A 72089-nucleotide genomic window follows, 5' to 3' on the forward strand; every position below is an offset into this window, starting at 1 on the left:
CACTGATGCACAATTAAGTAACATATATCGATAAGCTTGAGTTTTCTCTAAGACAGTTAAGGGAATTTTGAGGATCCCCTAACCAATTTACCTTGTTGAGGGAACATAAATGACTTGTTAAAAGCCTCATTTTGATTTGATTCATCATTTATACATTTAGGCCTATTTACCCTTGACTCAATATCCTCAAAATAATGAGAACAAAATGTTAGGGCTTTTTCAACCATGTAACCTTCAACTATGGAACCTTCAGCTTGTGATTTAATCCCCACAAAAGATTTGAAATGACGTAACATTCTATCAAAAGATAGAATGACATTAGAACAAGTATTTACTTTTAATCACTATTACAAAATTAATTTAAAGAGTTTCTAAATAAGAAATATTTTACTTTTCAACTAAATACATCCAACGATAATGTATCGAACCACCTTGTATTACTTGATCCATTAGATGGACAACTAAATGAACTATTACAGTGAAAAGGATGGAGGGAACAATATCTCGAAATGTCAAAGTGTGAGAACAATCCTCTCCTATAGCTTATCCAAGTCCGAAAGTCTTAAGGTTTTCATACAGAGAAGTCTAATGAAGGACAAAAGCTCTACCAAAACTGCAACAACATGGTTTTGAAGCACATTACAAATTGTTATAGGCAATAATTGCTACATAATGATATGACAATTATGACTTTTTAAATCTTAATATTCTCTTTTATTCCAAATCAATATAATGAGAAATATTACTTAAATAACCATCCGGCACTACGATATTCTTAAAATTTTTGAGAAAGGTAACTCTCTTTTTACTAGGGATTGTAAACGTAGCAAGTCAACATTTTTCATTATCATTTGGCCAAAGATCAGGTCTTATACCTATATCTTGCAGGTCTTTTCGAGCATGTACATGATCTTTTGATTTTCTTGTTTCATTTAGCATTAAGTACAAAACATTATCAAACACATTCTAATCAATGTGCATAACATTTAAATTATTAGTCAATGGGTTGAATTCCTAATGTGGAAACTGGAAGAATATACTTTTCTTTTTTCATTGTTGAGTTGAACTTTCCCCATGACTCCTTTCTCTATTTCATTTTCTTTATCATTCAGTTCCGCTGGTTTTCCAAATGTAACATCAATATCTTTCACTAGTTGTAAAATATCAAACCCAGATAACTTTTTGGGTTAGTTATCTCCAAAAAATGATAACTCATCAAACTAAATTTATGATTTCCTTTCAAAAATCAATGATGACCAATAAAATACCATTTTCTACTATGATGAAGTCGACAAGGTTCGGTGTCAAAACTACAAGAAGGATTTGGAAAATTAGTATGCAAGTTCCAACTAAATAAAATGTCAAGTTTAGAAAAGTCACTAACTGTCCACATAAGAGCTGCCCTTATTTTAAACATTTCATTCTTTGATGAATCAAATATTTCCAGACCTTTATACTATAATTCATTCAACTCCTTAATAAAGGTTTGTAGATATACATCTATATTATTACCAACTATACACGGACCTAGAATGATCATTGAGAGTATAAAATTTGATTGCTTCATACATAACTAAGGGGGAAGGTTATATGGAACCAAAATGACTGGTCAAATGATATAAGAAGTACTTATCATCCCAAATGGATTGAATCCATCACTAGCTAGTCCTAATCAAACATTTCAAAAATCATAAGCAAATTCAGGATAAATTATATTGATTCTTTTCCATGCCTTACCCTCTCCAAGATAGCTCAAAATTCTACCATTTTTAACATCCTTGTTATGCCATCTCATATGCTCAGCAGTATTGGAGCACATTAACAATCTTTACAGCCTTGGTTTCAATGAAAAGTAATGCAAAAGTTTTGCAAATTTCTTCTTTTACTTCTTACTTATACCAGGTGCATGATCTTTATCACTCTTCTTTTTATATTTTCATCTAGAAGTAAGATAATTTTTGCATGTTTCCTCGTTAGCATCATCTTCCCAATATAATATGTAATTATTTGGGCAGGCATCTATCTTTATATAATCTAATTTCTTGATGGTTTTCTTGGCATCATAGAAAAAACTAGGGATTTTAGCAAAATCAAATGCCTCTCTCAGTGGATCTAGTATCATTTTCATTCCCTTGTCACTTAATCCACCCAAACACTTAATATGATACAATTTCAATAAAAATTCTAACTTTGAGTACTTAGACTGGTCATACAATTCTTGCCTTCCATCTCTAAGCAACTCAAGAAATTCTATATTATTTGAAGCATGTATGCCATTTGACATCTCTTCTTCTCCCGCTACTTATGACGGATCTACATTCATACCCTCATGCCTTAAACCCTGAAATGCTTTATTAATTAATAATAGTACGGGATTATTTGGAGGCATTATATCATGAGTAGCTTCTATATTTGGAGAGTTATTCAACACATTGCTTTATCCATGTATAACCCAAGTGACATAATTTTGAGGAAATTGCTTGCAGATCAAATGGTTATACACTATATCTCTGATTTGCCATTTTTTAAAATAGCATAAATGATACGGACATTTTATTTTATCTCCTACAGTTGCATTCTTAAATGCAAAGTTCAAAAATTGCTTTAAACCGCGCTTATATTCTGATTTGTTTCTGGGCTTTTCAATCCAAGATTTATCCATCGAAATATACTTAGAACAAATCTGAAACACAATTAAGAGAGCAGGTGATAAAGAAAAATCATATAATCAAAGAGCTAGAGTATTTTCTTTCAAAACAAATTATGAAATATAAATATAGTGATTGTACTTGAGACAAAGAGCCAGAACCTTCTTATATAAATGAGAAAATGGTGATTTAGACTTTATTTCAAGATCTGCCAATAAAAACAAAAGATTATCCATTAGTAACACAAATCAAAACCCATTAATATTATCTAAGCAAGTACACAACAACATCATATGCCCCATTACTATTGCTAATTTCAATCTGTAAAAAATATGTCTTTGACCAAGCCCCAAGATAAAAATTTTGATTTCTTTGTGAAATTTAGGTAGCAAAAAATTTTAACTTCATCCTTAATTTACTTGCATATTTCTCATGAACTTTCAAAAATATACATTACAAATTTACATCAATACTGAATATTGAAGCAAAAGCAGGAAGATAAGATCAAAAAACAATACAAAACTAAAATAAAAGTACAATCCTTAGCTACTTTACCATATAAAGAGAGATCAGAGAGAGGAAGTAAGCAAAAGGGTGGAAACAATTGAATGAATTAAGCAACTATAGTGTAGGAAACACAATGTCAACATGATGAATTATTGAAGCATCTGTTATACTTGACATTTTGATCAATCCCCAAAAGCTAAAATTCTCTTCTTTTTATGTACTATACACAGTTCTTGATCAATTCCAAACCGTAGAATTTTTAAAGGAATGTCTCTAACCAAATAGTACGAGTAATAATTAAACATCAAAAAAATTTAACTTTAGTTACATTAATTGTAATAGTATTCAAGAATATTTATTTAGTAAATTTATGCAAAGCATACACTTTGTATATGTATTAAAACTGATGTCAAGTTTACATGGAAGGTAATCAAGCTAGTTGGTGGAAGGAAAAAAAAACTGCAGATATAACAAAGTTTTGAGGATTTTCAAGTGAACTGTAGATGGCAATAGGGCAAACAAGAATAAATGTTTCTACCCCTAATCCTAATTGAAAAAAAATCAATTTTCCAGATTAAAGTTGAATTTGTAGGTTATATATATCAACAATAGACCTATATATCACTTCTCCCCGAATAAATAAAATTACTATGCAACAGTAAACAAGATGACAATGATATATCCAATTTCAAGTATGAGAAACTAATTAAAAGTACAAATACCCATTTACTAAAAAATTAAAGTACCCATCAGAACATCCACTTTGAATTTCACATCAGAGGTAGTAGCTTTCATCGGAGTTTTGTCGGAGTGAGTAAAAATTTTAATACTATCAATTTAAATCAAATCAAACAAAAATTAAATTAAAAAATCAGTGAATGAAAAACATAAATTTAATTTAATATTCAAGATGAAAAAATGGATTAGAAATCTAAATCAAAGGGTAAGCCATTAACAAGAGTATGAGCAACTAATAAAAAGTACAAACACCCAATTATAAAAAAATTAAAGTACCATCAGCACACCCACTTTGAATTTCACATCGGAGAAAGTAGTTTTGGTCGGAGTTTTGTTAGAGCGAGTAGAAATTTTAATACTATCGAGTTAAATCAAATGAAATAAAAATTAAATTAAAAAATCAATGAAGGAAAAACATAAATTTAAATTCACATGCAAGATGGAAAAATGAATTAGAAAGCAAAATAAAAGGGTAATCCATTGACAAGAAATAAAATAAAAAAAAGTACTCCATTTTTTCTTACTGCAACACAGTTGGAGCTAATGGAGTTGAGGAGAGTGAGAAAAGACTCTTTAATGCAAGCTTCAAGGATTTTTTTTCTTTTCCTTGTTTAGAAATCTATGGCCACAATTGTGGAGAACAATTAGAAAGTGGGAAATTATCAATCTGCCTCCAAGTCTGATTCTTGAATTGCTACCAATGATAGTGACAAGAGATTAGGGCTTTTGAGAATACAGGAGAATGAGAAAAGATTAGGAAGAAAAAATAAGGAAAATATTAAAAAATGGTGCAAAATATTTGATATGTTCGTGCTTTTTTCAAGGGTAGTGGGAGTTTTCACCGCCCTAATTAAAATAAAATTAACGGGGGTATACAAACCCTCGAAATTAGATCTAATTTGTGGAGGTTAATAGTGACCTCCACAATTAAATCTCACTATTAACCTCCACAAAATAGGCCTTTTTTTGAAGTGAGTAGTTTTAACTTTTCTCAGCCAAGGTTAGAAGGCGGTAACTATTCTCAGTTCTATAAAAAATTTTTAGCCCCAGCTCCATGTTTAGCTAGTGTGCCAGTTCCTAAGTTCAAGCAAGACAGTCGAGATTGAGCACCAGGCTCTAAGTCCCAGGATAGAGGGAATAGTAGTCATACTAATTCGCTTTGCTAGAAATGTGATCGGAATCATCAGGGTTAGTATAAGGCTGGTACTGATGTGTGTTTTGGATATGGAAAACCAGGCCACAAAGTCAGGGATTTCCTAGGGACTAGTCAACAAGGTCAGTCCAATCGTCCTTTAGCTCTAGCCAATTGCCCAACCCAGTAGGATGCCACTTCCTGTATAACCAATGGGCAGCAACAGAATAGATTGTATGCTCTCCAAACTCAACATGACTAGAAAAGTTCTCCTAATGTGGTTATGGGTATGTTATATGATTTCTATTTTCATGTTTATATTTTATTAGACCCTGGAGCTTCACTTTATTTTGTGACCCCTTATATAGCCATCAATTTTAGTGCTAATCCCAAAATATTAGCAGAGCCTTTCTTCGTGTCTATCCCAGTTGGTAAATCTGTTATAGCCAGACCGGTATACAGAAATTGCTCAATAACAGTATCTCAGAAAATCACTTCAGTTGATCTTTTAGATTTAGAGATGATTGATTTTGATGTTATTTTTGATATGGATTGGCTCCACTCATGCTACACCTCAATGTATTTCCAAAATAGAGTCGTTTATTTTTAGTTTCCTAATGAACCAGTCATTGAATGAAGGGGTAGGACTTTAGTGCTTAGGGGTCAGATTGTTTCCTATCTTAAAGCCAGAAAGATGATATCTGAGGGGTGTGTTTACCATCTTGTCTGAGTTAAAGAATCAAATTTTGAGACTTTGAGTCTTGAGACAATTTTAGTGGTAAGGGAATTTCTAGATATGTTCCTTTAAGATCCTCCCAGAGTACCTCCCAAGAGGAAAATACACTTTGAAATAGATCTCCTTCAAACTACCGAGCCTATATCTCTTTAACCCTATAAAATTGCACTAGCTGAGTTTAAGAAATTAAGGGAACAGTTAAAATACCTCTTAGATAAGGGTTTCATTAGGCTTAGTTTTTCCCAAAAGGGCCTTCTAAGCCCTGTTCGTGTTTAAGAAAGATAGTTCTCTCAAAATATACATCGATTATCGTCAGTTGAATAAAGTCACAATCAAGAATAAGTATCCACTCCTCAAAATTGATGACTTGTTTGACCAACTTTAGGGTGCCAGTTATTTCACTAAGATAGACCTCATGTCCGGCTATTATTAGCTTAGAGTAAGAGAATGTGATATTCTGAAGACAGTTTTCAAAACTCAGTATGTTCGCTTTGAATTTCTAGTTATGTCCTTTGGACTAACGAATGCTACTACAACTTTCATGGACTTAATGAACAGGGTATTCAAGCAGTACTCGAACATGTTAGTCATAGTCTTCATTGATGATATCCTTGATTTTTTTCATAGTAAGAATGATCATGCAAACTATCTAAGAATTATTACAGACCCTCAAAGCTCATTTGTTGTTCTTCGAATTTAGTAAGTGAAATTTTTTTATAAGATTAGTATTTTTCCTTCGATATATTATTTCCGTTGATGGCATCCAAGTTGACCCTCAAAAAACCAAAGCAGTGAGAAATTGGCTTAGACCTATCTCTCCACCAAATATTAAGATTTTCTTGGGTTTGGCTGGATATTATAGAGGGTTTGTTGAAGGGTTTTATGCTATTGCATTGTCCATGTTTCGATTGACTCAGAAGAAAGTCAAATTTTATTGGTCAAATTCCTGAAACAGGAATTTTTAGGAGTTGAAGACTCGACTCACTTTCACCCCAGTTTTGACTCTGCCAGATGGCACTGATGGGTTCATTGTATAATAAGATGCTTCCAAAGGTTGTCTTAGTTATGTAATCATGTAGAGAAGTAAGGTTATATCCTATGCCTCTAGACAGCTTAAACCCCATGAAAATAATTATCCTACCCATGATCTTGAGTTAGCAACTGTTCGTTTTGCCTTGAAAATTTGGAGGCATTATCTTTATGGGGTTTATGTTGATGTGTTCATTAATCATAAGATCTTACTATACGTTTTCACATAGAAAGATTTGAATCTTCATCAGAGGAGGTGGTTTGAGTTGTTGAAAGATTATGATATGAGTGTGTTGTATCATCCAAAAAAGGCTAATATAGTGGAAAATGCCCTTAGTAGATTTTCCATGGGTAGTATTACTCATGTTAAGAGAGGTAAGAAGGAGTTAGTCTGTGAGGTTCATCATCTTGCTAGATTAGGTGTTTGGCTAGTTGATTCAACTAAAGTTAGTATATGGGTTTAGAATGGTTTGGAATCTTTATTGGTTGTCGAAGTGAAAGAAAAACAATATAGGGATCCTAGTTTAGTTAAGTTAAAGTAGGCAGTTGGAGATCAGAAAGTAGAGATTTTCTCCCAAGGGGAAGATAATGTACTTCATTGTCAGGATAGGTTATGTGTTCCGTGTGTTGATAGTTTGGGACATCGAATACTTGCAGAAGCACATGGTGTGCTATATGATGTTGGGTGTATTTATGCATTCTAGTGTCACTATTCTAGCCTATCTAACCTTGTTTTGAGGATGATTCATGTTCTTAATGTGTTAATACTGATATAAATAAGCATCTAAGTATTAAAGTATGTGTTTTCAAGGTGCAAAGTGTATTATAAACAAGTTTGGGTTTAATTTGATCACTTAGAGTTCAATCGATGAAACTAGTGTTACTAGCTTGAGCTAGGTATTGTCTAGTCTCTTTTGTTGGATTCTATCACGTCTAATGTGTTCTAAATAGTTTTAATAGTGTGATTATATATATAACAACTTGTTGGTAGTGTACAAAGTTCAAGTGAGCCAAGTAAAGAGTCGAAACATGTAGTGGAAGATAATGGAGATTAACTTAATCTAAGCCTTTGTTTTTTAGTCGTTGTGATGGATATTATGTTGTTTGAACAACTAATTCGTGTGGTGTGTTCCGGTAGAGTGTTTTATGAGAATAATATGATGATATATAGATGATTTGGATGCTGAAAATCATTGTAAAGGCACCACAAAGACTTCGGCAGAAGAAGGAACGCTCAACACTTAACCAAATTTCCAGATGCAAATTCCAGAGAGCTATCGTGATAGGCTTGCGATGCGACTCCCACAATCATCTCCAAGGCTCGCGATGTGACTTCTATACATGTATCTAAGGCTTGTAACTTCTACAAATGTCTCCAGATGGTGTTTTGTGAGGTCCACTTCAGACACAACCAGGGAGTGCACATTGAATCTTAGATGGCTTGGGACTTGTTGTCCACTATAAATAAATCTTTGTACTTGTTATTATTCATGATGGAATGTATTGGAGAATTAAGAGGGGATGCTACAACTTCATACTTAGGATTTTATTATTTTCATTTAGTTCATACATGTTTTAGTCATTAATTACAACTTTGTGATTACGATTATGACTATGCATAGCTAAATGCCCTTGTTCTGGGGTTAAAGCAAAAGACATGAATACTATTGTTTTAAATTAAATTTTTTTTGTTTTCTTATCATTATTGGTTGTGTGTTCATCTTTGATTTAATTATTTTAAGGTTTCGCGACCCTTAGAATACATCAATGGTCTACTTTTTGATCTCAGGAGAGGGAATAGGGGATAGAACATGGAGATGATCAAAGTATTATTTTTATTTATTTATGAAATAAGGAATTCAAAATATCCTCTAGGTCAGGGATGTATCTAGAATCCTTACTTGATTCAAACGTAGGATGATATCTTAGTTAATTTAATTAAACTATTACATCCCCGCTCAATGATGTAGTTGTAAGGTTCAGCTTAGGTCAAGGATTAGAGGTTGAGAAATCATAATCATGCAATTAACCCTATGAATCTACAACCAAGATAAGCAAGTTAATGAATGAAAATTAATAACATAGTATGATTGTCGAAAGTGATTTAACCTTGGGTTTTCTCCTACTAATTATTTCTAGATCTTCACTTTACGCATTATTTTTTTTATTTATAAATTTCCAAACTCTCTTTTAGTTACTCTTGCTCCAACTTAATCTAGATTCTGAACTAAAATCGAATTATTGTTGAATCAAGTCTCTATGGGATCGATATTTGGCTTCTTGTAAGACACTTTACTACTTGATAAGTCCACATACACTTGTGTGTGCGCTTGGGCGCTATCAAGTTTTTTACACCATTGTCGAGGTCTTGTTATTTGTCAATTGCTTGTTTTAGTTTTACTTTTAGATTTATTTGGTGTTTTTATGCTTGGTCTTGGTTTTGTCATTGCAGGAATTTTTAGGTTGGTAAACTAGAAAGAGATAAGGAATTGGTTCAACCCAGCCCAGAACCCGAGCAACTTTACCATCAATAAAGAAGAGAAGAAATCTTTTTCCTCTAAGTTCCTTAAATCTAAGAAGATAAAGAGAATCCTGCTATAATGGTTGCAGAACTACAAGCACGCAGGACAGTTAGGGAAGTGGCAGTCCCACTTCCGATAAACTTGACTTCCCCAATTCAAAGACCTATTGTTGAGGGGAATTTTGAGTTAAATCATAATATAGTGCAGCTTCTTATCAGCAGAGGATAGTTTGCAGGGCTTTCATATGGGGATCCACAAGTCCACTTGCAGACATTCATTGAGCTTATAGACATATTCATTCCGGCGGGGCTGAGTATAGATTATATAAGGCTGACATTGTTTCCCCAATCATTTTTGGGGGAAGATAAAAGGTGATTGGATGCGGAGCCAGCTAATTTGATCACATCATGGGACGACTTAGCCAGAAGTTCTTCCTTAGATTCTTTACATCAGGCAAAACTACGAGACTTAACAGTAAGATAGTGAGGTTCAAACAGAAGCCTGATGAAAATCTATATCATACTTAGGAATGCTTCAAGGCCCTTCTTCAGGATTGTCCATATCACCAACAATCCAATAAGGTACTTGCTCCTACTTTTGTAGAAGCACTTGTTCAAAATATAAAGATTTTTCTAGATTTAGCTACAGGTGGTCAAGCGCTGGAGTTGAATAATGATGAGCTATACACATTATTGAACCACATAGAACAAGGAAATCTAGGGTGGCATTCAGATTCTAGAAGTGCCACGAAAATAATTGCAAGTGTATTGGAAGTGGACCAATTTATGACCTTATCAACTCAGGTTGTAACATTACAGAATATGATAAACACTCAGTTCGGTAGCCTAAAATTAGGAGCTCCACAACCTGCAGCCATAGTCAATGCCATCCAACAAGCTCTAGATTAGTATGAAGTGTGCTATATTGGTGGTCACTTAGCAGCTATGTGTACTTCCAACCCAGAATCAGTGATGTATGTAGTTAATTCTTAAAGGCTAAATTATGGTAATGCCTACAACATGAAGTGGTAGACTCAGCCGTGGAATGCACAATAACAAAATAAACAACCACAGGCACAAACGCACCAGTCAACTAGCAACATAGAAGAGATGATGAAACAACTCTTAGCTAATTAGACACAGTTTGCAGCAGACTTAAAAAATTTGCAAGCGACAAAGAAAAGCTTAGAGTTATAAATTAGGCAGTTACAGCAAGCAGTCAATACTAGGCCACAAGGTGGTTTGCCAGAAGATATAGAAAATCAAAAGCAAGTCATGGCAATCACCTTGAGGAGTGGTAATGAGCTTCAAAGAGAACCTCCAAAGAAAACTAAGGAGGTAGATACTGATGTGGTGATTGAATAGGTAAATGAAGAAGTTTCTTAAAATTCAAGAAAGTCTGAGTACTTAAAAGAAGAAGTTACTATAAAAGAAGTGAAGAAGATGTTACCACTGCCTTTTCCATAGAAGCACATAAAAGAAAATGAGGATTCTATGTTCAAAAAATTCTTTGATATATTCAGAGAGCTCCATATTAATTTACCTTTACTAGATATTTTGCAGAGTATGCCCACGTACTTAAAGTACAGAAGGGTTGTGGTGGCTAATAAGTTAAAATTGTAGGATGTAGGAGCTATAACACTCATTAAAGAGTGTAGTGCTGTGATGGCATAGAGAATCCCTAAGAAATTGAGAGATCGGGGGAGATTTGCTATCCCTATTCAAATTGGGAGCAAAGTGGTCCATGCACTGAGTGACTTAGGGGCAAGCATAAATTTGATACCCTTATCATTGTTTAAAACATTGGGCTTAGGAAAGCCTAGATCGACCACCGTGGTGTTGCAGCTGTCAGATGGACCATTTACACATTCAAATGGAATAATTGAGGATGTCCTCATAAAAGTTGGTAAATTCATTATACCTACTGACTTTATTGTTCTTAATTTTGAGGCAGATAAATAGGTACCAATCATCTTGAGGAGTCGATTCTTAGCAATTGGAGGGGCCTTGATTGATGTTAGAGAAGGCAAACTCAAAATGAGGGTAGATGATGAAGAGGTGGTATTTGATGTTTACAAAGACCCCATTATAAATTCCCAATATAAAGATTTGTGTGTGATTAATGTTATTGAAAGGAAAAAGTATGGGGTGGTTAATCCACCAAAGACCTCTTTAGATTACCTGATTGAGCAGCCTAAGTATAATCCACTATTTCCCAATATGATGAAGGTTGAATTTGGAAAAGATGTTGACTTTGAGAGTGCAAACTCAAGAGGTCAGAAATGAATGAGAAAATAGCTCACCAAAGGGAGTAAAAGGGTTAAGGAATATGGTTGAGTTGAGTTGGGTCATGCCGCAACAGTAAATCAGGCGCTGCTTAGGAGGCAACCCAAGTTAATTAGGTGTGTTTTATTTTTAGTTTTTAGGTTTTTATTTCACGTAGTTTTTTTTTTATTAAGTCACAGGTTACTGAAAAGTCTGAGTACCAGAAACCTGAGCTTGAAGCATGGGAAAAAACTGAGTGTGGAGTCCCACGGATCCCATTAATGTAAAAGATGATGCTAGCTAGTCCTAGAGGCCTTAGGGAGTATTTTTGTCTCTTAATTTTAAATTCACTTTGGAAACAAAGTAGATTTTTAAGTGTGGGGTGGGGAAATTTCTAATTTTTGGCTCAATTTTTAAAAAAAATAGGATAGGAATAAGTTAGATATTCTTGTTGGTGTATTTCTTATTGCATGGTGCAAGTATTTTATTTGATAAAAGCATGTTGAATGAGCGAATTACTACTTTTGAGAATCCTAGATGCATATTTGTAACTCTTATATTTGTTGGCTAAAGTTGAATTCATGTTATTGTTTGGTTGGAAGCCTAAGATGATCCTATGTGAGCCAGGCATGTGCCATGTGCATGCGACGTTTTGTATATTCCCTGTTGCATATGATGTATAGAACTTGCCCAATGTGTGTTTAAAGCTAAACAAAGAGTGTGGGTTTAGGAGATGATTTAGGCATTTCTTTGATAGCCTTGCTTTATACCTTCTATTTGTCATACCCTTTGTACATTATCCTAGATAACCCACATTAAGCCTTAGCCTATTCTTTAGTAGCCTCATATGTAACCTTATCCCCTTCTTTGATAGACCATAATTTGGTCCAAAAATCTCCTAAGTGCTTTAATGAAAATTTGATTTCATAAGGAGTTTGAGAAATTGAAGAAGAAAAAGGTGAAATTGATGCCCCAAGGTAAGAGTTACTAGTATTTATAATTTATGTGTGGTGGTTGGGAGTGATATAAATGGTGTTAGAAATATTTCCATGATTATAAAAAAATAAAAAAATTAAATCTTGAAGGAATAAACAATACACCCACTAAATGTTTGTGAAAATTCCTAAGAGAGATGGGGCAAAATAAAAGAATGGGGTAGACAAAAGTGGTCTAAACTATTTTTTGGAGATGGGTTCTAATTTATAATATAGTTTATTAAAGTTCTTATAGAGGTTAGTCACTATTCCCAAATAGTTCCTACCTGTCCCTTAACCTACATTATAACCCGAAAAAATCTGTTTGATCCTATACTTGACATTCTGGTATTAGTGGAGCATTACACTAAGGGAAAGCTTATGGTTCATTTTGTGTAACTTGTGAATTCCTTGTGAGAGTAAGCGTAACTTGATTCTTGTACCCATTGTGTTATTCATTGCACTATAGTGAGTGATTTTGGGTAACTCTCTTTGTTATGGGGGGCACATGTTTGATAAATATGAGTGATTTGTATGATGTACTTAATTAAATGATAAGCATGAGTTTTCCATTTATGTGAGTCAATCCTTGAGGCTAGGATGTTTTAGAGTAATGTTCATGAACTTTATATTATGTGTATAACATACTTTGTGGAGAAACTTGCATTCCGTGAAGTCGCTATAGCACTAGCTTGAGTGTCTTGCATTTAGTAGAAGTGTGTAGTCTCTTCATATCATGATTCTTATATTTAATAATTGTCTAAGGATGAAAAATGAATTATGTATGGGGAGGTGATGTTGGGTGTATTTATGCATTCTAGTGTCACTATTCTATCCTATCTAGCCTTGTTTTAGGGATTATTCATGTGCTTAATGTGTTAATATTGATATAAATAATCATCTAAGTGTTAAAGTGTGTGTTTTCAATGTGCAAAATGTATTCTAAACAATTTTGGGTTTAATTTGATCACTTAGAGTTCAGTCGATGAAACTAGTGTTACTAGCTTGAGCTAGGTATTGTCTAGTCTTTTTTGTTGGATTCTATTGCATCTAATGTGTTCTAAATGGTTTTAATGGTGTTATTATATATGGAACAACTTTTTGGCAGTGTACAAAGTTCAAGTTATCTAAGTAAAGAGTCGAAACATGTAGTGGAAGATTATGGAGATTAACCTAGTATAAGCCCTTATTTTTGGGTTGTCGTGATGGATATTGTGTTGTTTGAACATCTAATTCATGTGTTTTGTTCTTTTAGGATTATTTATAAGCATAATATTATGATATATAGGTGATTTGGAGGCTTAAAACCCATTGGAAATACCTCACAAAGACTTGGGTAGAAGAAGGAGCGCTCAACACTTAACCAAATTTCCAGATGCAAATTCCAGAGAGCTATTGCAATAGGCTTGTGATGCAACTTTTGCACACATCTCCAAGGCTCATAATACAACTTCTAAAAACATCTCAAGATGGTGCATCATAAGGTCTACTTCAGACATGGCCAAGGAGTGAACATTGAACCCTAAACAGCTTGGGACTTGTTATCCACTATAAATAAATCCTTGTACTTGTTATTATTCATGTTTGAATGTATTGGAACATTAAGAGGGGATGCGACAACTTCATACTTAGGTTTTTATTATTTTTATTTAGATCATACATGTTTTTAGTCATTAATTACATCTTTGTGATTACGATTATAACTATGTGTGGCTAAACACCCTTTTTCCAGGGTTAAAGCCAAAGACATGAGTACTATTATTTTGAATTGAATTCGTTCAGTTTGTTTATCATAATTGGTAGTTTTTTCATCTTTGATTTAATTATTTTAAAGATTTGCGAAACTTAGAATACATCAATTATCTACCTTTTGATCTCAGGAAAGGGATAAGGGATAGCACATGGAGACGAGCAAAATATGATTTGTATTTCTTTATGAAATAAGGAATTCGAATTAGCCTCTAGGATAGGGATATATCTAGAAGCCTTAATTAATTCAAACATTAGTGAACATAATTGAACTATTACATCCCCGCTCAATGATGTAGTTGTAAGGTTCAAATTTGGTAAGGGATTAGAGGTTGGGAAACCATAATCATACAATTAACCCTAAGAATCTACAACCAAGATAAGCAAGTTAACGAATGAAATTTAATAACATAGTATGATTGTTGAAAGTGATTTAACCCTGGGTTTTCTCCTATTTATTGTTTCAAGATATTCACTTTACGAATTGTTTTCTTTAGTTATAAATTTCCAGACTCTCTTCTGGTTACTCTTGCACTATCTTAATCTAGATTGGGAACTAAATCGAATTGTTGCTGAATCAAGTCTCTATGGGATCAATACTTGACTTCTTGAAGGCCACTTTAATACTTGATAAGACCACGTACACTTGCATATGTGCTTGGGTGCTGTCACTATACTCTATCCACCTAGGAGCCACTAAGATATACCGTGATTTGTTGGAAATCTATTGGTGGAATGGTATAAAGAAGAAGAATATTACATAGTTTATGGCTAAGTGTTCAAATTATCAGTAGGTTAAAGTTGAGCACCAGAGACCTAGTGGAACCTTGTAGGAGTTTAGCATCCCCACCTGGAAGTGGGAAGTGGTGAACATGGATTTTTTGATAAGGTTGCCTCATACGTGTTGTCAGCATGATTTGATATGGGTTATTGTGGATAGAATAACTATATCAGCTTATTTCTTACCAGTTCATACTTTATTATCAACTGAGGATTATGCTAGGTTTTATTTTAGAGAGTTGGTTAAGTTACATGGGATTCTATTATATATTATTTTCAGATAGAGGAACTCAATTTACCTCTCACTTTTGGAAGGATTTCCAAAAGGGTCTTCGTACCCAAGTTCATATCAGTACAGCTTTTCATCCTCAGATAGATGGTCAGGGAAAGAGGACCATTTAGACCTTATGGGACATATTGAGGGCATGTGTTATTGACTTTAGAGGTAGCTGGAATGACCACTTGCCTCTGATTGAGTTTGCCTATAACAATAGTTATCACTCCAGTATTTAGATGGCTCTATTTGAGGCTCTTTATGAAAGGAGATGTAGATCTCCTACTGGTTGGTTTAAAGCAGGTAAGGCTGCTTTAATAAGGCCAGATTCAGTATTTGAGGAAATATAGAAAGTTTAATTGATTCGAGAGAGGTTGAAGACAACCCAAAGCCATCAAAAATCTTATGCAGACATGACGAGAAGGGATCTTGATTTTTAGGATGCTTATATGGTCTGTTTGAAGATTTTGCATATGAAGGGAGTGAAAAGATTTGGCAAGAAAAGAAAACTCAGTCCCCTCTGTGATGGCCCATATAGGATCTTAAGCCATTTTGGGAAATTAGCTTATGAGCTTAAGTTGCCTGCAGATTTGGCATTAGTACATCCAGTGTTCTATGTCTCTTTGTTACAAAAATACATTGGTGATTTATTTGTTGTTGTTGTTGTTCCTTTAGAAAGCATAGATGTTCAGGATAGCCTTTCCTACGAACAAGTTCCAGTCAAAATCCTTGATCGTCTGATTTCGTAGTCTAAGAAATAAAAAATTTCCCTTGGTTAAAGTTCTGCGGTGGAATTAGTATGTTGAGGGAGCTACTTGGGAAGAAAAAGAAGATACACAATCCAAGTACCCTCATTTTTTCTCTACAAGCTCAGATTCATCTTGAGGTAACGATTTTCCTTAGATTAACTTACTTTCATTCTTAGTTTCAGCTATGTAACTATTCTCATGTCATTGTAAGAATTCACGAAATAGTTCAGTTCAAGTATCATGCTTCAGACTTAATTATGTAATCATGTTCCAAGTCATGCATGTTCAGTATATGACCTTAATTACCTTAGTATTCTAAGTTTAATCAATATAATTCGAGGATGAATATTGCAAGGGGGGATATTGTAATAACCCGTGTGATCCTAAGCTCAGTTCAGTTGTAGTTGCAAGCTTGAGGGGTCCAAGACTTGAAATTTTCACTAAGTTGTAAGGACTTATACATTTTCAGGACCCCAAAACTTTATGTATTTTTATTTTTTTCCACCCTCCAAAATGTTAGTTTTTGAGTTAGTTTATGTTTAGGGAGGTTAAAAGTATGTATCGGGAGGGTTTCGAGACTTTTGAATGAGGATTGGGATGTGTTTGGATGATTGAAATAGTAAAGCCTTGCGATAGCCCCGAAGTGCGAGGGTGGCTCCACAGGTGAGGGGGTTCGCAGCGTGATGGTGGCTTGACCCAAGCAAGGGCCACGGTGCAATGATTGATTAACCCAACCAAGGGTTGTGGAACGATGGTGTTTTGACCCAAACAAAGGTGTGCGTTAAGGGTATCCCACCCAGCTTCTTGATTTAAGTGTCCAAAGGGCATTTGAGTCATTTCCCTCAACCCAATTCATCCTTAACACGATTTGAGACTTCCAAAAGGACATTATTTTCCTTTTTCACTCCAAATTGTTCTCAATAAACCCTCTTCTTTCCCCAAGAATAAACTCAATATTTTTCCCCAATAAATCAAGACTTCAAACTTCCAATCCAAGAAATCTTTAAGAATTCAGTTATTAAGGTATATGGGGTATTCATCCACGGGCCCCTTTCACCCATGGAGCCTAAAAACCTCTTATTTAGTTAAAAATGAGTTTTTTCGTCATTATGAAGTTGCATATGTTCAAGATGAGTTTAATTTATGTTTTTCCTAGTACTTTGACTCAACTCATGTACAAGTATGATTCTATGGAAAGTTAGGTTATCTCATGTTTCAAGTTTTGATTTCCCATGTCATATTCAATTAGATTTCATGTCATAATATCGAATTATGAATTTAGCAATGAAGTCATGTTGTTTCTCATATTTTATGACAACCCCATGTTCAATCATATACTTTCACTTAATTGGTGGGGTGTTTATATTTTGGGTCTTTGATCCATGAACCTATGCTAAAGTTTTAAGCTTTAATATTATATTTTACGATCATTCAGTGTTGGTGGGTTATGAACACTCAGTACCTATGTGTTTTACATGATTTCAGATTTTTAAGTAATTAGTTAGTTAAGACATGGATCTTATAATTATACTCACATATGTATGACCATGGTGAGTAATATCAAAAATAATGTTCAGCTGAATTTAGTTCAGTTTAGTACCAGTGTTATTTCAATTGGAAGTAGGATTTATCACCCAGCGAACCCAGGTATGAGGGCTCACCTGCAAGTAAAGGATGTGATATTTAGTAGCACTCCTTGAGTTATAGAACTATGTAGCCATCGTAGGTTTGAGATGTTTTCCTTCCAGTTTAGGGTTGACACATATCTCATGAGAGCACTATCCAGTAGAGGGTGACTGCTTAGTCCTTCGGGACACCAATTTAGTGAAGCCACACAGCCAGTATTAGTACCCGTGGCATGGTACTGACACCCTTCCAACTGTGTTTACGGGTTGGACCCTAATTAGCTAAGATTGCGGTATGCCGGTTACATGATACCTCCCATAGTTTCAGTCAGTATTCAGTGTGGCTTAGCTCAGGTTTGTTTTACCAAAGCTTACAAATTTTCATTTATTCAATTACACAGAATTCAGTCTTTCAAATTAGTATTCTCAGATATTACATGTTCATATATTTATGCTCAGTTATTTTATGCATTTCAGCCCGTCCTCATCTCATATACCAGTACATTCAAAGTACTGAGCATATACTTTTCTTTGTGCTATGTTGTCTTATAACATAGGTTCAGATGCTCAATTTCCTGACCATTCTTAGATATATCTGTGTTAATCAGCAGCAATAGTGGTGAATCCTAATCCATTGAGGACATTATTTATTTATTCTGGTTATTTCGGTGTTTCCTTATGTTCAGTCAGTCAGATTTAGTTGGGGGCTTCTCCCATAAATTTCTCATGTTGTTTATAGGCTTTTAAATAATGAGTAAGAAAGTCGATCATTCATTTTAATATTATCAGTTGCTTAAGAGATACAATCTGGGTTTTAATATTTTATTATATATTTCAGACATATTGATAACACATATTTCAGTATTCAGATTAACATTACATTATTAGTTTACTTTTTGCACTTATGTTATATTACTATATTACTAAGTGCTCATAGCAGGTACCAGCTCATGGGTTTACTTGTGGTCACTTTTTGCCGTAAGCACCATTGTCCTTATTAGAGAGTAGCCTCATGTCATGACATAACTTTAGGCAACTACCTAATGAGGCCCCTCATGAAACTTAGAGTAGGTTCAATAAGAAGTTGACACAATGTCCTAACCATAAATTGACTAATGAGAATTTTATGCAAACGTTTTATAGGGCCTTAAACTCAAATACAAATCCAACGGTAGATAATGCTGCAGGAGGAGCTTTCATGGATCTCACTTTTTCTAAGGCTACAAAGATATTGGAGAAATTGACTAAGACAAGTAGAGCTTGGCATACCAGGGATTTTAAGGTATCAAGAAATACTTACTTTAGTGGGATGTTAGTGGATTAATGTTGGGTAGAAGAAGAATATGGTCAGGATAGGGGTCACATGAAGACACAAATTGATTTGATCACCAAGCACTTGCTCTTGAGAAGTGCAGAGAATGTCAGTTGTGGAGTCATATAGGAGGGGACCTGAATCTGATTTTGAAGAGAAAATAATCTATTTGAATAACCATGGGGGTTTCCAAGCCAGTGGCCAAGGAAGTCAATGTCAGAACTACTATGACAAGGATAGCTATAGTGATCATGACAAAGGAAGATTGAAGAACAAGAATGTTGGGAATGGATTATATGTACCACCTGGGAGTCATAACAATGCTGCAAATAATTCTGGAAAGATGTCTATGGAGGATATGATGGACTAATTGTTGAAAGGATTAGATTCAATAGATGTCGGAGTTAGAGAAATGACAAGTGACTTATCGACCATGAGTCAGTTAGTTGACTCATACTCCACATTTATCAAAAATTAGAGCAGCATACGAGCCAATTATCTGCAGCATTTAATAAAAGAAAAAGAGGGACTTTACCATGTGAAATAGTTTAGAACCTAAGAAACTATTGTTCAATTATGGCTATTACTACAAGAAGTGGTAAAATATTACCCAGTCTTGGTACAAAAGCACCTACTCATATTGATGATGTAGAGTGTGAAGAAGAGGTATATTATGAGCATCTAGTGGAGTCTGAAAATCTAGAAAATTCTAAAAAAAGGAGTGTAGAGGTAGAGCAATCACATAAGACAAAACATGATAGTGATATGGAGAAAAGCAAAAAAAAAAGAGGTAAAGGCTACTTTAGCTAGAATACCAAATCCACTACCTCCATTTCAATGTAGACTGAAGAAGAAAGAAAATGATAATAAGTTTAGAAAATTCATGGCTATGCTGAAGCAGTTGATGGTGAATGTGCCTTTATTTGAGGCATTAGATCAAATATCAGGATATTCTAAATTTATAAAATACCTTATGACAAAGAAAAGGACAGTCAGCTACGAGCCTGTGGATAACCTTCACCATTGTAGTTCTATTTCTACTAGATCACTAGTACAGAAGAAACCTAACTTGGGAGAATTTACTTTCTCATGTACAATTGGAGAATTTAGCATTGCTAAATAACTTTGTGATCTTGCAGAAAGAATCAACCTTATGCCATTAGCGATCTTCAAACAATTGGGTTTACGGGATCCTAAGCCAACTACTATATGGCTATTGATGTCAGACCAATCGGTGAAGAGACTAGTGTGGATTCTATATGTTGTACTTGTAAAGGTGGCTAGCTTTAAATTTCCTGCTTACTTTGTAATTCTTGTGTGAAGTGGACTAAGTACCCATAATTTTGGGTAGGCCATTTTTAGCAATTAGGAGAGTGTTATTTGATCTGGAGCTGAATGAGCTAAAATTTAGGCTCAATAACGAAGAAGTTAGCTTTGATGTTGGTCAATCTATGAAACAGCCTATGGAAATAAGTATAGTCTTGGTTATTGATGTTGATTATGAAAATGATCTAATTTTTCCAGTTGAGAAAAAGTTTGTTGTGGAACCCTTAGTTGTAATCTTGATGAATTTTGATAGTGAAGGAATTGATGAGTACGATGAGACTTTATTTATATTGATCGGGATAGGGTCGTATTCATATGCCCTTAAGAAGCTGGATTTCGACATAAAAAATCATCCAACACCACCTATCAAGACTTCTATGGAAGAGCCACTAGTGTTAGAGTTTAAGGAGTTACTAGACCATATGTGTTATGTGTTTCTAGGTGATGGAAATACTTTATCGATTATTATCGTATCAGATTTGGTGGAGCATCAATTTGAGGATCTTATTTATGTGTTGAGGTGCTATTATAGGGACATTAGGTGTATGCTTTTTGACATCATAGGCATTCCACCCAGCTTTTGTACACATAAGATTAAGCTGGAAGAGGACTGTAATCCTACTATTGTGCATCAGCACAGGCTAAAACCACTGATGAAAGAAGTAGTAAAGAAGGAGATGGTAAAGTTGTTAGATTCTAGGGTAGTTTAACCAATTTCTAATAGTAAGTGGGTAAGCCATGTTCAGTGTGTGCCCAAGAAAGTAGGTATGACAATGGTAGCAAATGAGAAGAACGAACTAATTCCACTCAAGCCAGTGACAAGTTGGCGAGTGTGTATGGATTACAGGAAATTAATTCTTGGACTTTGAAGTATCATTTTCCAATGCGCTTCATGGGCCAAATGCTTGACTGATTGGCAGGAAGAGGTTGGTATTACTTCCTAGATAGATACTCCGGCTACAATCAGATATCGATTGACCTGCTAATCAAGAAAAAAGGACCTTCACATGTCCATATGGAATATTTTCATTCAAAATAATGCTATTAGTGTTGTGTAATGAACCAACTACTTTTCAGAGGTGAATGATGTCCATCATCTCGGACATAGTGGATGACACATTGGAAGTATTCATGGATGATCTCTCTCGTTAGTGATTCTTTGATATTTGTTTGGTATATTGTAGTACCTCAAAAAAAAGTTTCATATCTAAACTTAATATTGTAGACGAGTATAACTTGAAATTTATAAAGAGTTACGAGGTGAACTTATTTTGAGGAAAAATTATAGTATATGTATAATTATTTGTCACCATAATTGTTGGTTGTTGGTATAGAATAATAAAATTATATCCCCTTATTTTAATTACTAATATTAGGATAGGTAAAGGGCCACCTTATTTTTTTCAAATAAAATATTAAGTTGGAAAATAATAGAAATCTCTAGCAGTTTTGACTTTAGCTTCCTAAAGCAAAGGAATGTACCTGTATAGCATTGCTTGTTTCTAATTATCTTTTCTCTCTTTGGCAACAAGTATCAAAAATACATATTGGGTCCTCTCTTTTGCTTCTCAAGAAGCAATGATACTGCTAGTATTACTAGTATTTGTAGTTTGTGCTTCCGTTCCTCTTCCTCTTCTTTCAATATGAAGAAATTTATTTCAAAACTTCAGTTAGGATGAATCCCAAGAGGTAAATCCTGTATCCCTACTCTTGTATATAATTATGAATAAGTACTTTGGGATGATTAGTTGAAATTTTATTTCAATTGAAATGGATTTTGTAATTAGGGTTAATGAAAAAGGTGAAAAAGATAAATTTTTTGATAAAAATAAAGCTTTTGAAAATTGTCCAATTGAACAAATTCAGTATTGAATTACTTAAATTGAAAATTAAGGGATTATCCCTAATGATTGTTAAGAAACTTTACTAACTTCGGACATAGATTAAAGTGTATTGAAATAGATTGGTGTGTCAACCTACAGGGTATTAATGATCTATATGTATTATATATATAGTTAATGGTGGTTGACTGCTTGCTCCCCAATTGAACGATGAAAGCTTATAATTAGTCGCATAAAGCTTATATCCCTGTATATTGAGTTATTTGAGGCTCATGATATCGCCGTTAACTAGGAAAATGCTAAAGGTATGTAAAGCTAAACCCTTCTTCGCCGTTAAGGCATAACTCATAGTCATTCATTTCCTAGTGGAGTCTATATAGTTTACTAGATATACAGGAGCAAATCTTTCAATTTCTATACATGTAACACGTGACTATATGCCTAATATCACCATAATGTTCTTGTCCCTTTCCCATTTTAAATTACTTGTCTCCAACCTTCATGCGTCTACTTGTTGGAGTTGCAGCATTCATTTTCTTCTTGTCAAGTCAAGTACTCATAGAGCGATAAGTGATTGTATTAGTGTGTTTTATAAATTCATAGAATTCATACACTATGTCTATCACATGCAATATATTTAGAACAAATGGGCATCGTATAGTGGCATTTGTATATTAGATCACATAGCAATATAGTTATAGAAAAAGGTAAGAAATAGCATTTGAATAGCTAGATGCTAGTAAAGAAATTAATGGAATACGGAAAGCATTACTTTAATGTCTAAATAGCATTTATCATGATACACTTGCATAGGACTATAAGGCATTACTTGATAAAGTTAAAAATGGGGGGTATATAGGTTTTTCTTGGCATATCGCTCGATATGATTCTATGTACAGGATCGAGACTATACCATTATAGTGAGCCCAAACATTATGTCATACCTGCCTTTGTGGCACCATTTGTATTTGGAGTCAGCTGGGGTGTCCCTGACTTGAGCCAATATATGGTATATATGGCCTGTGGACAGACCATTATAGTGAGCCCCTAAGAAGGGGCATACCTTAAAGCAGACTGCGATCCAATAACGCAGGCATACATAGACATGAGGCAACATTTTCATATATTTGACATGAAACACCTTTGGTAGGTGATCTTGTGATCATTTGTATTTGATATAGGAAAATTGTTAGGTATCTTATGATGATGAATATTTGAGGAGGCACATAAAAACTAATAAGGCTGCCTATATGTGTCATACTATAGTTCCTAGGAAATATTAATCCATAATTACTCCTCCTAAATACTTGAATTAAGAAATACAAGTTAGAGTAGTGTATTATCTATCATTTCACATTGTATAACAGTTGCTCACATGCTCAAAAATTCTTTATCTTGACGTTTGATCCATATGAGCATCCATATATGTTACTTGTTATTCTATCTACTTTACATGTTAGTACATGTTTTATATGTACTGACGTCCCTATGTTTGGGATATTTCATCTCTATAACATAGGATCAAATATCCTGATGGACAAACTTCTATACTAGGTACTCGTCCTATGTTTTACAAAGTTGTTGGTGAGATTCTCTATCATCTGGAGCTAGTAGAGGTCTAATACTCTTTAATCATACTTGTAGTTATAATTTAGGTATGTTAGGGATCCCGCCCCAACTATATTCTACTGTATGAATATAGATTCTATTAAAGGCTTCATAGACAATATTAAATTCTCTCATGTGGGTATAATTTTATGTCTATAGAAGTTGGGTTCAATATATGTTAGTGGGATAACATATGGTTATACGGTTCTTGTCTGTCTATATATACTTAGGGGCACAACAAAAGTGGTATCAGAGCCTATATTTGGTTATTCCAAGGAGTCTCCGAAGCCATGTCTAGTAGATCACCACTTGTGACTACATTGTGCACCACATTTATAATGGAGGAGATGCTTGGGCATTAGGAAATACTCCTTTCCTTCATAATCTAGATCGTGCAACAGAGATAAATCAAAAAAAGTTGCTTCTAATTCACACTCTGCATAATGGTCTTGGTCATACAGATTTTATCTACTTAACACAATCCCAAATCTGACCAAAAGGTCAAATATTAATTTTTCCAATTAGGGAGATTTTAATTAATAACTACCAATCATATAGAAACTCAAGCTTGAGCTTAAGATAGCTTAGTAAGTATGATCCTTCAAATTTACTAGTATTTACCAAAGAAAGACATGTATAAATTCATTTACCTTTTATAGTTATAGATGAATTTGTGTTACTCCTTTCCATGCTTAGGTAGGACCTAAAGGGAGAGGGGGTCGCTTATATTTTTCCACAATTAATTGATTACTTACACAGATGCAAAATGGTATTTGTTAATTTAGCTTTATAGGTGACTATCACCAACTTCTAAGTATGATGACCCTTCTGTCAATTCTTCTCATGCTTACAAAATCAAGTCCTAAAAAGAACCTTAATACCTCTTTGATGATATACTTAGAACCCTTAGGACTTTGTATGTGTTAGAGTGAAAGTAGCCGCACTTAATATTTTTTTTTTTTTTTGGTTGGAGTATTGGCAATGGCTTGAATTCCTACCATTGTTAAGCAAAGACACTCATAATTGAACGATAAGGCCTATGTGATTTATTAAATAACACCTCAATTATGTGCATGGATGATTTATCTAAAACATATGCATCCGATTACCCCGACTAGACAATGACCTCTGTGATTTTTTTCCTTCTTTTCTCTTATGGTTGATTGGATTGAAAATGAGTGTTTAAACTGTCTTATGAAAATATATGTTCAAATTCATGTCTGTATGTTTAAGGGTGGGGTTAAATCGGATTGATATGTGATCAAATAATGGACTACCCTTATTGGTTAAGTGACCATGTCAATCCTGTCAAGTATGATTGGACTTTAAAAAATCAAAAAGATAGCTAATTTCTAGTATTTTTTATACCCAACTTTTTAATCCATCCCTCAAGATTTATAGAAGTTATCAGACATTGTTTTCAGTAATATATTTTACATTAAAATAGACAGAAATAATTTTAACCTGTCAATCAGATAAAAGTAGGGGTAGACATATCTCATATAATCTATAATTAACAGTAAATTGCTAGCACTTAAATTACAACTTGATGATTCCATAGGATTTCCATAGTTTATGGGGGCACAAAATGCCCAGAAGATAAGTCATCATGACAATATATATGTATACACATATGTGTATTGTAGCTTACTTTCTGGTAAGTTATACTTGTTACATATATTATATTTTATTTAATTACATATTACTTGTTTCCATAATCGTACTAAGTTTATATGTTACATAAAGTTATGCACCCTCTAAGGATTATTTTATCTATATGTTATTTTTATCATAGACCTATTGTATATAGGTTACATGTTGTCTCAATTACTCTTTTTGTGACGTGTTTATTATGAACAATTTGTCCTTATGTTACACTTTTCGTAAATTAGTTGTTTATATGATATATATTTTATAAAGAATGTGTTCACATGGTATATATAGATTTCATAAAGTATTGATCCCTATGTTGGGTGTTTCTCGGGCTACTTACTTATACACTACTTGTATCTTAGGTCATTTACTTATTTGCTATGTGTTACATGAATTCTAATTGTATCTTACATGTTTATAAGGGGGTTCTTAAGTGTTATATGTCAACCTATATGATAAAATATTTTATAGTTTATTTGTCTATATGTTATTTGTTCCTTGTAATGTTTGATAATGTTTCATATCGATATATGTCAAAGGATGCTTATTTTTATATGTACCTCATGGGTTTTTAGTTACACATTATGGACACAACGAATCACTCATTTCTATTTAACATGCACTATAACCTATTTGATTAAGCATTGTACATTGTAAAAATTTGCATGACTAGAATGTTGGAAAAAAATTATTAATTAAATTGCTCATATAACATTGTATTTAATAGTTTATAGATTTTATGAATATCTATTTAAGGTTACTTTATATGCTCATATGTCATAAGCTAATTACTTACATGTATGTTTTCACGATTCAAAAAAATAAAACTTAAGCGCTTTCATAGTTTAGTTTTCTATTTGATTATGTCATAAATGTCACGTCGTAGCCCACTGGCCTATACGTTATATGGATCAAAAATTATTATCTATAGATTATAGGCTTCATGTGTTATAAGCTTATACAATATCTTTCTCATGGTGTAGTTTCTTAGGTATTTTGCATCTCACAACTCGCCTATTTAGAGATATTAAAGGTCTATTGGATCACATTATATCTTTTAGTTTTTAACTTGTTAGAATGTCACCGTTTTGAAAGTTAGAAGTTGAAAAAAAAATCAAGACGTAGGTGTAGATGAAACATATCGTTAAAGTATGGTCTTTCTCTAAAATGAATTTCATATTAGTCGATACCTCTGTTTAGTTATTTATTTTTTTCCATTGATTTCATTACATTATTTTTTTCCTGCTCGAAAAGTGATGATACGTTTCCACTTATCCTCTTTTATCTCCATATGATATCCTATCATGTTAGCGCTAATGCAAATTACATATTCATGTGTGAAGTCAAGTTTTATCACCTACACGTGATATTTTGTTGTGGTTTTAAAATCTATTTATTAGATATTTTGTATGTGCTCATATATCACAATTAGTTTACTGATATGTTATTGGTCACTTAGGTTTAAAATCCTATGAATTAAGTAATGTTGTCGTCCACTCACATATATAATATATATGATAATTATCTCATAACTCATTTATTTTCATGTTGTTTGCTATATCATTCATTTGTCTATATGCCATTTTATAGTTTACGGACTTATATACCATAAGTTTACACAGCTTAACTACATATAGATTGCATGTTATATAGTCTTCTTTAGTTTATAATTTATACACTTATCAGGGTAGCATGTTCATATCCCTTTCAGCATCTCACATGATTATGTAATTACATGTCCTTTGTGTTTATTTTCTTACGTATTGTAATTTCTATATGTACTTATTCCTTTTAAATAATATATGCACCTACATAAGTAGAGAGGTATGAGTTAAGGTTACTCATCGGTAAAAGGCAATAGAATGATTTATTTAATTTTTTAGTGAATAGTCAAAGGGCTTGAATCATCGAAACTCTAAACAGATGTTCCTTTGAATAAGGAGTAGAATTGAGATAGATTTAAAATAGAAAAGTTGGTACTAAAGTATAAAGCCTCATCCCGTTTATGATGCAGACCTTGTTAGCTTATGAGGAAGAGGGGGATTTTTATTTTTTTATTTTTTTATTTTTTTATTTTTTTATTTTTTTCATGTTGTTCTTTTTGTGTCTGGTGACTTCCAAAGTTGGCAACGGTATTTATTGATTGAGTTAGATATGAAGAATTTCTTCATTGATTGCTATGATTCTTAATTCAAATTATCTCTACTAACAGTTGTCTCAATTCCTACTTTTATCTAATCTCAAATTATTTTCTTATTTTTCATGTATAATTTTAGCAAAATAAATCCATCTTCATGATATTTAACAACCAGGTATGCTTCTTCATTCATTGGTTGTTATTGGGTTGGCTATTAACCACTAATAAATAAATAAAATCTAAGAGGATATTTTGATCATGTCATATGTAAAATTAGTTTTTTGCACGATACTTACAGACTCTCTCCCCCCCCCACACACACTCTTTACCATTGTTCTGCTCACGTGTCTTGTTCTTTATCTTTTTTTCTTGTTGAAGCTTAGTATAAAAATAAACCTTAGATGCGATTGATCTTGATCTTTTATGCGCATTACAATCATATTTATGCTCTACTATTTTTTTCAACTTATTGATCTAGTTATATTTATTTTGAAGGGAAGATTGAAGTACAAATTCATTCTTGTTCTTTAGCATAGTTTATGCCAATGAATATAAGGCTCTATATGGATGCAACGTTTGGAGATAAAATATAAGGTAAGTCATAGTATTGGTTAGACCTAATATTTGATTAAAGGGCCAATCGGAGCCTCAAATATGACCACTTGAGTAGTATATTTGTTGTAACGCTCTGTGAAGCGTATTTATATGTATTCTGGTTAGTTAAAATATTTTTGATCGGCCTACGTACAAAGAAAACTCTGACAAAATTATTAAAAAAATTGAGAGTTCACCAAATTTTAGGACCCCATAATAGAGAAAACAAAGTGGAAGTTAAGTACATGATCTCATAAGTTATAGGAGTCAAAATAATCTACAAGCATCATTTGAGGACGGATGATACTAAGTAGGGGAGATTGCAGCACCTCAAAAAAAAATTCGTATCTAAACTTAATACTGTAGACGAGTATAACTTGAAATTTATAAAGAGTTACGAAGTAAACTTATTTTGAGGAAAAATTATAGTATATGTATAATTATTTGTCGCCATAATTATTGTTTGTTGGTATAGAATAATAAAATGATATCTTCTTATTTTAATTACTAATAGTAGGATAGGTAGGGGGCCACCTAATTTTTTCAAATAGAATATTAAGTTGGAAAATAATAGAAATATCTAGCCGTTTTGACTTTTGCTTCCTAAAGCAAAGGAACGTACCTGTATAGCGGTGCTTATTCCTAATCATTTTTTCTCTCTTTTGCAACAAGTATCAAAAATAGATATTGGGTCCTTTCTTTTTCTTTTCAAGAAGAAACGATACTGCTAGTATTACTAGTATTTGTAGTTTGCGCTTCCGTTCATCTTTCTCTTCTTTCAATATCAAGAAATTGATTTCTAAACTTCAGTTAGGGTGAATCCCAAGAGGTAAATCATCAATCCCTTCTTTTGAATATAATTATGGATAAGTAATTTGGGATGATTAGTTGAAATTTTATTTCAATTGAAATGAATTTTGTAATTAGGGTTAATAAAAAAGGGGAAAAAGATGAAATTTTTTATAAAAATGAAACTTTTGAAAACTCCCCAATTGATGAAATTTAGTATTGAATTACTTAAACTCAAAATTAAAGAATCATCCCTAATGATTGTTAAGAAATTTTACTAACTTTGGACATCGATTAAAATGTATTGAAATACCTTGGTGTGTCAACCTACAAGGTATTAATGATCTATTTGTATTATGTATATAGTTAATGGTGGTTGACTTCTTGTTCCCCAATTGAATGGTGAAAGATAATGGTTAGTCGTATAAAGCTTATATCTCCGTATATTTAGTTATTAGAGGCTCATGATATTGCCGCTAACTAGGAAAGTGCTAAAGGTATGTAAAGCTAAACCCACCTTCATCGTTAAAGCACAACTCATAGTCATTCATTTTCTAGTAGAGTCTGTATAGTTTACTCGATATACAAGAGCAAATCTTTCACTTTCTATACGTCTAACACGTGACAATATGCCCAATATCGCTACAATGTTCTTGTCCCCTTCCCATTTTAAATTACTTATCTCTATCCTTCATGCATCTACTTATTGGAGTTGTAGTATTCATTTATCTCTTGTCAAGTCGAGTACTCATAAAGTGACACGTGATTGTATTCGTGTGTGTTAGAAATTCGTAGAATTCGTACATTATGTCTATCACATGTAATATGTTTAGAATAAATAGCCATAGTATATTCGCATTTGTATATTGGATCACATAGCAATATAGTTATAGAAGAAAGTAAGAAATAACATTTGAATAGGTCGATACAAGTAAAGAAACTAGTGGAATACAAAAAGCATTACTTTAATGTCTAAATAACATTTATCATGATACACTTTTATAAGGATATAAGGCACTACTTGATAAAGTTAATGACGAAAGAGTTTATAGGTTTGTCTTGCCATATCGCGCGACGTAATTCTATGCACAAGATCGAGACCATACCATTATAGTGAGCCCAAACATTATGGTGTACCTGTCTTTGCAACACCATTTATATTTGGAGTCAGCTGGGGTGCCCCAGACTCGAGCCAATATATGACGTATATGTCTTGCAGGCAGACCCTTAGAGTGAGCCCCTAATGAGGGGCGTACCCTAAAGCAGACTGCAATCCAATAACACAGGCATACATAGACATGAGCTAACATTGCCATACATTTGACATGAAACGCCTTTGGTAGGTGATTTTATGATTATTTTTATTTGATATGGGCATTGGACATCACCTAGAAAAATTGTTAGGTATTTTATGATGATGATTTTTTGAGTGGCACATACAAACTGATAAGGTTGCTTATATATGTCATACAATAGTTCCTAGGAAATATTGATCCATAATTACTCATTCTTAATACTTGAATTGTGAAATGCCAGTTAGAATCGTGCATTAGCCATTGTTTCATATTGCATAACAGTTGCTCACATACTCATAAGTCTTTTATCTTGACATTTGATCCATATGAGCATCCATATATGTTACTTGTTATTCTATCTACTTTACATGTTAGTACATGTTTTATATGTACTGACGTCCCTACGTTTGGGACATTTTATCTCTGTAACATTGGAAAAGATATATTGTTGGGCAGACTTCTATACTAGGAACTCATCTTATGTTTTGCAAAGTCGTTAGTGAGCTTCTCTCTCATCTGGAGCTAGTATAGATCTAATACCCTTTGATCATATTTGTAGTTATAATTTAGGTATGTTAGTGATCCTATCCTAATAATATTCTACTTTATAAATATAGATTCTATTAGAGTCTTCGTAGACAATATTAAATTCTCTCACATGGCTATAATTTTGTGTCTATAGTAATTGGGTTCAATATATGTCAGTGGAATAACGTATGGTTATACGATTCTTGTCCACTCTATGAACTCTTAGGGGCGTGACATAAATTTAAGGAATGCATTTCAACATTGTGAGGAGTTCAATCTTGTATTTAACTAAGAAAAATGCCACTTCATGGTAGAAGAGGAAACTGAATTGAGGCATAAGATTTCAACCAAAGGGATTGAGGTTGATTGAGATAAGATTGATGTTATTGAAAAACTACCTCCTCCGATTTCAATGAAAGGAGTGTGTAATTTCCTGTGCCATGCAGGATTCTATCGGAGATTCATCAAAGATTTTTTAAAAATTGCAATTCCTCTTTGCACACTATTTGAAAAGAAGACCAATTTTATGTTTGATTAGGATTATTTGAATTTGTTCCAATGTCTTAGGGATAAATTGGTTGTTTCTTCCATCATTATTACTCCAGATTAGTCCAAACCATTTGACATAATGTGTGATGCAAGCGGGGTTGCTCTTGGAGCTATTTTTGGATAAAATAAGAAGAAGCTTTTTTTATCCCATTTACTACGCTAGTAAAGCATTGATGGAGTGCAAAAGAACTATATGGTCAAATAGCAAGAGCTACTAGTTGTAGTTTATGCTTTTGAGAAATTTCCAGTGTAGTTACTTGAAACAAAGTAGTAGTGCATACAGAAATGCAGCACTAAGGTACTTAATGGAAAAGAAGGATGCAAAATCAAGTGGCAGATATCTATCGCGGTTGGAGAATGAACAAAAAAGTTCAGGAGAGTTAGAAATCAATGATTCTTTTCTTGATAAGCAAGTTCTTGCTGCCAATCTTTATTTAGTGTTGTGTTATGCAGATTTTGCAAATTACATGATCGTTAATATCATCCCATACAACCTTAGTTTTCATCTAAAGAAGAAGATTCTACATAAGGTAAAAAGGTATTTCTGGGATGAAGCATATTTATTCAGACATTATACTGACAATATTATCAGGCGATGCGTATAAAAAGTGGAGATGCTGCATATTTTGAGGGCTTGTCATTCTTCCCCAGTTGGTGGAATCATAGGGGTGATTAGACCTCCTGAAGGTTTTGCAGAGTGGCTATTATTGGCCTTCAATTCATAAAGATGCTTATGAATTCGTGAGGGCTTGTGATATGTGTCAGCGACAGGGGTTTATTTCTAGGAACCATAAGATGTCGATGACTAAGATATTTGAAGTAGAGTCATTTAATGCCCAGGGAATATATTTTATGGGACACTTTGTGAGCTCTTATGTTCATAAAGACATCTTGGTTAATATGGACTATGTGTCAAAATGGGTGAAAGTTGTGGCTTTAGTAGATATTGAAGGAAAGATAGTAGTGGCATTCTTAAAAAATAATATTTTCTCACACTTTGGAGTTCTAAGAACCATTATAAGTTAAGGAGGGTCTCATTTCTGCAACTAGATTAAATATGGGGTGTAACAACATAAGGTCGCCACACCTAATCACCCACAAACTAGTGGGCAAGTGGAATTGTCAAACAGGGAAATCAAGTCTATCTTGGCCAAGACCATTAATGCCAATAGAAGTGATTGGTCGATAAAACTTGATGATGCCCCTTGGGCGTAATGAACAGATTTTAAGATGCCCATTGGAATGTCTCTTTATTAGTTGGTGTTTAGTAAAGCTTGTCACTTACCAGTGGAACTTTAACATAAGGCTTTGTAGGTACTTAAGAAGTTCAACTTAAGTTGGAAGGATGCACCTGATTCAAGGTTGGATCAACCTAATGAGATGGATGACAAGCTTAGGTACTCCTGATGAGTAAGTTCTTTTCCGAAGCCTATGAAAGAGATAATCTTTATAAGAAAAGTATAAAGCAGTACCACAACTAGGGAATTTAAAAGAAAGACTTTTAAGTGAGTGATTGGGTACTGCTCCTTAACTCGTAATTTAAACTTTTTCTCGGGATGCTAAAGTTAAAATGGTCAAGAACATTAAAAATAACCTGAGTTTTTCCATCGAGTGTTATTGAACTTCAAAATAGAGAAGGGAATTTTTTCAAGGTTAAGGGACAAAGAATCAAGAATTAAATTGGCCCAATGGATAAAGTAAAATTTTTATCTAAGGTATAGCTTGATGAATTCTGAGTTGTCAAGATAATCTAGTCATGTCGCGATATTAAATCAGGCGCTATTAGGAGGCAACCCAAATTTGTGTTGTAAATATTTGACTTGTTTTTAGATCTCACCATGGGTAATGTGTTTGCTAAGATGTTCAGGAACAAAGTTGATATCGGTGGAAGAAGTACAATTTATAAGTTGTCAACATGTTAAATAGTTATCAATCCTATGGCCAACTTAAGAGAAAGTAATTGGTCAAATATGGATAGAGTTGATGGAAAGGTTGATAAGCCATCAAAAAAGCGAAGAGCTTTCACTTCTTGCCATCAATTGGAGCAAAGATAAATGCATAAACTAGATAGTTGATGGAAAGGTTGATCGGCCATCAAAAAAGCGACAGCTATCACTTCTTATCGTCAAGTTGAACAAATAAAGAACATAATCTGAATAGAGTTAACAACAAGGTCGATAGGCCATCAACAAAGTGATGAACCATCACATCTTATCATTAACTGAGGCAAATTTTAGGCATCATTCTGTGTTAGGTTGACGAGTTCAGTGATGAGATATCAACCTACTGACAAGATGTCAACTAAATCTTAGCCCAGATAAGTCATTCTGACCCGATCCAAACCCTAACCTGATCTAAATTGCTAAAAACTCTTGATTTTCCATCCCTACTAAAAATATTTTTAACTTCTATTTTGTATATTTTATCCATTTTTTCTTTAAAACTAAAATAAACTTTGAGAAATTTATAGAAATACAAAATTCCAAATCAATTGGGACTTTTCATCTCCCAATTTTTTTTAAACTTCTAAAGTTTTCATTTTCTTCTAAAATTCTCAAAGCATTTCCCATTGCAAATATAACTCTTATCTTTGGTGTTATTCCCCTTTATGTATGCAACTTAGAGTATTAATTCTATTATTCTCCTGAACAAGCTTAACTTCACTAGGCAGTTGGTGTCAAACTAGTTCATTTTCAAGGTATGTTCAAAAGTTGCCTTTTCTATTGTGTAAAAATGAGAATTTAACTCAAAATTGGGCATAAAAGTGTGCAAGGAGTTGATGATCAACTTTGATCAATAGAAGTTTTCTTATTATATCTCAATCAAAAGAAATTGGTGTTGTTAATTGTTGTTCATACTGAGTTCTAATTAAGTTATGTAGTTTATTCCTCTGGTGAAAGAATAAATTTCAATAATCTAATGGGAAATTGGTAATTACTTGCATCAAAATATTAAAATTTAATTTAGTTAAATTGATGGTGCATCATGTTTAGGAACTGATGACTGGGGTTGATAAGTCATTAATTGGTTGACAAGATTATCAATTCTAGTCTACAAGATGGTAACAAAAATTGTATCATAACCTATTTTTGGGTGACACCTATGTTAACAAGCCATCAATAAAGTGGCAACTTATTAACAAAGTCATTACCTATGCTCAGAATATTCGGAGGGTTCTACTTAAGGGTGACGACTATGCTGATAAGTTGTCAACAAAGTCATGACTTATCAACTAAGTCGTCACCTATGTCATCAAGATGATAAGGCATCAACAAAGTAGAGACTTGTCAACTAAGTTATCACCTATGCTGCTAAGGTAAAGAATGAATGTGGTAGAAAGTTGATTTTGAAATAGAAAAGATGGTAACCCAAATAGTCAACAATGCAAAATAAAGTAGTAGCTTTTATGTTTTCTTTCCCCTTTGTATACAAGTTAACTTTTGTTCAATGCTACAGATACACCTATGCCTCCAAAAGGTCAACAAAATTGCAAAAGTAGTTGAGTAACTAAAACCATCTCAATTTGGTGACTATTTAATGAATCTGAGAGTAAAAAAGAAAGAGTTGGACAACAAGGCTATCCTATGTGGTATATTTTTCGTATAAAAGAACCAATTCTCTAGTATGATGAGAGAGTACTAGATATTGAGAGTGAGTCCAACTCAAACTATGAATGTTCTGAAAAAGCAAATGCTCATACTTCAGAACATCTTATGAAAACAAATCCTCCAATGCAAGGTGATGTGATTAAGAGTACGAACCCTGGTATCCGAGATAGTGTGAGATCAAAAGTAGAGGGTTCATACAAAATCTATCATAAAGGATTAGAATCTACTGGGAGATGAAGAATGAAAAGTCCTTTGTGCAAAGAATTCAGAATCATTACATCTGTTTTAAGCAAGTATCCTCAAATGGAAAGAACTTCCAAGGCGTATGATCTAAAATGGACCACTAGAGGAGTAGAATCATACTATCTGATTATTGTGAGGGAATTTTATGCAAGTTATACTACATGGATAAAATCTATAATAAAGAAGAGAAGTCCATGGACATGCCAAACATACATCGGATACTACTGCGAGGGGTTACGGTGGATGTGTCTAATCACACCATAAACAGATTTTTGCATAGAACTAATTTTATACCTCCAACCACGACTCCTGATTTTTACCACAAGCTGAATGATAAAGCTAAACAATTCCCTTTATTAGCATGATAGTTAGCAGAAGGAGAATTGGAGTAGGTGAAAAACACAAGTTTAAGAATTATAAAACCCACATTATCTCAAATAACAAAATTCTGGTGGGGATTATGTGATGCAAATCGATGTTGACTGTAGGTATAAGATTTTAATTGATATAAGGAAGTGTTGGTAGCAAGTCTCCTGTCTGGGTTCTCATTGAATTTTGGAGAGATAATTGCTAATGAAATCAAGATTTGAGCAATAAGAACTGATACATCATACCCTTTTCCTTATCTAATCACTGGGCTATTTGAGGAAGCTCATGTCCCTTTTATTTCAGGACTAGATTATAAGGAAAAGGAAATAAAGACACATAACTTTCATAGTAGAGATGACAATCAACCTACATTAAGTTTAGGTAAAGAAGCTATCTTTGGAGATGATACTCTAACCGTAGAGAGAACTCAAACACATGCACCTATCTCAAGGTCTGCATAAGGTATGAAAATGTCATTAGTAGAATCTTTTCAAGATACCTCATCTACAAGTACTATACCTACACCTTAGACAAAAGGACCAGCAGTTATCATAGCTTTTGTTTCTGAGTATGTTACACTCTTCAAAATTTTAGAAAGATGGTCAAACAAGGAAAGATATTTGATACTCAGTTAAAGTTGTTCCCTCAATAATTTGAGCTATTTGTTGATAGAAAAATCAAAAAAGTTGTGGCGCCTTATGCAAATCTTCATGGGCATATTAATGACATAAAATGTCAAGTTAATGAGAGACGGAAAGGGATGATTGTTCCTAATCTTACTAAGTTTGAAAAAGTATTAGAGTGAGCAAGGGACGATATCAAATCTTTACAAAGACATTAAACAATGACATTCTTAGTCCCAGCTGATGTGGAATTAGTAGAAAAAGAAGAAGAAGAAGAAAAAGAAGAATTGTTATATGATATCATCGGGAAGCCATTTGATCCAAAGGGAAAAGGTAAAAGAAAAAGAAGTGAGAGTGAAGCGAATATAAGGATCCAGAAGAAGATGAAGAAATAATAGAAAAAAGAGTTGAAAAAAGCAATGAAAAAGTCAAAAGAAATAGATGAACCAAGAGAAGAAGAACTGAGGGCAAGAGATGTGGGAACCTCTGCAATTGGACCACCCAAAGAAGTGGGTACTATTGATACTATTGTGGAGTACTCTAATCAACCAACCACTATTGCGACTACATCAATGAAACCTACTGCTATTATTGATGTTCCAACTGTTGCTGATACAGTCGCATACTTAGTATTGCATGACACAAGAACCTAGGCACTACTGGTATGTCCTAACCTGTGTTCTTTAATTTTATGAATAATTCATTTAGGACAATGCATGGTTTTTTGGTGGGTATGGGGGTAATTGCAACTTCAAGGGTTTATTTCCTATGTTCTATTCCCTTGTACGCTATCAGGAAACCAACATGTTTAGAAGTTTTAAGATAGTTTTATATTTTTTTTCAATGTTTTTTGTATTATATATGTAAAACAGAGTTGATATGAATGAGTAGTAAGTGTTGTTTTTACATGTTTTGAAAGTTTGAAAAAAAAATTATGGACACATTAAAATTTGTTTAGTTTTGTGAGATTGATTCTAAGTGGTACATGGGAAAACCATATTTGTCTATGAAAGTATATATGGCAACCTCTTCTTAAGCTTAAGTATTAATTGAATTATCAGCAATTACGTTTCGATTTTATGCCATGAGTGTGTGAGGTCTTAGTACTATTTTCTTATTATGTACTTGTATCCAGAACTTTGCCCAAGTCATTCTGTTAGGTTGCAAGAAGGTATCTAAGAAATAGCACAGGACATTACGGATAGGTAGTTCACTTAGCCAAAATAAACAACCCAAAAGATTGTTACTAAATCTATTTTGATCCCCATTCGAGCCATTATATCTGTCTTTGTTTAACAACCTAACCATCTTTCACCATTTCATAGTTAAACCTTTATTTTGGCCCCAGCTCTCCCTTTGGATGTCATACACATCAACTAAGGCAATTCGCCCAAGTTGAGAGTGGCTATGGTGGAGAAGATAATTATAAGAAGAGGGTGTGAAAACATTTGTGAAAATAATATAAATATATAAGAGAGAACAGTGTAGAAGTTCAATAAAATAGACCCAAATCATGAAATTGTTATACCAGGAAAGAGAAATAGAGGAAGAAAATGACTAAGCAAGGAAGTAGTTATGTTTCATAAATAAAAGGGGGGCTAAGTCACTAAAATAAAATTTATCTTTTATGCACTTAAGCCTTTAATACAATCCAAGAAAGCCCTGTAGTGATCTTAGTTTAACTACTAGATGACGCAAGCAGAATGGTACGGGCAAGCCTATGGCATAGTAGGTGAAAAATTTAAAACTTCTCTGTGAGGGTGAGAAATTGGATTCCCAGATCCTAAAATCAAAAATTAATATTTTGTACAAGGAACTTCTTTCTAGTAGTGAGTGCATGTGAAAGGTACTTTTGATTACTGACTTTTTGATCAAATACTCTAAGTATAGGTAGTGTTGCTTGTTTGAACTTTAAAGATAAGAAAAGAATCATGTTACCACTTGTAGAAAAGATCACATTTTTATTAATGGGTTCGATTTGAAAAATAGAAATGTTACTCTATCCATTGATGCTCTATTGTGTGCATAGTACTATATTATTTTGTCGCTTAAGGACAAGCAAGTGTTTTAAGTTGACGATGTTGATGTGTTGAATTCTCGACAACACATTTGAGGTTTTTAACTTGAAATAATTATAAATTCTTAATCAACTTGTGTTGTTTTTAATCATATTTTGTTTAATTATGAAGGAAAAGTCAAGGTCTGAGAAAATAATAAAAAGTTGTTTTGGTGACTAAATGTAATAAGCCACCAGTCAAGTGATAAGTTATAAGCTTATCCATCTGCCTAAAGTAGTGTGTGAAGATTCCAGTGTTGACTATACTAATAATCCATCAACCAAGTGATAAGTCATCAGCGTAGCCCGTATCTATATGCACAAGATAGTCCATTTGCAATGTGTGTCGATGTCGATTATTTTAGGTCGAGGTTTTGTGTTCACTTCTATCTTTTGAATAGGTTTTCAGGAGGATTTGGGTACTCAGATGGATCTTAGTACATTTTTTCATCCTCAGATAGATGGCCAGTCGAGGTGGATTATTTAGGTTCTCGAGGATATGCTTTGGGCCTATGTCATGGATTTTGGAGATTAGTGGGAGCAACACTTAGCCTTGGTAGAGTTTTCATATAATAATAGTTATCATTCGAGTATTGAGATAGAGCCCTTTGAGGCTTTATATGATAGGCAATATCATTCCCTAATTGGATGGTTTGAGACTTTCGAGATTAGACCCCGTGGTAGGAGTCGTTGGATAGAGTCAAGGTGATTTAGGATAGGTTGAGAGCCTTTTAGAGTATTAAAAAAGGCCTATACAGAATACAGAATTTATTCCTTGAGATTTATAATTGGTGATCGGGTATTCCTCTATCTATCGCCCATGAAGGGTATCATGAGATTCGAGAGGAAAGGCAAGCTCAGCCGTATATATCGGACCCTTTGAGATTATTTGCATAGTATGAGAGGTGGCTTATGAGTAAGTGTTACCTCCAGATTTTGAAGTTGTCCATCAGGTTCTCCATATTTCCATATTGTAGAGATACATTGCTGATCCATCTCATATTCTTAGATAGGACTCAGTCCAACTAAATGAGCAGTTGACCTTCATAGAGGAGCATGTACATATTTTTTCTAGTGGTTTTAGGTGGTTGCGCACTAAAGAGATTCTATAGTTAAGGTTTAGTAGAGGCAATTCCCAGTGAGGAGGCTACATGGGAGATCAAGAGTGAGATGCAGACCCAGTATCCGAACTTGTTTGGGACTTCAGGTACATCCTAACCCTTGACTTTTCCAAACAAAAATCCTTTTAGTAGTGGATATTATAATGACCCTTCAGGTTATTTTCCGTAATTCTACTTATTTTTTTCATTAATTCTTTTACATAGCTTTCACAAGTCATTTCCAACTTATCGGGACTGACAGTTTGATTATCGGAAAGTTCTTTTGGTTTTTTGAGCCCATTCCCTGTTTTGAAGTTTTCGATGGTTTCAAATAGCCACTAGATAAAAACTTTAGTCAATTCACCTTATATCCCAATTCTGACAATTCCAACGGCTTTGGAATGTCGATTTTAGGCTAGGAGGACCCTTGGTTCAGGTCCCAAGGCATCGGAGCTCAATTCTGCCTATTGGTCAGAAAGTTAAGAAAATAAAATATGGGTGTGGGACCTACTTTTAGTCAAAATAACCTCAGATGGAAATTTTGACTACGCCATTGAGTCTATAACATCAAATTTAGTATAGTAGCATTGGCTGTTTGTGTATATGGGATTTCAGATGAATCCCGAGGGGTTGGCAGAGACTTCCAAGTCTCAGCTATAACTGGTGCGATCATGTAACACCCCACATTTTGGGATAGGATGTAAACCCTTATTTCTATGTGTAAAGGATCCAAAAGCCATAAATCCAATATGAATTTAGTGTGTTAATCAACTATATAGTGTCGTAATCTAGTTGAGCATGAATTAAGATCATAGAGATCCCTTAACTCAGGGACGAGTTGAAAGCCTTCCTATCGATTGACTTTTGGTGAGCGTTTAAACTTGGGTCAACTTCAATTGACCATAACTTTTTGTATATATAGAATTAGAGGGCCTACTATATATCAAATGAATGTTCTTTCAGTTCTTCTTCCAACTCCACCAATTTTGCCTAAATCTGATATCGTAGAAAAAAGTTATGACCATTTTATAGTGAGCTATCCGAACTACCAAAGTGCGATGAGAAGGCCAACAGACCATCGTGCCAGCAATGGACCGTCGCCCAAACCATCGCAACAGAGGCAGTAAATCCATTTTCTGGCCAAAAAGTGATGGTTTGAGGGATGGTCCGTCCCTGGGGTAACTATTCATCAGTCAAACCATCCCGCAACTTCATTTAGCGATCTAAATCCATTTTTAAAGGGATTTTTGGGTATTTTCCACCCTTTTAAACACATAATTACATTAAATCAAAGGACATAACTCCTCATTCATCCATAACATCAAAATTAGGGTTTTTTTTCCAAGAGTAAGGAATCAAGAACCAACCTCTAAGTTCAAGATTTCTGTGGAATGAATCGAGATTCGAGTTCTTCTCTTTAAAATAATTAATCTAAGGTACATGGAATTTTCCTAAAACTATATGGGCGAGCTGAAAATACTTTGATTATTATTTGAAGTTTAGAAATCAAGAATTTTACAAAGGGTTTTGAATTTACATTACTACTTTGCTTTATGAATTCTTTAATGGTATAATTGATTTAGTCTTGAGGCCTTTCCCCTAACCTTGATTTATAATCATGTTTTAAGTATATATATATATATATATATGTATTCATTGATGAGTTTAAATGACGAATTGAGAGCATGATCTATTAGAAATCCCTCTCTTATTTACGAGCATCTTGTTTTCATAAGATTTGATTTATTCAAAATGTATTGTTGGGATCATATTATGAATGCCTTGATTTTACTTATGACTTCATTGTGGATTTGAATAGAAGAGAGGGTATTTTACTTGGTGTTAAAGTTCAAATATTATTATTAAGAAAATTGCATGAATTGTTGCAAGATACTTGACCACCATGTGTTTGTGAATTGAATTGAGGATCTTTAACTCTATTTTCATGAATTTCACTAGACGAATCCTCTTGCACTATTTGATATGATTTGGTGGTCCAATATTATTTTTTCAAATGAAATAATTTTATCATGATACTTTATGGCTCAGATATACAACTTGAAAGTCTTGGTATGACGATACTAAATTCAGATAATGCCATAGCAGATTTAGAACAGATTAAAGATATAGATTTCATCTCAAATTTTTAGATTTTGAACACAGACAGATGTATGTTTAGAACATACAAAATGGGCTTAAGATATGTTAGGTGGTGACCCAAAGAATGCTTGAGCCCTAAAATTCATTGCCCAAAACCGTGCTTTGCTAACACAGGCAAATTATTATTGTACGCTGGCGACAGCCCTATGGCATAGCAGATTCAGATACTCCAACCCTTGCGGCAAACTTGGGTTGGGGGCTTGGCCACTGAGTTAAGGATGGATCCCATATAGACCGTGGGTTAGCAGATATGTAGGGTACACTACCTAGCGCAGAAGTAATACAAAGTATAGCATTGCATTGATAAGACTGTTTTAAGATTTTGAGATGGCCCATGAGATTTTAAACTATGCATGCATGATATTCTTATGACTTGCTCTCACCTATATTTTATACATATAAAATTCATTATTTTAAATTGCTCTGCATACCATTACAATTGTATTGACCCCTTATATTGCAGGGTCTGAGGCTCAGTCTAGAGGTCCTGCTAAGCCATAGAGTTATCTGGACGGAAGTAAAGAGTGTAGTGGTGAGCCTTCTTTATTCCATAAGGCATATTTTCTTTTCAGACATTGGTTATTTACTTTGGTTTAGGTCCACTAGGGCCTTGTCCTAGATTCAGACAGTTTTATTGATCTCGTATTTAGTAGAGATTACGTAGATGGATAAAGACGTTGTCTAAATATTGTTGAACTTATTTCTGTATTGTTAAGCAGATTTTTAATTTTGACCATGATTCCGTTTATTATATTTCCTCTTTTTTTTCTTTGTTATTCGAGTATGGTACATAATTACCAGATGTAGAGGAGCATCCAAATCACTATGGTTTAGGATGCTCATCACAGTTATGGTCCAGTTTGTCATGACCCGAGCCAAGACCCTAGCCCTGACGAGCATCCTGAACCATAGTGATTTGGACGCTCTTCTACATCTGATAATCATGAACCATACTCAAATAACAAGGAAAAGACTAGGAAATATAATAAATGGAATCATGGTCAAAATCAAAAATTTATTTAACAATACAGAAATAAGTTCATCAATATTTAGATAACGTCTTTATCCGTCTGTAAAATCTCTACTAAATACGACATCAATAAAACTGTCTGAATCTGGGACAAGGCCCTCAGTTGACCTAAAACAAAATAAATAACAAATTTCTGAAAAGAAAATATTCCTTCCGAAATAAAGAAGGCTCACCACTGCACTCTTTACTTTCGTCCAGATAACTCTATGGCTTAGCGAGACCTCTAGACTGAGACTCAGACCCTAAAATATAGGGGGTCAATACAATTGTACTAGTATGAAGAGCTATCTAAATTAATGGATTTTATATGTATAAAATATTGGTGAGAGCAAGTCATAAGAATATCATGCATGCATAGTTTAAAATCTCATGGGCCATCTCAAAATCTTAAAACAGTCTTGTCAATGCAACAATATACTTTGTATTACTTCTGAGCTAGGTAGTGCACCCTACATATCTGCTACCCCACGGGATATATGGGATCCGCCCTTAACTCAGCAGCCAAGCCCCCAACCCAAGTTTTCCATAAGGGTTGGAGTATCTATTTCTGCTATTCCACAGAGCCATCGCCAGCGTATAATAATAATATGCCCTTGTCGGCAAAGCACGATTTTGAACAATGAGCTTTAAGGCTCATGCCTTATTCGGGTAATCACCTAACATCTCTTAAGCCTATTTTTATTCTATTCTAAACATGCATCTATCTGTGTTCTAAATCTGAAAATCTGAGATGAAATATGTATCTTTAATCTATTCTAAATCTGCTATGGCATTATTTGAATCTGGTATCATTAAACCAAGACTTGCAAGTTGTATATATGAGCCATAAAGTATCATTATAAAATTATTTCATTTGAAACAGCAATGTTGGGCCACCAAATCACTTCAAATAATGCAAGAGGATTCGTATAATGAAATTCATGAAAATACAATTAAAGATCCTCAATTCAATTCACAAACACATAGTGGTCAAGTATCTTGCAACAATTCTTGCAATTTTCTTAATAACCATCTTTAACCTTTAACACCAAGTAAAATACCCTCTCTTTGATTCAAATACATAATCAAGTCATAAGTAAAATCAAGGCATTTATAATATGATCCCAACAATACATTTCGAATAAATCAAATCTTACGAAAATAAGATACTTGTAAACAAGAGAGGGATTTCTAATAGATAATGCTCTCAATTCATCATTTAAACTCATCAATGCATACATATATATATATATACTTGAAACATGATTATAAATCAAGGTTAGGGGAAAGGCTTCAAGACCAAATCTATTATACCATTAAAGCATTCATAAAGCAAAGTGGTAATGTAAATTCCAAAAACCCTTTGTAAAATTCTTGATTTCTAAACTTCAAATCATAATCAAAGTGTATTCAACTAGCCCATATAGTTTTAAGAAAATTCCACGTACCTTAGATTAATTAGTTTAAAGAGAAGAACTTGAATCTCAATTCATTCCTTAGAAATCTTGAACTTAGAGGTTGGTTCTTGATTCCTTGTTCTTGAAAAAAAACCCTAATTTTGATGTTATGGATGAATGAGGAGTTATGTCCTTTTATTTGATGTAATTAGGTGTTTAAAAGGGCAGAAAAGACCCAAAAATCCCTTTAAAAACAACTTTAGATCGCTAAACGGAGGTGCGGGATGGTTTGAATGATAAATCAACACCCCAGGGACGGACCGTCCCAAACCATAGCTTTTTGGCCATAAAATGGGTTTTACCACCTCAGTTACGATGGTTTGGGTGATGGTCCATTGCTGGCACGACGGTTTGTCGACCTTTCCATCGCTATTTGGTAGTTTGGATAGCTCACTATAAAATGGTCATAACTTTTTTCCCCGATATCGGATCTAGGAAAAATTGATAGAGTTGGAAAGAGAACTCAAATACCTTTCATTTGATATATAGTATAACCTCTAATTCTATATATACAAAAATTTATGGTCAATTAAAATTTACCCAAGTTTAAACGCTCACCAAAAATCAATCAATAGGAAGGCTTTCAACTCGTCCTTGAGTTAAGGGACCTCTATGATCTTAATTCATGCTCAACTAGATTCCCACACTATATAGTTTATTAATACACTACATTCAGATTGGATTTATGGATTTTGGATCCTTTATGCATAGAAAAAATGATTTACGTCCTATCCCATAATGCCGGGTGTTACATTATCCCCCCTTGGAATTAGTCATCCCCGAATGATAACTTGGGACACATCAAGCACGATTTCAAGAAATAAATAAAATAAAATGAGTAGTATAGGATTTGTACCTTCTAAATCATCCATGGTCTCAAAAAGAGTCGGGTACCTCGCACGCATATCTTCTTTTGACTCCCAAGTAGCCTCCTCAGCTTTTTTATTTCTCCACATTACCTTGACCGAAGTTATTTCCTTACTCCTCAACTTTCTAACTTGGTGATCCAAGATTGCAACGGGCTCTTCCTCATATGAAAAGGAGTCTTTCATATTGATCTTCTCTATAGGCAACACTAGGGAATGATCTCCAACACACTTCTTCAACATAGACACATGAAATACAGGATGAACAGAAGCTAGACTTCCTGGCAACTCTAACTCATAAGAGACCCTACCTATCCATCTCATAATCTGATATGGTCCTATATAGCAAGGACTCAGTTTCCCCTTCTTCCCAAATTGTATGAATTTCTGCAAACTTAAATTCTTTCTCTCTTTTTCTAACATCAGCATAGGATTTATGGCGACTTTGGGCTGTTTTGAGTCATTCTCTAATGATTTTCACCTTCTCCATTACCTGATGAACAAGATCAGGCCCAAACAACCGTGTTTCACCCACATCAAACCAACCTATGGGTAATTTACATCTCCTCCCATAAAGAGCATCAAATGGTGCCATCTATATGCTAGAATGGTAACTGATGTTATACGCTAATTCAATCAATGGAAAATGCTTATCCCAACATCCTTTGAAACCAAGAGCACATGACCTCAACATATCTTCCAGAGTCTGGATTGTCCTCTCATCCTAACCATCTATCTGCAGATGAAAAGTAAAACTAAGATGAACGTGGGTACCAATACCCCTTTGAAAAGCTCTCTAAAACTAAGAAGTAAATTAAGTACCGCTATCCGAGATGATAGATAAGGGAACTCCAACCATGGTCTAAATGGGGTCTGAAAAATCCAAAAATCACTCGAGATAAATAATGAACTTTCCCCATTATAAATCAACAAAGAAATCAACTATTGGAGGTCGAAAAGGTCATCAAATAAATCCTTAAATTTCGATGGTCTAAAAAAATAACTAAACCCCAAAATTTAGCCTAATTTTTCTGAGTATGAGACCTTTCTTGGCATGCTCTACAGGTATTAGACAATGAGAAATCTTGCAGGGTCTTACAATATCTCCCCCTTAGAAACATTCATCCTCGAATATCGCTAGTAAGGATAAGAATACAGAGAAAACTAAGGATGCACGGTTGAAATAAATTGCTAAAATGACTCCACATCATTCTAAACTTTACAGTACTTCTAGGAGTGCATGAACTTGCAATAAGAATAACTATATAGCTTAATCTTTTATTAGAAAAGACCTAAATTAAGGAAAAGCAGTATCTTCAGCTAAAACTGAGTTTGCGGAGAAGAGATAGAGGTACCTTCTTTTGAGATGCTATTTGTACTTTTGAACAGAAATTCTTGATGCTCTTAGTCTAAGGATCTCAAATCTTGAATTAATTTGGAAAACAAATGGTGAAATCTTGAGTTTTCTTGAATGATGGGTTGAAATCCTAGGCTTTTGCTCTTGAGGGAATTGAGAATTTATGCCATAAATTGCATATCCCTACAATGAATTGATATTTTCAAGTATTTCCAAGGTTAATGTCAAGAATCTAGCTTCATTATGAAATTATGATCCTTTGAGTATATACATATATATGCTTAAACCTAAGTATGAATTGTGATGCTTCATGAAGAGTATGTTATTAGAACGCTTTAACAAACAAGTATCCTATTTTAAATGAAATAATGATATTTGATACTAAGTTAAGATACGAATCCACATTATTTATGATTTAAAGTAAAGAGAAGCATAGTTTGGCTTTCACTATGTATATCCGTGTATTATTTTAAGCTAGATTTCCTAAAAGTTCTAAGCCTAAGTATAGGAGTAGTATTTAGCACCGAGTTGGGTATGATTCCAAGGTCATGCCCCAGAAATATAAGCCACAGTAGGTCTATGATTTCCCCCTAGTCGTCTAAGACAAGTGATTACTTAAGTTAAGGTTCTATTCTGATGGCAAGGGTAAAACAGCTCTCTCCAATGTGGGTAAGATGTTGGACTCTATGTCAGCTCACATGGTTTATGTTGGTTAGAAGAAACTCACAAAAGTCCCATAGTATCCTAAAGATCTAAAATCCCTAAGTTTTAAAAGAAGTTCCCAATTCTCCCTAAGATGAAAATATATGGTTTGAAAGTTATTATTTTAAGACTGTTTTTTTGTGTCTACGAGCTTCGAGAAACAAGAAGAGCAAACAAATTTAAGAACTAAGTGAAATGACTTGCAAGATTTATACTACCTGCTTTATCATTCATGATTTTCAAGAAGTAGATTTTAGATTTACTCAAGCTATGTAAGCCATTTATGTTAGCATGTATGATTTTTATAAAGATTGATGATATTGTTTACTTATTGCATGCACCCCCATATACTCAGTACAATCCCAAAGTACTGATCCACATATATGTCTATGTGTTGTATTGTCTAATAATGTAGGTTCCGGTGCTCAGCCTCAGCAGGGATAGTGATTTTTGAGTACCTCTAGCTACACTTTCACAGTTGGTAAGTCCTCATGGTTTGGAGACCTATTTCTTTAGGCTATTAATATTTAAGTAGTTGGTTTTATTGTCTTCAGTTCGAGTCAGTTAGGGGTCTATCCCAATGATTCTCTAGTTCCTTAGTAGTAGAGGCTTGTTAGACTGTTAGTTGTTTTCTTTAGATTTTTTAGTACTTTATTATTCAGGCAGTGTTCTACTTTATTTGAGTTAGACATGATATGACATACTACTATTGGATCTAATTAACTTAGAGTACGTTCCAGAAGTAGTAGTATGCTCATAGGGTTAGCTTAGGGCTAATTGTAGCCTTAAGCACCGTTGTGACATCTCCAGATGAGATTTTGGGGCATTACAAACTTGGTATCAGAGCTACACCTATGTTAGCCCTGTTAATGTAGGCCAGAGTTTAAACTGAGTGTAGGCAAATCCTGATAAGGTGAGGCAAACCTCAGTCCTGAGTGTAGGCAAATCATATTTGGTGGGGCAAACCTCAGCGAAGACGCTGAGTTTATATGGGGGGGTGTATGTAACATCCCAACTTAGGATAAGAAGTCCCACATCGTCAGAACACAAAAGAGATATTGTGTATATCAGTAAGAAATCCTTACTCCCTAGTAATGCATTTTAAAGTTGTGTAGGCCTGGGCCCAGAACGAATAATATCACTAGTGGGTTAAGGATTTCAGGGGTATCTCGGGCCTTGATGGTTCGGGATTCCCGTTGTATCCAAGGCCTCGTATCGAGTCGTGACAGATTACTAATAGAATACCAAAGGGGTGCGATCACAATTCCTATAGAAAACCACCTAGATGTCATGACTGTGGAGCCCTAGGGATTGCAACTCATCCTGGTTGCCACAATATACTGCGATCGAGAGGCTCAGATCACGGTGGCAATACCAGAGCACCTCTGGGTATAAATAGACCATTTTTAGCTTATTTTTGCCCATTCTTCATCCATTCTCTTGTGACTAAACCCTACGGAGTGGAAAAGCTTAAGGTTAAAGCTTGTGGATGATTTCGGAGCTTGGGTAACGATTATTACACAATTTTCCTTTGGATTTGAGGTAAGATTTCTCCATTTTCATGATTGATTTTCCCTTTTCTTACCTAAAATTCCTAAACCTTGGTGGCTTGATTTTAGCATAAATATAGCTCGAATTTTACCCATTCTTGAGGTTAACTACTCCTTAAGCATGAGGAAATGTTTGGTTTACTCTAGAAATGTGCTTTCCATAAATAGGAACCACATAGGATTTTGGTTTAATTTGTGGACCCAAGGCACAATGGTGCAGTATGGGTATCATTATTCTCGTATTGATGAGTAGATTGTGAATTTGATATCCTGGAACTTTATAGAAGCTTCTTTAAAGGGAAAGTTAGTTATTTAATGGATTTTGAGCTTTCTTCGGTGTTCAGTAAGTCTATGGTTTCGCCTTTCTTAGATTGACATATGTCATAGTATGTTTATGATATTATGTTAGATTTGAGATGGTTTTTAGGTGTTGGTGATCTAATTGGCAATACTTAGGTTAGTTGGACCTTATAGGCTATTTGGAAATCATAATTTAGGTGCTTTGGCTTAGTTGCGTAGATCATGAGTAGAAGTTCCATCTTAGGGATAATTAAGGCTTGTTTTACATCTAAAAGTTGATTTACATACCTTAGACTATTCAGGGGTAGAAATTGCCTCATAGTGGATTTTGAGGATATAGAAGTGGGCCCTTTGACCCACCTTAGGCCAATATTTGTGTTAGCTATTGAAAAACTTTTATACACTTGTTGTACATGTTGAAATTTCTTATTGGGGTAATATTGAGAATCTTTGTCACTTGACAGTGGTGATGGGTCGCATATTAAGAGTTGAGGCTTATCGATTATGCTAGTGATTATGTTATCCATTATGCTAGTGATTATGCTATCAATTATGCTAGTGATAATACTATTAATTGAGATAGTGATTATGCTATTTCTTATGATATTGAATATATAATTATTGGTTTGAGTTTGGACATTGATTATAATATTGATGATGTACTTATCAGTTTGAGTCTGGATATTGATAATGACATTGATGACATATATATTTGATTTAAGTCCAAAAGATTATTATGATATTGAATATATGATTATCGGTTCGACTTTAGATATCTTAATGATATTGATCATGATGTTGGTGGGATGATATTAATAATATTGATGCTTATGGTGTTGGTTATAGAGGATAATATTGATGATATGGATAATAGTTATAAGTTTAAAGGTGGAAATTATTGTAATGTGGCAAAATATGAATATCTTTTGTTGTACCCTGAGAGTTGGAAAATGATGATGGTTCAGGTTATACTATCTTGGTGTATGCCCTCCATGTTTATGGGGGCCTGCATTAGGTTATTTATTTTTCTGCACTTACTGGCATATGTGAACCAATTTTGTAGTAATAATCACATGTGTTTGATCCTTTATATTATGTTATTATTTTGGTTATTTACTTATTTATGTACAACAATATGGGAGTAGAATCAGGTCTATATTTACCCTGACATAGTTATATTATCTCATATTTTATCGTATTTATATCATGATTTAGCTCAATTGGTTGATGATGCCTACTGAGTCTCCATTGTTTGATACTCATAGCATACTTCTTTACCATTTTGGTACAGATCTGAGTACATGTTGCCACTATTGATTTGAGGATCGTGCTGTGTTTATTCCATAAATAGGGTAAGCTCTTGGAGTTGGAGTTTCCTTATTTCCTTTAGTTAGATCCGAGTACCATTCTAGTACTTAGATAGCTCCTTTCAATGATTTATATGGTACATATTGTTGCTCTTCAATTTGGTTGTTTGAGGTTTCTGAGATTAGGTCACAAGGTACGGACTTGCTTCGTGAATCTTTGGATAGAGTTTGGGTCATTCAGAATAAACTTTGAGTGGCTCCGAGTAGGCAAAAGTGCTATGTAGATTGTAGACTCTGTACATTGAGATTTAGTGTTGGTTATTGATTTTTCCTTATTTTGTCTCTCATGAAGCACGTGATGAGGTTTGGGGATGGGGCATGCTTATCCCCAGGTATATTGGACCTTTTGTGATTTTTCAGACTGTTGGGGATATGACTTATGAGTTAGCATTTCCCCTAAATTTATCAGTTGATCATCCAGTTTTTCATCTCTTCGTTCTTTAGTGTTACATTCCAGGTGAGTCTCATGTCATTTGTTGGAATTTAGTTCAGTTAGATGAGAGGTTTTCTTTTAGTAAAGAGCCTGTCTCTATTTTGGCTAGATATGTTAGGCAATTGTGTTCTAGAAATATCCTAGAGGTTAAGATCCAAGGGAGAGACATCGACTTTTAGATGAGGCTACTTGGGAGGTCAAGTCTGATATGCGTGGTAGTTATCCCCAGCTTTTCACTGATTCAGGTATTTCCTTTGCCTTTAGTTTGAGGACGAACAAGATTCTTAGTGGTGGCTGATGTAATGACCTAATCTTTGGTGATTTTTGTGAATTATTCATTTTTGTATGATTTGACTATTTTCCTTTCTCCATGGTTTCTTTGTAATATTTTTGGGATGTAGGGATAATTGGCACGATTTCCAAAGCTTTTCAATATAATTTGTGCGAGTTTATGATTTTTGTTGGTTAAAAAGGCTTTATTAGTTCACTTTGATTAACATTTATTAATATGCGCATTAGATGACAAAATAGACTGTGCCAGCTGATCTGGAACGTCAATTTTAGGTTAGTGACATGGTTGGTGTGGTTTTACGAATTTTAAATCTCATTTTGACCCTCAGTTCAAAATTTTTTGAAATTGGATTTTAAAGATCAACTTCGTGAAAATGATATTTTTAGAAAATCTGATACCACTACTGTGTCCGGAGAATCAAATTTAGTCTTGTATTATTGTTTGTTTGCGTTCTCGAGATTCTAGATGAATCCTGAGGGGTCCGTGGAGACTTGGAGAATTCTAAGTCTCCAGCTGGTGCACCCACTTAGGTGACCTTTTGGTCGCTTAAGCTACCTGACAGCCAGCTGGAGGTATTTCTTAAGGGACTTACCCATTGCATAGGCACCGGTCGCTTAAGCGACAGCTGAGCCGCTTACGTGATAAGGTAGGTATCGCGTAAGTGACACCTGGTCTCTTAAGCTGTCACAACCCAAACCAGGGTCTGGCCATGCTAGGTATCTCAAGTTCCACACGGACCGGAGATCGCCTCCTGTAGCTAACCAAACAAAATGCACCACATCCCAAAGTAGGATAATTACGAACACATAACAAGTTAAGGTAATATTAATTTAAGGATATTAAAATAAGTCTACAACCAAAACCAACAAATACCGGTATCAATGTCATTACTAATACCTATACCGATACCGATACCGACACCACTTATGCCAACAGTTGTCCGACAAAGCCTCTAATTAAAACCAAAGAATATTCGATTGGGACATGCCCCCGACCATAGCAAGAAACCAAGACCAAAAGAATAGTCAAAATGTAACGGAAACCATAAATATTAAATGGGGTATTCCGAAGTATGGAAGCTCACACACTTCAATCTAACTTGATAGATGATCCCGAATCCAAGTCACTGAGAAGGAGTAGTAAAAGTATGACTAGTTCCTACTCGCATGGGGATACAACATCAAAAGATGGTTAGCAGGGTGAACGCAAGTATATAACTCGGGGATAAGGATAACATAATGATATAATCAACAGTTTTAAATCATTCAAAAGCCAAGACACATAATTAAATGCATATACATAAATATATATATCATATGTCGAGATAGGAACAAGGCTTAACATGCTCTTTAAAACTTTAAGCTGGATTGTGTAGCTCAAACGTTATTATATTAGTACATACGGGGGCTATATAGGCCCCATCTCTCACCCCATGGTTTGTTTCCAGTGTCTGTAGCCAGCACAAATTGGAGAATAATCTTATATATATGTGCATGGGGGACTCGAACCCTCCAACATATACCAAGGTGACTTAAGTACCCGATAGTATAATGATTTACGAGGACTTGAACCTCCCTAATCATAAAATAATAATAAAGGGGACATAAACCTCCCTAGTTACTTTGACCGTTGTGTCGGAAAATGTGATTTGCAGTATTGGTCACTTGGTCCTCCACTTTCACGACTCAGCTACACAACCCTTAAAGATCCCAATTAAAATAATTTTCATATATTCCCATTCAATGAACCACAACACACTTTTAAGGCATGCATTGTTGGTATTGTCGTACCAACTACACTTGCAAGGTAACACATTATACCAAAATGATCTCCATTAAATTGGGGAGAACAACTCCCTTTGTTCATTAATACACATTGGAGAACACCGACTCCCTTTGTTTATTAAATCGTACCATTGTATTTTAGTTTCATCCTTATGTCATGCAATATTCCAAGACAAGTTCAATTTTACAAATTCCCATAGTTCTCATAACTAAAACCAATTTCACATTATCGGGTTGGGGTTATAACTACTTTAAAAGCCACAAGTTTGGGAAAATCAGAATTCCTTTGTTCATTCACCATACCCATACACCCACAAGTTCAAAACCATATTAAAAACATAACATCATATAAATAAACCATGAGAAACATTGGTCAATTCATAACATTCAAAAACCCCAACCTTTGTTTCAAAAGCATCACAATAATTTTATGAAGAAACCATTAAATCACATGTTTTAACAAAATTAACAATGAGGGAAAAGTAACATGCCTTAAACACCAAGAAGTACGGAGAGAAATCACCCTTGGAAGCCCCAATTTATTAGCTTGATGAGAACCTTGAGTGTTCTTAACCTTTAAGATTTAGGAGTATTCTAAGAGGTTATTTGATGAGTTTATGATAGCTAATGATGCCCTAAAGAAGTTATAAATATGGTTTTAAATTGAGAAAGAGGGGAATGTGCAGAATGCCCTCAACTTAAAAGCTAAAAAATCCGTTTTCGGTTACGAGTTGACCCTTTGGCTCGTACCTACACATTACAGCTTGTGACATCGAGTCGTAACAAAGATAGTGACTAAGACCTCCATACACTGCCCACCTTATGACTCCACCAACCCACATGTAATGAGATCTTACAACTCTTAAGGTCCAGTCATGAGCAACATAGAACCCCAAATGAATTAAACACTGGACATCCTACGATTTGAACCCACGACTTGTAACATATCCTCACGACTCATAGTGAGCCACTCGTACTCAGAGCAGAAGCTTGCCACTAAGTTTATGATTTGGTTATGACCAAGGTCCTACAACTCATAACCATATCTCACAGCTCTTCTCCTTGAGTCGTGACTAAGGCAGTTAGCCCAAAGCTCAAGAGTTTTTAAGGACCAAAATCTAGGGTGTTTCAATTCCCCCCCACTTGGATCATTCATCCTCGAATAATGGGACACAGTATTTACTAGCATAAATTGACACCACACACCTTTACTCTTACCTTTGACAAAGATAATAAACAAAGATTGTAAGAATAACATATAACTTACGCACTATTTTATGAAGCGAAAAACAAGAATGGATACCCGGATGCCATGTCCTCTTGGGCTACCCAAGTAGCCTCTTCAACCTTGAGGTTCCTCTATAGAACCTTTATCGAAGCTACATCCATCATCCATAACTGATGAACTTGTTGATCCAAAATCTCAACCGTGACTTCCCTATATGATAAGGAATCCCAAATACCAATATCCTTGATAGGCACAATCAGCGACGGATCACCCACACACGTCCTCAAATAATGGAACTCAAATAAGGAGGCAACTCCAACTCATTTGCAACCTTACAAACTCACTTCAAAACCAAGTACGGGTCAACATATTGGGGACTGAGCTTCCCCTTCTTCCCAAAAAGCATTACTCCTTTCATGGGAGATACCTTTAAGAACACTTAATCGCCAACCTCAAACTCTAACTCCCTAAGCCTCACATCCGCATAGGACTTTTGGAAACTTTGAGCAGCTTAATGTCAATTCCGAATCATCTTCACCTTCTCTATCACTTGGTGAACCAAATTTGGGCCAAACATCACCCTCACCAACCTCGAACCACCCAATAGGAAACCTACAAATCCTACCATATAACACCTCAAATGGAGCCATCCCAATGCTCGAGTGGTATATATTATTATATCCAAATACTATAAGAAGAAAATGATCAACCCAAATACCACCATAGTCAATCAAAACAAGACCTGAAGCATATCTTCCAATGTCTAAATAGTACTAAGGCTCACCTTAGTTCCAAAATCTTTCTAAAATGAATGCCAAAAATGCAATGATAACTGAGTACCACGATCTGATATGATAGAAATAGGCGGCCCATGCAACTTCACAACCTGTTGGAGGAACAACCTCGCATAACCTCTGCTAAAAAATTAGTTCTCACTGGCATGAAGTGAGCAGACTTAGTCATCCTATCAACGATTACCCAAATCAAATTAATGTGATTTTAAGACTGAGGAAGACTTGTAACAAAATCCATATTAATCACATTCCACTTCCTCAGAGGCAACTTAATCCATCGGGCCTCATGTTCTCAACCTTCACTTGTTAATACACCATGCATTTAGCCATAATTTTGACCACATCTCGCTTCATATTGTTCCACTAATATATCTCCTTAAGATCATGATACATATTCATTAAACCGTGATGAATGACATAACGTGACTCATGAGCCTCAGCCAAGATTCTTTCTTTTAACATATCTACATCGAGAACACATAATCTGCCTTGGTACCTCAATATACCATTGCCACCAATATAAAAAGGTAAACTTTTTGTTGACCCACATCTCCAATAATCTTCATTACAAAAAGATCTAGTACCTGTTTCTTATTTATCTCAGTAGGAAGAGATGACTTCGCTACCTCTTGCACAAACACACCACCATCCTCAGAGTCTGAGAGATGAACTTCAAGGTTAGCCAAATGATGAATATTATTCTCCAACACCAACTTATCTTCATCCACAAGAGTTAGACTCTTTATGGAAAACCTTCTAAGAGAATTAACAACCATATTAGCTTTACCTGGGTTATAGAAAAGACTCATGTCGTAGTATTTCAGCAACTCAATCTATCTCTTTTGCCTAAGATTCATCCCCTTTTAGGTGAACATGTATTACAAGCTCGTATGATTAGAAAAGATATCCACGTGGACTCCATACAAATAGTGAAGCCAGATCTTTAATGCAAATACCACATCTAACAAATCCAAGTCATGAGTCGGGTAATTCTTCTCATGAACTTTCAACTGTCTAGAAGCATAGGCCACCAACCTACCATGCTGTATCAATACACAACTAAGTCCCACACGGGATGCATCACAATAGACAATGAAACCATCAGTGCCTTTAGGCATAGTAAAAACCAGAGCTGAAGTTAACTTATCTTTTATCTTCTAAAAATAACCCTCACAAGCGCCAGAACATAAAAACTTCACCTTCTTCTAGATCAACTTAGTCAACACGGTAACTATAGTCAAGAAACTCTCGACAAACCTTCTATAGCAACCAGCTAAACCCAAGAAACTCTGAATATCAGTTGGAGTCATGGGCTAGGCCAGTTCTTAACCTCTGCTACTTTCTGTGGATCTACAATGATCCCTTTACTAGAAATGACATAACCCAGAAAAGTAATGGCCTTCAACTAGAACTTGCACTTCAAAAACTTAGCATATAATCTTTGATCTTTCAAGGTTTGCAACAAGATACGAAGGTGATTGGTATGATCTGCCTCACTCTTAGAGTACAATAGGATATCATCTATAAATATGATATCAAACAAATCTAGAAACTGATGAAAGACCCTATTCATCAAGTCCATAAATATCATCAGTGCATTAGTCAAACAAAAAGACATGACTAAGAACTCATAATGACCATATCGGGTTCGAAAGGCAGTCTTAGGGATATCCACTTCCCTAATATTTAGCTAATGGTAATAGAACCTAAAATCAATCTTAGAGAAATACCTAGCACCCTGGAGTTGGTCAAATAAATCATCAATCCAAGTAAGAGGATACTTATTCTTAACCATAACCTTATTCAACTGGAGGTAATTTATGCACATTCGAAGAGAACCATCCTTCTTACATACAAACAAAATAGGATCACCCCACGAAGACACACTAGGATGGATAAATCCCTTGTTAATGAGGTGTTTCATCTACTTATTAAGCTCTTTCAACTCAGCTAGAGTCGTTCTATAAGGAGGGATAGAGATAAGAAGAGTGTCTAGAACAAGGTTAATTCCAAAATCAATCTACCTATCAGCAAAAACACTAGGAAATCATCTAGAAAAAACTTGAGAAATTTATTAACCATGGGAATAGATTGCAATGAAGGACCCTCTAAGTTAGAATCTTTAACCCAGACCAAATAATAAAGAAATCGCTTGGAAATCAACCTTCAGGCTCTAAGATATGATATGAAGCTTCCCTTAGGCACTAAAAAAAACCCCTTCCCACTCAATAATCGGCTTCTTAGGGAATTTAAACATGACCTTACGGGTTCGACAATCTAAGAAGGCATAGCACTAATACAACCAATCCATTCGCAATATGACATAAAAATCAACCATGTATCACTTTATAAGATCTACCAAAGTTTCTCCACCACCAACAGTTACCACACAACCCCTATAAACTCTTTTAGCAACCACTGAGTCATCCACTAGGTAGAAATAAAAAAGGGGTCAGGGATACACTCAGGTTCAAAACCAAAATGCATAACCATAAATGGGGTCACATAAGAAAGAGTAGACCCTGGAACAAGCAAGCAATACATATCATAAGAAAAAGTCATAGCATACCAGTGATGATATTGGGAGATGAATTAGAATCCTGGCGAGTAGCAAGAGCATATAAGTGGTTTCGGCTAATGGTGGTACTAGAATTAGAATCAGCACCCTTTGGCACATGAGCTGATAAATTGGTAATAGAAATCTTATTTACCCCCGAAGCAACCTTACAAGGGCAATCCCTCTGCAAGAAACTAATCATACCATATTTAAAACACTTCTTCCTCCTCTTTTCACAAAACCCTTGATACACCTGCCTGCAGAATTTACAAGAAAGATATGATGGAGCGAACTGAGTCCCACCAGCCTAAGATTGGGTTCCTTTCACCCCAAATCCATTATCATGCTGAGAACGATAATCACCCACTGACATTGGGTAAGGAGAACTAATCATAGAGTATGAACAAGAACTCATCCACTTCTTCTTAGACTATTTTCCACAAACTCTACCACTTTGTTGTTGACATCCACCATGATCCAAAAATCTAAAATTTTTATTTTGTCTTTCCCTTATTTTTGTTTGCTACTTCTTCTCTTCCTCAACCTACTACACATACATAACCAATCTGGAGATGTCCATGTCCTTGTTCAACAAGCAACCTTCCTCTCCAGAATCAAATCATAGGATAACCCAGAAGCAAATTTGCTCATTCTAGCCCTTATGCTAGATACTAGCTCGGGAGCATAGAGGGACAACTAATGGAATTTCAAGGCATACTCCTTGACCGTCATCCTACCTTGCTTCAAATTAACAAACTCTTCTGCTTTTGCCTTCCTCAACTCCTAAGGAAGGAAGCGATCTAGGAAAATACTATATAAATTGTCCCATAGTGCAGATTCAGCATTATCTTGCCTAGACTATTCCCATTCCTTATACTAATGGTATCCCCACATCCTTCAACTGATAGGCTACAAATTCTACATCTTCCACATTAGTAGCATGTATAACCCAAAAGTTCTTTTCCATATCATTGATAAAACCTTGAGGATCCTTCTCAACCTTAATAGTAGTGAACATAAGAGGGCTTAACCTCATAAATAGGCTAACCCATGTTGCCTCAGAAGATAAAGTAACAGACACTACACGCTCAGACAGAGAGGCTACCAACTGAGCCAATATATGAATAGACTAAAAAATTCTGCATTCTACATATTAGCCTGAGAAACTTGAGGAGACTAGAGGGGATCGAATAAACTCCAGGAGGGCAATAAGGAACTGGACTCCTAGACTGGGTTTGCACCCTATAAGCAGGGCATGTTCCATCAGCATTGTCCTCAAGTGGGATAGAGGAGTTTTAATAAGCTTCAGATCTTCTGGGAGGCATGATCTGAAAAGAGAACAAATGCGAATTAGAGAGACTCAAAACCTTAGAATCTATATCTTGAAATAAAACAACAAGAAAGTAAGATATTTCTAAATATCTTTTAGCCCCTTCTTTATAAGTATGGCATGCTACACATCCATAAAAGAAACTCTACTCGACACGACTTTGTTGGACACCTAATGACACTAAACCTAGGATCAAATAATACCTTTATAATGACCCAAAGTAGGGTCTTTCCATGACAAGCATCTTATGTCTAACGTGGATCACGATCACCCCCTGTACCTAACCAAACCAAACACACCATACCCTAAAGTAGGTTGAATTTCAAACATATAACAAGATCAAAAAATATTAATTTAAAGGCATTAAAATAAGTTTACAACCAAAACCAACCCATACTAATATCAATGCCAATAACAATACCAATACTAATACCGATACTGACACTGCCAATGCTAGTAATAGTCTGACAAAGCCTCTAATTAAAATCAAAGAATATCCGATTAGTATATGTCCACAACCATAGACAAAAACCAAAATCAAAGGAATAGTCAAAATATAAAGGAAACCACAAACCTGAAATAGGTCTTCCAATGTATGGAAGCTCACCACTCTAATCAGACATGCTAGTTAATCTCTAATCTTGGTCACTAAGCAGGAGAAGTAGAAGTATGACCAGTATCTGTATCGTATTGGGATACAGTGTCCGAAGATGGTTAGCAGGGTGAGCACTAGCATGTAACTCAGGGATAAGGATAATTTAATAATATGATCAATAGTTTAAAGTCATTCATAAGCCACTACATATAGTCAAATGCATATACATAAATGTATATAGATATATATAAATATACCATATGCCGAGATATGGAATAATGCATAACATGCTCTTCAAAACTTTAACATGTATTACGCAGCTCAACTATTATTATAATAGTATCGATGGGCTATATGGGCCCTACTTCTCACCCCCTGGTCATGCCCCAGTGTTTGTAGCCACACGAACTAGAGAATAATCTCATATATATAAACATGGGGTACTTGAAAACTCTAATATATACCAAGGTGACTTAAGCACCTGATTATTTAATGATTTATGAGGGACTCAAATCTCTCTAATCATAAATTAAAAATAAGGGGGACTCGAACCTCCCTGGTCACTTTGACCCCTGCGTTGGTAAATTCAATTCCCAGTATTGGTCACTTGGACCTACACTTTCATGACTCAGTTATACAATCCTTATTAGATCCCAATAAAATCAATTATCATAGATTACTATTAAATGAAACACAACACACTTTTTTGGTATACATTATTGGTATTTTCATACCAACTACACTAGTAAGGTAACACATTATGCCAAAATGATCTCCATTAAATTGGGAAGAATAACTCCCTTTGTTCATTCATACACATTGGGGAACACTGACTCTCTTTGTTCATTAAATCATACCATTGTATTTCAATTACTTCTTTACGTCATGCAATAGTTCAAGAATAGTTGAATTTTACAAATTCCCATAGTTCTCATTACTAAAACTAATTCCACATTATGGGTTTGGGTTATAAATACTTCAAAAGACATAAGTTTGGGAAAATCCAAATTCCCTTATTCATTCAACATACCTATGCACCCACAATTTCAAACCTATATTAAAAGCATGAACATCATATATAAAAACCATGAGAAATATTGTTTAATTCATAACATTTAAAAACCCCAACCTTTGTTTTAAAACCATCATTATAATTTCATCACAAAACTTTAAATCGCATATTTTTAATAAATTAACAATGATAGAAGATTAACATGCCTTAAACACCAAGAAGTATGAAGAGAAATCACCCTTGTAAGCCCAATTAATTAGCTTGATAAGAACCCTAAGTGTTCTTTACCTTGAAGATTTGGGAGTGTTCTGAGAGTTTATTTGATGTGTTTATAAAAGCTAATCATGCCCTAAAGAAGTTATAAGACATGGGTTTTAAGTTGAGCAAGAGGAGAAATGTACAGAATGCCTTCAACTTAAAATCTAGAAAAAGTTATCTTTGGTTATGAGTCAACCCCTTGACTCATACCCACATATTACAACTCGTGAACATGAGTCATAACCAAGACAAATACTAGGACCCACACATACTTCCCACCTTACAACTCTACCAACCCATACTTAATGAGATTTTATTACTCATAAGCTCTAGTAGTGAGCAACATAGAACCCCAAATAAATTGAACACTGGACATCCTACAATTTGAACCTAGGACTTGTAATATATCCTCACAGCTCATAGCGATCCACTCGTAATTAAAGCAGAACCTTTCCACTAAGTTTCTAGTTTGATTACGACCAAGGTCCTATGACCCGTAACCACATCTCATGACTCGTCACCATGGGTCGTGACAAAGGTAATGAGCCCAAAGCTTAAGAATTTTTAGGGACAAAATTTAGGGTGTTTCATAAGCTTTGTTCGCATAAGTGACCTGGTGATACCTAGGTGTGTTGTATTCCTTTTTGACATTTTCATTATTTTTGTGACTTAGAGCTTGGGGTTTCAAGTAATTGGGTTATTTCTTCCAATTTTAAGCTTGGGTAATATTTCAATTATGTTTCTTTGATTTGTATCATTTAAATCTTATTAACTTTGATTCAAAAATTGAATTTAGGGATTTGGCTCAAAATACCTAAATTAGTAATTTCTTGTTTCAAACCCCAATTTCAACTCACTTTTATTTGTGTTTTCTTTTTTAAGTTCCTTTAGGCATGGGAAATATATTTTTGAACTAAAATTTTAATTTTACCCTTTTTTAAAAAAAAAATTATTTTGGGATTCATTTTGACTCCGTTTTAGGAATAGGCAATATGGATATCATTGGATTCCTTTTAATTCTTATATTATATATTTATGAAATTTGAATTATTTTGGCTCCTTTCGTGAGGAGAAAACTTTGTAGTAAAGGTGTTTTCAACTAGTTTTAGGCATTCGAGGTAGGTTATATCTTAACTTTCTTCAGATTTAGATGGGTAGTTAATATTGGTATAAAATCATGCTATGGGTCTAGAACTAATCATGGAAATGGATTTATTATGGTGTTGTATCCATGTGGTGGCCTATTCTTGCTATTTGGTAGTTTTGAGACATTACTTACTATATGTGATCGTGTTGGGTCTTATATGCTATTGTTGGCCTTGTGTATGCTTTTGATAAATTATGTATTTCTAGTGAAGAACCCTAAAATAAAATTTATTTGGTATTAATGGAATATAGTGTATATTTTTCTCTTTGGCATATGGATTATATTAGATCATGGATGGTTTGCATATTGAGTAGATTTTGGCTCATGTGGATTGGTATATTAGTTTGATTATGGAAATTCTCATTCTAGTTGGTTGTGAGCATTATATATTTATATCATATACATTCATGAATTATTGGTACCACCATGGAAATACTATAAACACTAGTTTTTTCTGGCTAAATATGACATCTTTAAAAACCCTCTACCAATATATATGCCAGAGAGAAGTTATGGATATTGGTATTGGATATTGGATTGTATAGGGATTGATGAACCCCCCATGAGTCCTACCTTTTAAGTACAACTCGGTAGATATATACAAAGGTTGTGTGGCAACCTTATGCTTCATATCATCATATTCATCTTTATAATATTCATTTTATTTTATATTTTATGTACATTCTGTGTTGTATTCATGTTTTTTATTTGATGTTTATCCATTGTGTACCTTTCTCATACTTTTATAATTATATGTGTATATGGTAGAACTATTGGTAGAGACGGTGTGGGCTACTATTTGGGAAATTTTTTGATTGCAGGTGACATGCCCATAGTGGGTATTTTATATGCTTGATTTTATACTTTGCTCAACCAGCCTATGATACCTAATGAGTACAAGTGGACCTTACACACCCCTACTGTGCTCTTTTAGTGCAGATCCAGGTATGATTGCACTACACAGTAGCTGATTCAGGTGATATTTGGAGTATATTTGAGGTGGCAGTCGAGTTATGCTTCTAGAGTTGACCTACTACCTCTTTCTATTTATTTCATGTCTTGTTTTATATTTTAGTGATAGATTGTGATCCTTTTGGACTATTATTATATATTTTGACATTTGAGATATATTTAGTTGTTCTTACACTATGACAGCAGGTTTTGGTGATATTAATGGTATTATTTTTGTTTACTTTCTGCCTTTATTACTAATGTGTGGTTTGACTTTATTCTAGAAGTTTTGCCTTGGGTTTTTATATTGATTTCTTATTTCATATCGATTTGGGTGATAGGCTTACTTGTCAAGGATTTCTACGATAAGTACCATATGACCCTTGGTTTTTGGGTCATGACAAATTTGTATGGAGAAGGTGAAACTCTAGGGTCCTTGCTTCTTGGACATCTGTCTCATCATCACTGAACTATACTCCTTAGTAAGTGCTATTATCTCAATATTACTCAGTTCATCTTGTTGGTCACCTCATCCTTCAAGTACTTAGCATACTTAGGCTTTCACTGAAAAACATCTAATAAAGAAAGGTTAATGTGGAGTTCTCTGAATATGTCAGAGAATTTCTTAAACCATGCATCCTCTTTAGTCTTTTTAAGCCTCTAAGGGTAAGGTAGTGGTGGTCTCTCTATTGTATACTCAATTTTCTTTGCTTTTGCATACTCAAACTTTCCCAAATTTTTAGCTTATTTAGTTGTCACTTACTTCTCATCATCTTTCTATAGGACCGACTCGGCTTGTACCTCATGTTTTTTCTTTGGAGGTCTATCAATTAGATCTCTACCACTTCTCAAGGTGAGTGTCATTACTTGCTTTAGATTTTTTTATATCGCTAGGAAAAACTGCTTGAGCTCTTATGTGTTGTGCCTAAGCTAACTGGACCAACCGTCTCTCCAAATTCTTCTAATTTAGTTGCTGATGTTTAGTTTCTGCAGCCATTTATTCTTGGTTAGCTCAAATCTTTTTCAATGTCTCCTCTATATGGTTGGCCTGAGTATTATTCTGAATGCTCTGTAGCTACTAAAATTGTTGAATTTAAGCTTGATTATTTCCCCATGAGAAATTAGGCTGACTCTGCCAATTATGGTTATAGGCGTTACTATATTTTAGATTTCCTTTACTTGCACTGTCCATAAAATTAACTAACTCTAGATTTGATCCATATAAATCTGCAGAATGATCACTACTTCCATAAATCTCACATCAAGTCTGATCCTTCTAAACTATATTTACTTGGGGCTGAGGTTATTCACACTTAATTTACTAAATTATGTCATCATTTGTGCTAAATCTTGTTTGATGATGATCATCTGACAACAAGGGACCAAGTTCCTGGGTCCTCATAGAAACATATAGATGTCACTTTGATTGCACAATTTTGTTGTCTAGTGTAAAAACTTTGCAGGTGATATGTGTACCAATCAGGACACCTGGCCCAATCAGATTTTGGCCCTAATCATTATTCCACTATAAATAGAAAAAAATGCTTCTCAATTGGTAAGTTTTTGCAAATTAAAACATAGTGTAGGAAATAGGTGAAAACTCAATTGGCGATATTACTTAAGTTCTTAATTTTTGAATGTAGTGAAAGAGTGAGTGTTCTTGTATCAAGTCATGACCTATAATTAAATTACTCGTGTTATAAGAGTAATTCTTTCTTTCAGCTCTTGAGAGTTCTTAGGTAGAATTACCTAAGTTGATATTTATTAGAGTTAATAATATCGAGGTAAGTTCTTGGCAGAGTTGTCAAGGTAGGTTTGTGGTAGAGTTGTTACAACCTGGTGAAGCTTAGAGTTAAGTTCCCATTGAGTTTGTCAAGAGTTTGTTTATAGTGGATTGTTGAGTGCTTGTGAGGGAAAGTTGTTTTTTTCCTCCCTTGTACAAGGGGGTTTCCATATTAAACCAATGCATTCTTTACTTTCTTGTAAAGCTTTAATTTCTCTACGCTTTACTATTTTATTATTTGTGTTTGACTCTAAGGGACCTGGTCCCTAATAGTGTGGTGAACCCCACATTTCATTAATTTGGGTCTAAAAAAGGGCCAATTTTACAGCCAATGCTGTGACATTATCCATCTCTATTGAAACCCTTTGGGGTTACTCCTCACTGTAAGGTATGAGGTCCCTTAGAATCAATCATAAGCAATTAAACAATAGAGTGCAAGAAAACTAATGACAGTGCAGAAAGAGTAAAAGACACAAAAATTTTTATGTGGAAACCCAGGATGGGAAAAATGATGGCTTACCCTCACAAGAACCAATAAAATCCACTGTAATCAACCTCTTTATTATAGTCTAGATTTCAGCCTAACTCTAGGCTCCTTACGCTAGTACTAACTATACTATAAGATCATCTTAGTAACTCTACCAAGGACTCCCTCTATACTAATTAATTGTAATCAGCTTTACACTTAGGTAACTCTAACAAAGCAACACTCTCAATAAGAAAACACTACTCTTATAGTATGAGTAGTTACTTTACAAATCAACACTTAATAATACTCACTCACTCTTTAAGTATATTACAAGATATGAACATAATCAATACTTGATTTTTTTAAAAAATAGAGTTTTACTACCTCTCTTTTCACTCTTTAGAATGTGCAAAAACCTTGTTTGATAAAGAGGAATCTCTTTCTTTTTATAGCTGAATGATGATTTGGGATGGAAAATCATTCGACTAGCTATCCAAATTTGCACAAAATAGCACCTGCAAGTTTGTTACACAAGAGGACAAAACTATGCAGATATCATATGCTAGTTGTATAGTACTTCAGACGTCCAGGGACCTGGTCCCTTGTAGTTTAGATGCTCATCATCAAAACTACATATAGAAATTTAAAAACCCTTGGGTTTCTGTCCCTTATAAAATTTCCTGGATTTTTAGTCTCTGGACAGGATACGACTAGGGAAAATGGTTCGTACACTGGGATACGAGTGGTATGGGTTAGTCGTACGCTAACCAGTATTAATTGGTGGGTTGGATTTAGTTTCTAAAATGGATATAATTTAGGGTTTATGAATCGTATTGGTGATATGGGTTATTTGGTTACTTCACTTAATCTTATATTAGTAGACTAAGTTGGATCTGAGTATGAGTGTCTCACCAAGAGTCATAAGCCAGGGTACGAGTCGTACCATGGAATTGTATGGTGGACAGTGTTCAATCCTCTTTAAATTCTATTCTGCCAGGGGTACAGATTGAGGGTACTAGTCATATACTTAGTTATGATATGTTTTGGGGTGAGTCATTTCTTGGATAGTGTTATGTCCAAAGGAGATAGCCTTGGGTATGAGTGGTCCACACCACTTGTATTAAAGGGTACAAATAGTATGAATAGTCGTACCCACCTGATGGGATTTTCGGGAGTTTAAGTGAGGGAAATCTGGACATTTCCCCAATTAACCTAAGAAGGCCCTAGGACTTTTAGCTCACTTGGGAGGTTATTTACCCTATTATTCTACTCTTTAACACTTATAAAAACACTCTCTAATCCTTTCTAAGGTTTTTCGGCAAATGAAACTTGGGTTTCATCTTAAGGATTAATTTGGGACTTGTGTTGGTGATTTCTCTCCATCATCTTATTGGTTTCAGGCATGTTCTCTTCCCTCATTATTAGTTCCAACTAAAGGCATGGTTTTATACAATATTTTCATAGTTTGATTATTGTATAGCTTTTGGTTTTCAAATATAATTTGGGGGTTTTGGTTATGGTTTTCCAATGTTTTAATAATACTTTTATATACTTTAATGATAGTTTTGGATAATTGGTTACATGGGAATGGCTATTTGGTACGTGGCTTTGGTTTTGAAAATACTATGCCCTTAATGTGTTTGATAAAATGCTTATGAGAATGTTTTCACTACTTTGATGGATTTTAATGGAAATTATGCATGGTTTAAACTTGATAATGGAACCCTAAATGGTTAAATAGTCTAGACTGGTCAAAATGGAATGGATTTAGGTGTAATAATCTATCTTGTGAGGTACAATAGAATCCCCTGAGTAATCATAATAATGGAACACTTGTGGGGTACATGGGACTCCCCAAAGTTAATTGGGAAATGTGATTTATGGGTACATGGGAATCCCCTTATCTCAAAAAGGTTTGGCTATGGACAATACTTTCAAGTTATAGTCATTATGATTATACCACTATGTATAGCCATGATTAATAATAATGGTTTGGTTAGTTGGAAAGGGTTTTAATTGGGTAATAATGGCAAGGTGTGATAGCTAATCGTGAAGGTGGATGTTCAATGAACTATCACTAGAAACTCTTGTTTGCCGACATGAAGGGTAGGTCATGGTGACCATATATGATACTATGAGGTACATGGGAATTCTCTAAGTACACTATACATACATATTATGGAGGATAAGGGTACTTGGGAATCCCCTACTCTAATGGTATCTCCAATTCATGCAGCTATATGTATCGGTGCCCATTCTAGGGGTTACACTGAACCCATATAGCCCATGGGTGGTTAAGGATGGTTAATCTACACATGCCAAGGTTAATAGTTTTAACTGTATGCTAAACCTGATTCTCTTTCTCGGTATGCATATATATACATGTATGGTTTATATGTAGGTGATTGATTTACTTGGTTTTGTTAAAAGGCCTTATTTTCTCCTTATCCTGATTTCATATGAGTGTTCACTTGCTAACCCATCTTTGGGCGGCTATATCCCAGATGACGAAGGAATTGATTGTTTTATTCCTCCTGCATAGTGATTGGACTATGGGATCAGCTATTAGATTGAAGTGGTGAGCTTTCATCTTTATAGAAGTCTCTATTTTATGGATGATATTTCATACTTTAGTTTAATTATGGATATTGGTTTTGGCTATGGTTGGGGGTATGTCCCAATAGGATTTTGGTATTCTTTTGGTTAGAGGCTTTTGTGGAACTATTATGGGCTGGCATAGGTGGGATTGATATTGGTGTCAGCCTTAGTATTGGCATTAGTATTAGGGCTGATACTGTTGGATGAAATTTCTTATTATTCCATCTTTGTATGTTATGTTATCGAACTTGGTTTGGTTATGGTTTTGGATTATGGTTTGGTTGTGTTAGTTACTGGTTGGGCATCAAATGGTTAGACTCATTTGGGTGGTCACGGTCATATACTATCCTAGAGTTTTAAATTATGTAATAACGCTACCTTGATATATGTTCAGAATTCATCCTACTCAGGGTATGCACTGGATGGTTGGATTGGGTATTAGGGTGGTCCTCAATCTTAGTTGGACCTAGGATGCCTATTGCGACAAGGCCTACGGTCGGGTTGTGTCAAGTTGGTATCAGAGTTTTAAGTTCATGGTCAATTAGGAATCCACAAAGTCGTGTCTAGTAAAGTCTCTTTTAGGGGTGTGTAGCACCCCATACTCATAAGAGAGAGGCTACAAGGCATTTAGGAATATTTTACTTTCTTGGTGTTCTATTTTCAAGCTTGGAGTCTAAGTCCTAGAATTTCTTCTAATGCTTGTTTGTTCGCTTTTTAGATCATTCCTCGATGATCTGGAACACAAGGAAATTTTTCTGTCCCTTCTGGGGATGATGTTGATAGGGTACACCCATCACTTGGAGTTCGCTCTCAATCTTAGAGTCTTATCCCTGATTGTTCAGAAGTTCCCCCAGTTGCTACTAGTCTTCCTCAGGATGAGGTGACTAATGCAGTACTTTTGCCAATCAATTCATCTTATTGCTCAATTAGTTGCTTCTCAGACTGAGCAGGATGCATCTCGTGTTTTATCTATTGAGGCCATAAGGGTTATCAAGCTTATAAAGATGAATCCTCCTACTTTTAAAGGAGTAAAGGTAGAGGAGGATCCTCATGCTTTCTTGGATGAAATAGAGAAAATCTTTAGGGTGATGCATCCCATGAATGTGGAAGGAGTAAATTTTGCAGCTTATCAGTTCAAGGATGTTGAATAACAATGGTACGAGGAATGGGATAGGGATTGAGGTGATGTTGTCCTTATGGGAGGCCTTTTCTAATGCTTTTTTGGATTACTTTTTTCCTCAAGACTTGAGGGAAGCAAAGATGAAGGAGCATATGAATCTTAAGAAAAGGAAAATATTTGTTAAGGAATATGCCTTAAAGTTCCATCAGTTATCAAGGTATGCTCTAGACTTGGTGTCTAATTAGAGAGTAAAGATGAGAAAGTTCACTTCTAGGCCATCTCAAGATATGATCCTTGAAAGAAAGACTTCCTTTCTAATTAAGGATATAGATATTTTAAGGTTGGTTGTCCACATACAGCTTGAAGAGGATAAAAAAAGGAAATAGAAAGAGTTTAGGAAAATGAGGGGTAAGAGGAGCAGGTTCTCTAAGTAGGGTCCTGCTCAGCAGCAGGCTGGTCAGGATGGCACCAAATGGCTGAAGAAAAAGTGGGGAAGTTTTGATTTCTTTTTTACTGCTAGCGCTTCATACCCAAAGTAGTTGGGTGATAGGCATCAGCAAGGTACTAATAATTTCTGGGATAGGGTGGCTAATCTCAGGCGAGTGTGGTTCAGTCGGCTTTTTTATGCCCTTCTTGCAGGTTTTATGGTCGTCTTCATCGGGGTTTTTTTGATAAAGGAAGGAACAAATATTTTAAATGTGTCTAGCCAGGCCATATTCTAAGAAATTATCCAGTTGGTAAGGGTACTTTGAGAGCAATCAAAGCTTCAGTTGCTTCACCTTCTTTTCTTGCACCTAATGGTGCGGCATCGATATCTACTCCTGTTTCTGGTATCGGTACTGGCCCAAATAGGTCTTATGCTCTAGCATCTCAGAAGGAATCTGAGGCATCACCTGATATTGTTACTGGTACATTACAACTCTTTTCTCATGACATGTATTATTAGCTTGATTTAGGGTCCCCTCTTTCCTATGTGACCCCATATATAGTTGTATGTTTTTGTTAGATACTGAGGTTGTTTTGGATCTTTTTTTGTTTCTACCTTAATAAGTTACTTAGTTATTGCTAAAAGAGTCTACAAGTGATGTGTGGTATCTGTTGGTAGCAAACGGACCTTGGTAGATCTATTTAAATTAGATATGGTCAATTATAATGTTATTCTGGGGATGGATTAGTTACACTCTTGTTACACATCCTTAGATTTTCGGACCCATAAGGTCAGCTTTAAGTTCCCTGGTGAACTAGTTATAAAGTGGTAGGTTGGTTCCCAAGCTCGTAGGGGAAGTTTATTTCTTATCGTAAAGCTCGGAGATTAATCTCCAAAGGGTGTCTTTATCACTTGGTTTGGGTTAAAGATTCTAGCTCAGAGGGTCCTTCTTACCACTTGGTTCCAGTGATGAGTATGTTTCCTGAGGTTTTTTCGGATGATCTTCCTGGTGTTCTTCCGGATATGGAGATAGAGTTTGGTATTGATTTGGTTCTAGACACTCATCCAATATCTATTCCTCCTTATATAATAGCTCTGGCTGAGTTGAGGGAACTCAAGAAGCAACTTAATTTTTTTTTTGGATAAGGGGTTTATTCATTATAGTGATCCCTGTGGTGTGCACTGGTGTTGTTCATGCACAAGAAGGATGGTTCCCTTTGGATGTGCATTAATTATTAGCAATTGAATAATGTAACGGTCAAGAACAAGTATCTCTTCCAAGCATAGATGATTTTTTTATCAGTTGCAATGTGCCAAGTTCTTTTCTAAGATAGATCTTTGGTTTACGTGTCATCAGCTTAAGATTAAGGAGGACGATATCCCTAATATGGCTTTTCATATTCGGTATAGGCACTTTGAGTTCTTGGTTATGTCATTCGACATGACTAATACCCCGACGGCATTTATGGATTCGATTAATAGGGTTTTCAAGAACTTCTTAGATCTTTTTTCATTGTGTTCATTGATGACATCTTAGTGTATTCTAAAAGTGAGGTGGATTTTGTCAATCACCTTCGTGTGATATTGCAGACCTTGAAGGAATAGCAGTTGTATGCCAAGTTCTCCAAGTCTGAGTTTGGGTTGAATGTTGTGACTTTTTTTTATCTTATTATTTCTAGTAGGGGATCATGGTGGATTCTCAAAAGGTGGTTGTAGTTAAAAGGTGTCCTAGACCCACGACTCAAACCAATATTCAGAGCTTCTTAGGTTTGGCCGGGAATTATAGGTAGTTTGTGGAAAGATTTTTTATGATAGTTACTCCTTTGACTTTATTAACTCAGAAGAAGGTAAAGTTCTCTTGGTTAGAAGCATGTGAAAGGAGTTTTGAGAAGCTTAAGGATAAGCTAACTTTGGCTTCGATTTTGGCATTTCTTGAAGCTAATAAGGATTTGTGGTTTATTATAATGCTTCCTGGGTGGGACTTGGTTGTGTTTTGATGCAGCATAGAAAGGTGATTGCCTATGCTTCCAAGCAGTTGAAAAAGCATTACCGGAATATCCTACTCATGATTTGGAGCTATTGGCGGTGGTTTTTCTTTGAAAATCTGGCGGCATTATTTGTATGGAGTGCACATGAATATCTTTGCTAATTATAAGAGTCTACAGTATGTGTTCACTCAGAAGAAGTTGAATCTCAGGCAAAGGAGATGGCTAGAGCTTCTTAAGGACTGTGATTTGAGTCTTCACTACCACCCAAGTAAGGCTAATATGGTTGCTAATGCTCTTAGAAGGTTGTCCATGGAAAGTTTGTCTTATATGGAGAAAGGAAAGCGAGAATTAGTGAAGGACATTCACCGCTTGGCCAATCTTTGAGTTTGTCTCTTGAACTCCAAGAATGGTAGGGTAATGGTTCAGGAGGTGGTTAGGTTGGCTCTTGGTGCAGATATTAAGGTGAAGCAAATGCTAGATCTTATCTTGACGAAAATCTAGAGTGATGTTGGTGGGCAAAAATTAATGGTCTTTGAGATCAGCTATGATGGTACTTTATAGTACCAGGGGATTTTTTGTGTTCCTGATGTCGACAGTTTGTGGCAAAGGGTTTTTCCTGAAGTACATGAATCGCACTATGTTGTTTATCTCGATTCGACAAAAATGTATCATGATCTTAAGGAGATCTATTGGTGGAATGATATGAAGAGGGATATGGCAGATTTTGTAACCAAGTGCATGGTGTGCCAACAAGTCAAAGTTGAGCACATGAAGCTTGGCTGCTTATATCAAGAAATTGATTTGCCCGAATGGAAATAGGAGGTAATCAAAATAGATTTTGTTATCGGTCTTCCTCGGTCTCGAAACCAATTTGATTTGATTTTGGTCATCATAGATAGGATGACAAAGTCTGCTCACTTCTTACCAGTGAGGACTACCTTTTCGGTAGAGGACTATGTGAGGTTGTATCTTCATGAGATAGTAAACCTATATGGGGTACCTATTTCAATTATCTCGAATCATGGTACACAGTTTTTATCTCACTTCTGGCGGTCTTTTCAGAAGAAATTAGGAACTAGGGAGAGTCTGAGTATTGCTTTTCATCGTCAGATGGATGGGCAAGCGGAAAGAACTATTCAGACATTAGAGGATATTCTTCGGGCATATGTGATCGAATATGGTGGTAATTGAGTTAAT

Source organism: Capsicum annuum, chromosome 5, assembly GCF_002878395.1.
Source record: "Capsicum annuum cultivar UCD-10X-F1 chromosome 5, UCD10Xv1.1, whole genome shotgun sequence".
NCBI classification, from domain to species: domain Eukaryota; kingdom Viridiplantae; phylum Streptophyta; class Magnoliopsida; order Solanales; family Solanaceae; genus Capsicum; species Capsicum annuum.